This window comes from Rhamphochromis longiceps, linkage group LG1 (assembly GCF_057381845.1).
Source record: "Rhamphochromis longiceps isolate RC_006_pf linkage group LG1, R_longiceps_female_GT1.1, whole genome shotgun sequence".
Classification (NCBI taxonomy): domain Eukaryota; kingdom Metazoa; phylum Chordata; class Actinopteri; order Cichliformes; family Cichlidae; genus Rhamphochromis; species Rhamphochromis longiceps.
Window position 1 is genome coordinate 21793185 of NC_140557.1, and position 66379 is coordinate 21859563.

General features: G+C 40.0%; 1 protein-coding gene across 1 annotated transcript; it reads left to right on the forward strand.

The window, feature by feature from the left end:
* Window positions 1-6904: 6904 nt before the first annotated feature.
* lmo1 (LIM domain only 1) lies at window positions 6905-31234 on the forward strand. The gene is made up of 4 exons (XM_085402453.1): window positions 6905-7733; window positions 21375-21588; window positions 29103-29228; window positions 30716-31234. Exons 1-4 carry the CDS (start codon window positions 7712-7714, stop codon window positions 30819-30821), a joined length of 468 nt encoding a protein of 155 aa, XP_085258579.1. The 5' UTR covers window positions 6905-7711; the 3' UTR covers window positions 30822-31234.
* The last annotated feature ends 35145 nt before the right edge of the window (window positions 31235-66379 follow it).

Consider the following 66379-nt stretch of genomic DNA (forward strand, 5'->3'; position numbering starts at 1 on the left):
CAGACATCTCTCCTGGGAGTCAAAAGTGACTGTATTTGAACAAGGAGGTGAAATGCTAATGCTAGCAAGCTTGGCTAGCATAGCCATCAATAGATTAGATATTTGCTTCATATAGACAGTTAACCTGCTGATTAGTGCGAAGTAACATATAAATGAATATGTGAATTTGACTCACCAAAGAGTTAACTGAATCGATAGCTGCATTAGAAATGTTTTACGAGGCACTATTAGCATGTCGACACCAACCAGTCAATCAAAGTGGCCATACGTCTAATAAAATATTTATAAAACAAAGGTGGGCTATCAAAATAATATCCTGATCAACGATAGATCAAAGGACAAAAGGCTAAAAACATTTTAAATTTAGCTTTAAAATTCAGCCTTTTAAAGTCTTTGGGAACTGACATGTCAGCCTCTAGTGGTCATAATGGGAACTGCAATTTTTGGCATGGCTCTTTTTAGCCCCTCATGTTGCTACTATATGTTATGCAAGTAAATTTAAGATAAAATCTTGGAACTATACACTGATAGATATTCTTCTATGTTCCTTTTATTAATATTTGTCTTTAACCCGCTTACTTGCACGGTTATTTTCTGGGCACTGCCATATAACGGTTTCTGTGCACATATTAAATTCCTGCGCACATACATGCCGGAATATTGCTTTTGCACAAAGACACAAACACCGCTGTAGTCAGTGCAGTTCTAACAATTAAAATCACACCAATGATTTTTGTCAGTGAATTTAGTTTTCCTTAAATGACTCTGTGAATGGACAATAATGGTGGCAGCTAATAACACTGCAGTGCCAACAGCAGTTCCCCGGGATCTGAGCAGCTGTTCTGCAGTCTATATTGGCCTGTTCCTCAAGTGGAGAAAAAAAGAGCAACCTAGATGAGAATTTTGTGCTTCAGTGGCTATTGAAAGATGAGGCAATAAACTGCTAAACTTGAGTAATCACACACTCCCTGAGGAATTTCTCAAATGGGGATGGTCAAAAACCTTGAAATTTGAGCCCCTTGCACACGACCCAAGCTTTAACATTTGATGAGATTCATTATTATAGAGAGCTGAATACAAGTGTCTGCTGATTACAGGCCCCGCCATTAAAAGTTGCTACCAGCATGCATTTCCATAGCAGATCGTCAATGGGATTAAAATCTCAATTCATTGCAGTCAATTCTCCAGTAACAAGATTTCATTAAAAGCAGGCAAGGAGGAAAATGGACTCGAAAGCACTGAAACAGCTGGACTATAAATTATAAAGATGTGCTTTCTGCTAACTGAACACACCTTCAGCTTGCATATGCATTATTATTTAATGTTCAGAGTAGCTGGCTTTATGTAAATTGGAGTCTTCTATTCTCTTCAGTCCCCTTCTCAATGCCAGGTACTTCCAAACCAAGCAAAGGGAGAGATTATGCAAACCAATTAACATATGAAAATAACGTATTAATATACTGTCTCTGAACTGTATCCAATCAGTTCCTTTTCACTGGCGTGTGTACAAAACAATTAAAATTAAATTTATACTGCTCTTCCTTAACATATTCTGCAGAAAATGGAATCAGTGAGCAAATGCTGACAAAAGTTTTACAGGCCTGTGTTCTTCCTTAAAGGCACACTGACTTTAAGAATATTTATAAGAAGCCATGCTAATAAATTCCAGTCTTTGTTTCTCCCTAATGATGTGTGCATCTGAGACAAAGCAGTGAAATCCATAGCGGTAGCCAGGTGCTAATGAATGGCTTACATTATGCTGTCCACTAATTACTACTGCACCATAAATAAAACACAAGACAATCAATTAGTGCTAGACGTGTGTTTGTTAGTCATGGGAAGCAAGTTCCTCCAGGCCAAGGCTCTCCAACAGACCCGCATCTTCATTGTTTAATATTGAAACAGAAAGATGGACGGGTTTAGCTAAATCACCTTTTTTGAATGTTAGCGAATTCACTTTAGGCAAGCTCCTCACAGAGATTACAAACAAATTAAAATCTGCAGTTTCGACTGAGTGGGGAGTAAAATGTTAGAACGCATGTGGAACAGAAAGTCCTTTCCACCGAATGAGACAAAAGAAACCCAAAGGGCAGCTGTCATCTCTCTGCTTTTTTATTGGAGTTCTGCAAAGAAGAGCTCCACTTAATACAAAGACCCTTCCAGTTTCCCAGACACCAACTGGCTGACGTAGGACACTTGATTTGAACCAGAGCAGGGAAATCAGAGTGCATTAACACTGCATGTAGAAGGCACTAACTGAATGATCCCAGCATTATGTGGCCTCTGGTCTGGCCTATCTGCGTAGTTTGATGCATAATTTGAGCATTAATGTAATTTACATTTTCACACAGTCCCAAAAGTAAACCGATTAGTCGATAGTTATCTACTAATGTGCCAAGAGGACCCACGCGTCACTTGCATCCAGACAGGGACAGGATTACACATGACAAGGTTGGCCTTGCAGGAACACAAAGAGACAAAGCCTGCCAGAAGGACAGACAACAGAGAGTGGTACCACACACATACACACACAAAGTCTAGCACAAAATCTCGTGAGGTAAATGGCTGTCGTTCAGGTTTGCCAGTGTAGCATTTCTTAGTAACTGGATCCATCTTTCTTCTTTGTTTTCAAGGACCTTCAAACAGACCACACCAATAAAGAAGGAGAACCAGAAAGATAAATCGAGAGGATAAAGCAAAAAGGTTCACAGTTATGTTAACGCCAACAAATATGGCTATGCAGACGTTCGAAGGAAGCATTAGTCAATCTAAAATTCAAATCGAGAAACTTATTTAAAGTAGTGCCAGGCTGTCAAATGCATATTATCACAGCAGAGTTTCTTCTTTTTCATTGGACAAATTAGTGCCCTCCTAGATGATAGAAGTGCTTTAGAAAAAAGTGCAACAGAGTTGCAGTCCCATGATGCAACGCTCCCAGTGGTTACATCTGCTCCATTCTTTCATCTTTCTCCATTGTTAGGTGGGAGCTGTCACATTAGGAGGAGAATCGTGGCTCCTTCCCACCCCCAAGTATCCCTTTTTTCCCATTCCAGCAGTTGGCAGGGTGGCAGGCCCATACAAAGGAGCATGCACCAGGAGCACAGAGGGGAGCACCGTTAGAGGAAAAACAGTTTGGGAATTAAGGTCATTAATTTTCCACTTTCAAGGGCTGCCACACAGACGGAGATAAAGTCAGCATAAATATTCTGCCGAAGTTTCTCCTGTTTTTCTCCTCTCTCCATTTTCATCGGCAGCCCATTTATCTCCATGCTGTCAATTAGAGGCAAAAGCAAAGAACTAATTAGGAACTGTGCAATTTTAATTAGCTGTTTTGATAATTAAACTAATTGGTTCCCTTGTGTTTCTGCAATGTGTGCTGAGAACTTTTTTGATATCTGGGCAGCAGATTTCCTATCCGCTGGTTAATTAGTCACTTTTGCATTAAAAAGGAGCCTTCCTTAATAGCCTTAATTTGCAGTTGAAAAGAGAATCTACCATCAATAATTTGTGTAATTGGTAACCGTTTGATTGTAATTTAGAGGCACGGCCGGACAGCTCGGCATGTCTAATTCCTAATGACTAGGATTAAAGTTGGATTAACTGTTTGGGAAAGGGATTCACTCTCCCCTCTTCCCTACCCACCAACTGACACCTTGTCTACATGTGATTGGTCATGAAATTCAAATTGACTAGGTGAACAGCAGGGTTTATACTGTTTCTATATGATGAACATGCCAGGTTACATCAAAAAGATTCCAATAATTATTATTTTCCACACGGCATTTGAGTAAAAGAAGAGAAGAAAAAGTGTTAGCAATGTATTACGAGATGTGTTAAAAATCAGCTATCAAAGCCATTTGTGAGCAAGTCTGAGGGGAAACATAGCCGGGATCAGCCACTAGGAGGAGCAGAACCTTAACTCTCAGGGTAACAAAGTAACCAGGCCTCACTCTTGAATGTAACCTTATTTGTGTCGTTTTTACAGATTTTCTCTGACTATAAGCACGGCACATTTACAAAACAAATGCCTACATTTAAGTTACAGACCTAAAAACCTCAAGTCGCGTAGTGACTACACTCTATTTTTATTTTTCCCTTTTGCAATGACCTACCAACCCATTTTTTCCTACAGTACAGAAACAGAAACACGAGGTAAATCACGCAGATGTTTACAGGTGTCACCAGAATGCCAAAATGCATTCAAATATCGGTGGAAGCTGGAAAAGCCTGGACTAAAAGCATATCGTTCAGCATCTTAACTATCAGGCACTATCTCTATACTTTTACAACACAGAGCCCCGTCAGTGGTCTGATTAAAAAGCACCATTCATCCCACTTAGCCAGAATACAATTAAGGGACATGGCTTTAAAAGCCCAGCCCTGAAGCCTCTCCCCATCCCACATAAAAGGAGCACTCTCCACTGAGCCTTGCCTGTAAATATCATGTTTGATATGAGGTTTTAATCTGCTTAGCCATTCTGAACTATAGAATGGGCTCATCCTCTCTCTGAAACCCCTGTCCAATGGCTGTGTGCCTGAGGACGAATAGGAACACAACACTAGTGTGCTATCTGATTAGGTGGGGTTAATTACAGAGCACTGTTTTGTAGTGGTTGCATTTGAAAGCCGCCCATAAATAGATGGGCATGGCTAATGCATGCTCAGAAATGAATTTTAATTAACTGTGTATCAGAGAGGCCCACTCAGGGGCCTGTTTCTAGTATTTACTGACCTAGCTGCTGGATGTGAAGTAGGAAAGGGTCTGCACCCAAGACAGAGGGCTGAGATGATGAGCAATACGCCATGGCCTACCTGGAGCATGTATCACAGGTATTATAATTTATAATTGATCATTTTAGATTTATATTAATGAGAACTACCTTTAGTGAGAACCACTGCTCAACTTGTCTGTGACTTCACATATGTTAAAACAGGACTTTATATATGATCCTGTCAACACCATATAACTCCAAAATCATCACAGACTGATGGTTGGCAAGGAAGCGAAGGCTTTATACTGTAATGCACTGAAAACCCTTTTAGCGTCACTTTTCACTGTGCAGGGTAGTCTGCAAGACAACATGAGCTAAAATGCTCTTCTGGTTGTGCAACCCTGGTATCCAAGGACATGTAGCAGTCACATACATAGTCATAAACATAAAAGATGTCAGAAAACCTCGTTGGAGATGGCATACGTTTGTCTTTTAACATGTGTGAATAAATGTGTGGTAGTGCATCTTTTAATACAAACCATGCCTTTCTCCTCAAACTCTAACAATGTTGTTATGTTACTTAAACATAATGACGTAATTTTATTGTCAAGCCCAAACCAAGCCGCAACAGAAAACTCAAATATGGCAATAACATGGACTCAAAAGGGTCCCGGTGTGTTCAAATACGAAACTAAAATATGATGACCAAGCTGGTGACTTTAAGATACACGGCACCTCTCATCTACAAGATATTTTTCATAGCAAGCAGGCTCTAGTGAAACAACTGTGTCAGATCCACAGAAATCCACATAATGGTGTTCACATTCAAAACTCCACTTCCTGAAGTGGAGCCCTGATGATACTGAACCATTCTTCCCCTTTCCTTCCCAGTTTTCCGTGTGATTGGATTAATTATGTGTCACTCACTTTGCTAGAGGTCAGCAAACATACATTCTCGGTCATAAGTCATCAATCTATGTGACCGTGGAGATGAAAAGTCAAGCGTGTCAGCCAGAACGCTATACAGAGAAGGATCAGCCCATTGATTTGAGGGCCAACCCAATCTCACCACAGCCTGCTGCGCTGAAAACTGAAATTACCCCTACGGGCCATGTACAGTCAGCTTTATACCTTAGATTTGTAGTGCATGATCACATTAGAACGGCCTATAAAATGTTTATTTCAATTGCAGAGCAGGATAATTACGGCATAATAAAACATGCATAGTTCATCCACTGTAAACTAGTGTTAAAACGGAACCTATAATCAACTCAAAACCGGTGCAGTTTAGCTCGCGCTTCGTCATCAAAGTTTTATCTCACAGATAAGCTTTCGCCACGGCAAAGTTACTAAAATGTGCTCCGAAACAGTTCTGAATAGAAATTGCATTATTATCGCTATTGTTTATTACAATAATTTGCTTATATGGGAGCTAATGATGATGTGCCTGGAGGAGGTCTGTAATATGTGTGCAAAATGTAACAGAAGGCAAGGACAGACTGAGCAAGCTCACACCACAGACAGCCTGCTGGCTGCTGACGAACCTACATTATTGTAGCTATACTCCACTCTACTCTCCTAAATGGCTAATCTTTGTTGGATCTCACCCTTAATTGGTTAACAGTCTCCGCAGGGCAAGTGAAAGTGGTGCTATTTAAGGCTCCACCATGAAACAGCAACACTTTCATCTTGGCAATAACAGGCAACAATTATATTACCAGATTCGAAACTGAACCTTCTATCTACCCACTAATCAAAAACGCAGCCCATCTGTTGTGCTGTCTTTTGAAACGACTGTTTATCTGCAGCCTGTATGATAACTGTGTCTGGACACTAATTAACTGCTAAACAGACCACAATTAGATGCTATTTCTATTAAATTCTGCAGAAGAAAAAAAAAGTAGGGAGAAGGGGGAAAAAACAAAAAACAATGAGCGCGTTTTATGTTTACTCAAACTGTACCAGTGAAGCACTATTGCTCTCCTTCAACGTCTCTCTTCCTCTCTCTCATTCTCCCTGAAACATGCACCCGCGTGCGTGCGCACGTGCATCAATACCAACTTAGGTGCATGCGCGCTCTCCTTCTTTCTCCCTCTCGATCGCGCACATTCAGACTGGCAGGCGGACCAGTAACATACACGCACACACACACACATACACACACTTTCCCTTAGCTGTGCTTTTGTGTTTTGTCAGAATTAATGAGAAAAGTTCCCTTGCCCTAGGGGTAATTAGTGTCCTTGGAGTTAAATAAGCTAATACTTAGACACCTCTGGCACAAGCAATTATGTTTGTGTATTGAATAATTGATTCAAAGAGGGGGGAAGGGCTGCTAATCAGATCTGAGCATAATGAATTGATTTAATTAACAGGGGAATCCGAGGGTCTCTGGAAACTGCGCGCATTTATTCAGTAGCAGCAGAGGCGAGCGCGGCACATAAACTGGGAGAGAGGCGGCGCGAGTTTGCTTTTAGCAGTTGTCAGATTTGCAATTGGATTTGTTTGAATATAGTTGCCGTTTCGGAGCAAATGAGAACGGGAAAGAGAGAATATTAAGAAGCGAGGAGAGCTCAGCCGTTCAGTCTGAGCGTCTGATCCGACCGTGTGTGCACAGTTACAGATAGGCGACACTAGATTTGTATCGCTTTTCATTGTTTTTGCCCCCCTCCTCTTTTTTCTTTTTTTATTCTATTCGCATGGAATTTATCAAGAGCAACCGACGCTGTTTGATCGCTATTTGTTTGCGCTGCACTTCAGTCCGGATAGGGGTTTCTCGTCGTGTTTATCGCCGTATTCCGTGTGTGAATTATTATTGATAGGAGGGAGAAAACGCGCAGACGGCAATTCATCTTTCCAGGGTTTCGGTTTATCGAGGCGTAGTCTAGTTAACCGCGCGTTTCAAAGCCATTTCCAGGAGAAGCTGTGAGCACACCGAGCGGTGCAGCCTGCTGGAGCCGAGGACGGATCGCCCGAGGAAGGACTCCTCGTTCCTCAGGACGATGGTGTTGGACAAGGAAGAGGGTGAGTAACGTCTACCACCGTAGGATGCTATAACCTAGGGAGTAACGCGGCAAACTAGTGACATTTTACACACTGAGTGTTTTTTCCCCGGACCCTGTGCACCGGCAGCCTCCGCTTAACGCTGGCTTTCTCAACCCCATTCAGTCACGATGGGGTCCGGGCGATTTTTTCTCTTCCCCTCCCCTCCTTTTTTGTTAACTAACAATATCGTATGTGCTTTCTGTACCACGAAGTTGATGCGCTCTTCCACAAAAAACCCTACAAATGCCAAACTGCAGTTCAGTTAGGGAGAGTTTATTATAAACGGGATTTGTTTGTAGCTTTTTTTTGCCTTTCTTTTTTGTTTTCTTTTTTGTCTTTCTTCGTGTGAGCCACAGTTTGATGATACTCCACACAGACTGCAGTGCATGTGGCTCCTCTTTTCTTTCCTCCTCCTAAGTGCTTTTTGCGTCTGTGAAGTTGGCGAGGCAGCCTTTGACATCACCACGGGATGGGAGATGACAGCAGAGTGCTTTTAACTTGATTGCAAATTATGGATAGCGCCTGTGCAGCGTTCGCTCACTTTCCATCCAAATAGGCCTACTTGCATTACTTATCTATTTCAATGTATTTAGGTTAATGGGCGAGGCAATCTAATTAATTTTAATTTAAATCAAATTCGCCTCTAATGACGTCCCATTTTGGATTAAGCCGATGTTGAGATGTGTGCAGTGCATCCGTCACATTCGGCTCTGTTTAGTGCATATGCTCTGAACACATTTGCACAACCTGATTGAGATGAACTAAAAACCAAGTAGGTGTGTGTTGCATGTCTTTATTCTGTCACTTCTTTAAGAGTATTTTGAGGTCGATTTGCTGACAATACAGACCACCTGCTGGCATGCACGCTGACAGCCACCACGACCATAAAACACTTCTTTTTTTTCCCCGTGTGTGCGTGTGTGTGCATGTTATTTCTCAAAGTACGGGATATTTCTCTTGTACACTCCAGTTTATGCAGGACTCCTCCTCCTCCAAAAGTAATGGATGCATCTGTAACCCATTATTTATGTTTGAAAATGGATCTTTCATTCATCTTAGAGGAGCATCCTTTCACTTACACATCCAAAAACCAATAAAAGGACTGCGGTAGAGACATAAATTGGTCTGTCTGGCTGAATCTATGTTGTGCTGCTAATGTACTCAAATTAACTCAACTGTAAATTGTCTCCTTTGGATGTCTGTCTTGCTAAAAGTTCCCTATATGATTCATGATTCAGATTGCTTTTAACAGTTATTGGCTAAGCAATATGGTAAATGTACAAGGTGATGCAAATGGCATTAGTGGGAAAGGATGCACAGGAGCATGTAATGCAGTCAATACTACATTAACTACTGATGCCCAATTACAGAACCAGGGAGAGAGGCTTTTAGGAGCATTAGGACTTGCAGAAAAGCTGAGATCACCTGCTGCTCATTGCCTAAAAGCTTCACCCTTTATTTGCTGGGTCCAACCAGCAGCTCCAGCATTTTGGCCAGGTTGTCAGCAGAGCGGCTCGGATCTGGTCTCTTTCTCTATGATGCCTCTTAGCGTTTATTGGCTCCAAAGTTATAGGCTTGTCAATTCAACCTTCACGTCTAATGTATCCACTTAGTGCCTGCGCAAACAGATGCACGCGTATGTGGCAGTGGAGGTGTGGGTCTGGGTGGCCACACGTGTGTTTATGTGTGCTTACTCTGCGTTGCTGTTTTTTTTTTTTTTTGTTAGTTTATTTGTTTTTTGTTTCCTTGATTGATGTACTACTATGCCCGTGTGCGAGTCGCCTAAGTGTTCATATTTCAGTCCTTGCGCGGGCTATAAAACAGATCATCAGTGTGTCTGTTCTCGTGTTCAAAGCCAGCGATCCAAGTTGGCAACAAAGTAATGATGCTGCTTGTTTGGCAGACCGTTTTTGAACTCTGACTCCTCTTAGAAAAGTCTGCAACAATTTGTGCTGCAAAAGCAATTACCAGAAACGAGCCTTTGTGACTGATACCAGTTCTCTTCCCACTGCGCAAGTTTGTCTCGAGTCGAAAATGTAAAATAAAAATTTGTGACGCACCCCTGTCAGCTGTCATTGAAATCCTCGTCCTGAATGGTTTCATGTTGGATGCAGATACCTGTGGATACTGTGTGTAAACTTAGCTTCTTACTCTCAGATGATTAGGTCATTATCCTTGTATGTATATTATCTGGCAGAGCCCTGAGTCTGGGAGCACAGAGGACGACTGCAGTAGGAACACAGGCACTGCTCTGTGAAGTGACCTAATATGCAGGTTATAGTGGGCAATGAATAGCAACATGTACCAAAATATTCACTGTCAACATTTTATTTTACTCTGCGATATGAGGTTCCAATTTGCGTATAATTTGAGAGGGGTGGAAAAAGCAACTCAGCCGTTTTCTCTCTTTCTTCGTACACTGCAGGAGAAGAAAGTGGGTCCACGCTGAAGGCATCTTCCTGCTGAACATTACCATAACTACAGTATACTCTTTACAGACCTGAACCAAAGGGCGGGGGGGAGAAAACAGGAGAAAAAAAAAACCTCCAGCTACTTACAAGTTTCCAGTTACCTGTGCTTGTTAATTTAAGATCCTGTTATCAACCTGTCCACTAAAAATGTGTACATTCATAAAGCATGTGATTGAAAAGCAGTGCTCCAGATGAATACAGACTGGCGATCTTTCTGTCAGCTGCTGTAATAAAACTTGGGCTTCGGGCTCCGATTTTTATTTTGAAATAATAAGAATTGCTTCATTCTTTACCAGTGTTACCATGGTAATACTGTCTTGTAGCGATGTTATATTGATTTAGAAAGTGGACAGTAATATTTCTTTTCTGTTATTTGCTTTCTGAGGGTTGATTTCTAATTTCCAGTTGGAGATTACTTTTATATGTTCCTTAAGTCTTTTCACTTTTACAAAGGAATGCAATTTGCTCTCTCGTATTTGCTATTTTCTCAGCTTATTGGTTTGGTCTTACTTCAAAATTAAACTTGCCCATTTCAAATATTGAAATTACATCTGGTTTTGGTGCTCTAGGGCTTGAACAATATTACAAACACATTGCTGCGTTTGATATTTCTTAAGTCAGTACGGTTTTTTTTATTAAGCTTTATTATAGGCACCTGCGTTGCCTGTATTGAACTTTTTCTCCTCTTACACACAGTTTGTCAGGAGGCAGTTGAGTATTTGAAACATTTACAAAGTGTAACCTAGTGCTTTTTTAAATGTATTTTTTTATAAATATGTAACAAAATGGTACCAAAAAAAAATACATGTGCGTAAATAGCACAATATACCCTGCACTGACAAGCAACAGTCTTACACCCTCACTGTTTTGGCTGTCCATGTAAATCATTTCACTTTATTCATTTTAGCTGAGCTCAGAAGAAAAAAAAATGCACACAAAATCGCATTAATACAATTTTCAGCTGCGAGTGTTTAATTCCATCTAATCTGAGCCTGATCTTACAAATGCAGAAGCCTCACAAGAGACAATTTCGTCTGTCACCACTAAAACCTCTAGATCCCTATCAGTCCTGATCGTTTCATATTTTACGAGTGCGGGAGATTTGTATCACTTTCCATGATCTAAGTGGAATTCAAAGAGACTGAACTGAGACTTAAGAGACGCGTGTTAGCGAGCACGCCCACCTGCCTCCGATGTAAATTGCTGCACTCATCAGTGTGGCACACAAACTCAATTATGCACTCTTGAGCTGTAAGAGCATCCCTTTTATTATTGCCAGAGGCCACATGCTAGCTATGTTATCATACAAATTCTCACAACAAGATCTGCTGCCACCACATGCATCACAGAGAACAGACCATCCCTGTTGTGTTGTCCCAAGTCTGACCCCCTTTTTTGTTTTTGGCTTGTTTTTATTCACTTCAAAAACGATGTTTTCAGCATCAGCAGGAATATTGCGAGACTGGTGAGATTCAGCCAGTATAAAATGAGCAGGACCAATGCAGCATTTTCCCAAATCTGCATATATTCTAACAAGCTGAGATGAGTCACAGACACTGGGGGAAACCTTGTGTCTTAGTGCAAGTTCAGAGGCAAATGCAGAAGAATACATCTAAAAATATTAGATGAGCCGCTTTACTGGTGTCAGCACTGATTGAATAACTAACACAATACATGCGTATACACTGTATATACGATACTGCTTCATCTGTTTGAACCTGTTGAAAGCAAGTCTCACTGCTACCTGTCACCGTGAAGCCGACTCCCTCCAGCAGTTATTGACTGCGCTCATGTTTACGTGGCAAGGGGGGGGGGGGGGGGGGGGGGGAGGAGAAAACCGATACACTGATGCCTCTGCAAACATACATGTACACACTTCCTGCAACATCTCATCAGTTATTTTTTTCCTGCTGTTGTTTTGTTTTTTAACATGAAGTTATTTATTCACCTGTTTACCGGTTGCATGCTCACGGCTGCTGCTTGTGTGTCGTTCCGCACTCACTAAAGCTCACTCTTTGCTCGCTGAGAGAAAAAAAATCATTTCTCCTCTATTCTGTCATCATAGGCTTAGAAAAGGAAGACAAGAAACATGGGAGAGACGAATGACATGCAACAAAGTTCTTGAGATGAGCAGATGTCAAAACTACAAAGCCACCAACTATCGTTCTTCAGCAGCTTTGCTACAATGGGGGGGGGGGGGGGGGGGGGGGGGGGTTAAATGACATTTGGAAAGATTTTAAACCTGAAATACCTGAAATATAAATGGATGTTTATGTTTGTTTGATTACGATGGTGCGTCCTGAATCATGTTTGACCCGACTCTCGAATCCTATCAGCCTCTTAACGCCTTCTTGTGTCACAAATCAAACTAACCTACATTTTATTTAAACCCTCCTGATTTAATCCCTTGATGCACATTTTTTAAAAGTATGCATACATGTGTTTTTTTTTAATCGCAAAACCCTATTCGGAGATTTTAAAGAATCTACTGACTATATCAGTATGACATATTGATTACTACTTACTCCTCCTTTTTACTTTCATAGCTATTAATGCTTTGTGCAAAGCTAACAAAGAAATCCTAATTGCGTATATGTTTTTTTTGTTTAAGATAAGATAAGATAAGATAACCTTTATTAGTCCCACACGTGGGAAATTTGTTTTGTCACAGCAGGAAGTGGACAGTGCAAAAGTTATGAGGCAAAAATTAGAATACAATAAGAATAAATACAGTACACAACTGTACAGAATAGAATAAAATAAAATACTATATACAGTAGAATAAAATAAAATAAATATACAATAAGATAAAAATAGAATACAAATACAAATACTATATACAACTGAGTAAAAATACAACGATGACAGAAAGGATTATTGCACTTAGTATTATTGCATATGTATGGATGTGTGTGCTTGATCAGTTAAAGTCTTTATTATGGAGTCTGACAGCAGTGGGGAGGAAAGACCTGCGAAATCTCTCCGTTTGTTTTGATCTTTCAATCCTTCATCGCAGTATCTATGAGCACAAATCCAGTCATACAAATTCAGGAAACCGGATCTCAGATGAGATAAACCTTTGCCACTGCCCTCACTAAAAGTCATCAAAATTGGCCAATAGGTGCTTGGAAATCAACAATGCGTTATTAGCCTATGCTGCCTTTCATCGCATGCGCGCTTCTATAGTTTTTGCCGTTGTCATATTTCCATTTGCAGAAACCCTGATTGTTGTACATTTTCATCTGTCTCTGGCCCTGCCTGTGCGGATTTGTTTCTTAGGGTGTAAGTGTTCACTGGTCAGTGAAAGAGACTTTGTTCCTGTAAGTGTAAGGAGCAGCGCAGCCTCTAGGGGCTGCTAGCGGGGCTTTTAAACTTTCAGACTAACTTCACTCCACTCTCAACTTCTGAAAACAGATTTAAGCAGATTCAATGTTTCTGAAAAATTAGTTTGATTCTTTTAGGGCAACTTAATTTTGTCATAAATTTGCCATAAACCTTTTTGTTCTAATGTTTTACACAGCTTAAAATGACACGTATTGAAATACTTAAACTGATGCTTGCGTTTCTTTTTTATTTATGCCCAAAACATCAAAATTAAAAGCTGATTTATAGCATGAAATAGAGGAATCCAAAAGAAAGGAGGGTGGAGCCGTCACACTTTATTAAGATCTTGCAATTATCTTGTTGGTAAATAGAAGAGCCTGGGTGCCTTCACTTGAATAAGAGCCAACTTGCTGAGAGCTAACCCCTCATTGGTTGACCTTTAGGTAATAAAATCTTAAATAGCTAATTAAAGCCCGTGATTAAGACAGCCTTTTTGTTGCCCCTTAGAGTTAGATTAGGCTTTTGATATTGACTATCTGAGTATTTGCAAATACAGCTTCTGATCAAATAATGCCATTTGTGTGTGTGTGTGTGTGTGTGTGTGTGTGTGTGTGTGTGTGTGTGTGTGTGTGTGTGTGTGTGTGTGTGTGTGTGTGTGTGTGTGTGTGTGTTTTCCCAATGAAGTTAAAGTTAAACCTGTTCCTCAGACACTTTTGGCCCCCATTTCAATCACATTACCTTTCATTTCATTTTATTACATTTCATTTGACCAGCCATTTGATTTTAGCCAGCAACAGGAATTACTCCTAGAGGGAATGGCATAGCTCTTTTATATTACGGGGTAATAAAATAGTATTCAAACGTATTCATTAAGACCATTTTCATAATGAAACATCAAATATCCTCTATGGCGTTTCCCTTTTGAGAGTTTTGGGACAGGCCTGACTTTGCGAGACAGCTTCTTCATGAAGACCTCTTTCTCTAATTGTGCACCCAACCTCCCTCATTATTTACCCCATCAGGTGTGGGAGTAGGTGCTTGAATGACATTAGAGGCCTGTGCTGCCAAATAACTGCCCCCTGTGGGGAATTTGCATTATTCAAGATTAAAGAACCTCACATAGTGCACCACAGTATGGTGTTCCGTCTTCCCTTCCATTTTCAACACACCGAGGACCCTGAATGGCACACCTGTCTCCTGGCATATCCTTTGAAATAATAAGTGTGCAGTAATTGCTGGGGAGTGGGAAGGATTTCGTACATCACTTCCTGACCTCATGAGTGACACAAACTTTAGAGGGCTCCATTTTTCCATCTCCAAATGCATTTTTAATGTGGACTGAAAAGTGTTTGTGCATTCTGTTCCGGATGGCGGAAAGTGGCTGTGACGGGTCTAATGGTTTGATTTCTTTCTTTCTTTTTTTCTTGACAGGAATCAGAAAGTGGCAGATAAGATTGCCTCTTCTATAAAGGTTTAAAAGTATCTAGTTTGACAATATATAGATTTTTTTAAAAAAACTTTATTCAATCTCAAATGGAGACTCTGGGGGAAATGTCAGTTGATCTTGTGCCTACTGTACTCAACTGAGATGAAGATGCATTCACCTTCTCGATTATTGACAGCTTGCACTTAAATGAAAAGCTGCAAAATGGCAGGTTTCAAGAACTAAACACCTTAGACCAACGGCAGACAAAGCTCAATAGTGAGCCCACATGTGATTGGCTGGATGAAATATCAAATGGTCTCCTTGATCTGTCAACACTGACAGTCTTCCTTCTTTAAGACCTCTCTTGGGGTTTATTTGGAGTAAAACTGCACGATCAAACCATGGCTGTTTTTTGCGTCTCTTCTCCTCCTCCTCATTCATCTTAATCCCCCACTCTCATTTTCTTTTTCCTCATTCTTTCCCCCTCACTCTCTTTCTGCTGTTGACAGCTTACCTTGCAGAGCTCTAATCTCAACCTACTACTGAGCAACCAAGTGTTGGAACAAGTCGCCTTCTGTAATAATTTGGAAACTCTGCCAGTTTCATGTCTTGAAAAAAAAAAAAAGCATCAATGAATTTAATTAGAAAGCTGTTGCATATCTCTGTGATACATTTCTTTTAATTAACCCCATGTGAATAAATTAAAAATAATAGGGGGCTGAAAAGTGTGGAAAAAAAGCACCCTAATGAAGTTTTCCGTTAATTGGGATGGAGTGTGCAGCCAAACCACAGTGAGTAGTGAGCACCAGGAGCTAACAATACCTTCTGTAAGCCTTTAGAAAAAGGGCCTAGGGCCTTCGTGCTGACTTCAAGTGTAAGAAATGCACCTCTGACGTGATGGAAATGACCGTAGGCTGGGAGAAAAGGCAGCCCTGTTCCAGGCTGCTCTGCTGAGACTCCCCATGCCGCGCTTGAAGCTGGGCCAGTGTTATTGCAGCCCTAATGTGCCTGACTCATTTGGAGCGGATCAGGAGTAATTATGGTAGGGAAAGTGGCTGCCGACCGTGGGGGTCAGGACACTTGTAACATGTGAAAAGAGCAATTATTCCAGGAGACAAAACCCTCCCTTATCCTGGGCAGTGCCAGGGTCAATGCAAGGGACGGCTGGGCTCCGTTTCAGCGGGGCTTATTAGCCACAGCAAGCTGCAAAGTTTGAGAGAGTGCATCTTGTTAATGAACAGTCCCCTCCTCAACTGCACCAGCCCTGTCTGCTCTCTCCCACTTACTGTGGGTGTTAATTATGTCATAATCATAGCATGCATACAGTCCCAGAAATCACCTCACAGACCCTAGCATTCATACACAACCATCTGGAAAAGTAGCATGCCGCACGGTAACATAGTAGGCTCTTAGAGCAAATTATGAGAGGGGGGAAAAACAAAAAAACACAGCCAGTATGAAATGTAATATTGACTTGGGCCTAATTCGAGAGAGCATATGCACGTGTTCATGCATATCTCTTCTTTTGCTCCTTGCATATGTGCCAGCTAACGATAGGCACATGATTCAGGGTTCTTTATTTTGTTTATCATTCAGAATGCGCTCATCACTCTGCTTTCGACTGACATGTCTATTCCAGCTGATATTATTACCAGATGTCTTGTATTTTGTCTCGGAGATATAAAAACACGTCTACGGACTCAATTACAGCAATGATGGAAGCTGAATGAAAAGGGGCTGATTTATGCGCACAATAGCAAGACATCTGCATGAGATGCCTATTAACCTCAGTGGCAGACACCTTGGCCCAGGGACAAATTTTATTTTCCAATGCCAAGGCCACAACATGGCTGAAGCACAAAACACTTGGATAAAGAACTAGACCAAAATCAGCACAGTAAGTTTGGATTTTTTTCTACTATTCTTCACTTTTTCGAGTTATTTGAGCTCAGCATCGTTTGTAACTTCATGCAGCAGTTTAAAGACTCTGTTAATATCCGGCCCGATGTCTTGTGCAGGAGTGGTTTGAATAAAGGAGAGGGTGGTGGTGGTGGGGATAATGACACATGCGCTTGTTCCAGATAAATGCAATCATTTGCTAATACAGTATCTAATTTCCCCGAGCATCGCGCTCTGTGTATTCACCACGCCGGTGGCTAACGCGTTCTTATTTAGTGCAGCTGGGAGTTGGAATTATAGGGGCCCCCAAGAAGAGGCCCACCCAGGGCCAGCTTCCACTTCCTTGAAAGACCACCTCCCTCCCCATGTGTCAGGAAGGCTGAGCGAGTCTCATCAAGATCCTTTACCTCCCCGTGAACCAGCAAAGTCTGCATCGCACCATGGCGTCAGAGCTTTTAATTGATCAAAAGACATTTAACAAACAGAGAAGCAGATGTAACTGTCCTTTCTGCCATTAAAGGTTGAGTGCCTGTGAGAGCAGCTGTTCCACTGGGAGTGTGTGGGTGTGGGTGTGTGTGCATGTACAGCAGTTGACTAGTGAAGGGGTGAATTTGTGAGTTCGTTTCCCTATCAAATGAGACAACTGGCTAATCAACATTAAAATTATATTGTTTTAAAGCTATTTCTGATATGAAATCAGTTTAGTTCTTTAGTGAATAAACATTTACTGTCAAGTTTTCTTTTTCTTTCATTGTAAATTTAATATAAGAAGAAACAGTGCTGATTTTAGCAGGTGATTATTCAGACTAATATTATCATTCCCACACCTTTACGCCCACAGAAGCTGATACAAGACTAACCAGTCTTCCTTTTAGTCTGCATGAAATGACACAGCAGAGCTGATGGTGGCTCCGGGATTCGTATAAATTAGTGTATGCGGAATACCATTCAAGCACCTGCTCACTTGTTTTAAAATAGCAACCAACACTTTAATGGTAATGATGGGGAGGGGAAAGGGAGTTTGGGGCAAATTGTAGGGTTTTTTTGGGGGTTTTTTTTTTACAGGTTTTCCCATGTCTGTGTGATAATTGTATTTTTCCATTTTCCTCCCCTGTATTTCCTTGAGTGCTCCATCCAGCGTGTTTTCTTTTAAAACCTTAAATATATCAGAAAGGTTAGTGGACTGATGTGATTTTGTTGATAGCTCTACAGATGGAAGTGTAAATGGGGTAACAGAAATCGGATGCTATCTATAATGGGAAATACATGCTTTGACAGACTGCTTGGCTTGAGTAAAACTAACTGTACATATTCCTGAAAGATACAATCTTTAAAGGGGAGGAAAAAGAGGGAGATGACAGGCATTTTCACACAGTGCTAATGGCAAATTAAATTTCTCCTCAGGAAGGATATTTGGCAGGCCAAGTGCTGTCTCTCCACTTTGAGGGGTAAAATGCATCCCTTGTTGGAGAATGAATCGTGATGTGGAGAGGCATGCTTTTGGTAACATCAAATGACACTGGAAGGTCAGTGGCACTTGTATCTGTTAAATGGATTGGATTAAGTGGAGGCTGCCTCCTAGTCTGCTGCTTCCTTTCATAATGCAGCTTTTCTTTCTGGGAGGTGGCAAGCTTTGGAGGGTCTGTTCTACTCCACCGTTTCACAGAGCGCCGGGAGTGGTGACAGGTGCAAGAAAATGTCTCATGGCATTAGGGGAATTGAAAAGACATTTACTTTACACAATCATTTTTTTTTCTGTCACCGCTCTTTGTTTAGTAGGTTTTAGCTACTGCTTGCTACACTACTATTAAAGCAGTTTTCCAGAGGCTGCTTTGGTAGAAGACATCAAACTTGTGTTTTTGGGTTTTTTTTTTTCTTTCCCCCTCCCCAGTGTTGCTGCAAGGAAGAGGCATATTGGTTTCTTGGCAGACATTTGGTGCTCCTCTGCTGAGGTGTCTTTCTTAGTTAGGCCTAAGGACCGGGACATCTGCATAAAGAAACAGAGAAACCTCAGTGACATGAAGAAACAGTCTGTGTTGTCACCTTAATGATGCCGAGAAGCGTTTTATTTAAAAAAAAAAAAAAAAAAAAAGTGTTGAGCAGCACACAGTAACTCCATGATGGGTTAAGCTTTGGCCTTTTCAAATGTGATGTAAAACACACGCGATATGTTTAAGGGAAGTGTTGCGAGTGGTGGTGGTCTCGACCAATTACGAGTAGCCCTCCGGAGGTGGAGGAACGACCTTTTTGTATAATTAGTTCTCTTATTTAAAGCAAAGATTTTGAGTAGAATAACTAATTAGGTGTCATAAAAGGCAAATTAAAGATTTTTGAAATCCCTGAGGGAAATGCAGCAACTTCTATATTTTTCTTTGCACAACCTCTGAAACACACACACACACACAGGCATTTTCTCTCTCCTCATTAAGACTGTTTTTAGTTCTGTAGAAGCCTGTCAGGCGAGCACTGTTGGCATACCTGCAGAGAGCTCCCCTAACAAGCCATGAAATACAGGTAGAAGAGTCCGCCCTTATCCAGTGTGGCTTGAATTTGAAGCTTTTTAGCTTCATTTACACTGAACATTGGTATTTATAGCAGGGTTTGTGATCCTAATGCGGCAGCTTCAAGGGGTCTGTTTTGGGAAGGAGGGAGACGAGGGAGCTGGAGGGCAGGCAGAACACTAATTGATGGCTCACATCACCAGCACTGGACCAATTAGCCTCTCCTTTCTACTTCTGATAAAGAAATAAGACGGCTCAACACCACCACAGCACTTACTGACATATAAACCAAAGTCATAAATTTGACTAACAAGCCCTGCAATTCCCTTCACCTCCTTAAAAAAAAGAAAGGGGGGGGGGGGGGGGTGCTATTTGTATTACAGTCATAGCATTATTGATGTGCGGATGGCCCTTAAAAAATTGCAGCGCAAATCTGGATCCAATGAGGTACTTTGTGGGTCCACTTGCTTGCGTGTGAGAGCATGTGAAAGAAGGAGAAAAAAGGCAGGGAGAATGATAATGATTTTCTGTTCCAAAGAAGTTCTGCTGAAAAGCGGTGTAAGATTTCTGTGAAGGAGAGCGAACTTGACAGATTGAGCTGAGAAAAACAGCGCGGAGCGAAGCAGTCCCTTGTTACCAGCTGAAGTTGTGTGTATCGCTCAGTAAACTGCAGAAGTTAAAACGGATCCAACTACAGGATGACCTTATTCACACGTAACATAACACAACTACACAATATGTCACATGTTTGCATACTTTCATTCCTGAGAAACGCCTGCGTGTGTGTGTGTGTGTGTGTTTGGACCGCATGCACAACTTTAAAGTGCAACAGTGACATTTCATATAAAACTGTATAACCCGTCTTTAAAATGGGGCCCTTTACAGATGCCCACACATACAAAATGTTGGCCTGACCCCCCATGTTGCAGATTGTCCAGTCTTTTTTTTTTTTTTTCGAGAGAGAGAGAGGGAGAGAAATGTGTTTTGAAAGTAGAGTGGCAAGTGGCGTCCACTGTGTGTTCTTTTAGATGGATCAATAGCTCAGTGTGTGAGAGAGTGTCTTAAGAGCTGTTGTCTTGTGCTTTCAGCTGTGGCAGACCTGTTAGTGCTACAGAGGGGAGCTGCACACCCCTGCCTCTGTACCAGCAGTGGCCTGAGGGGGGCTTTTAGTCCAAACACAAATGTCAACCACACATAGACTATTAGTGTTTAGTGCAGTTATTAAATGGACTTTATTTGTCCTTTAGGAGGCTAAAAGGCGCACTTAAAGGGGACCTGCGTGACAGCAGGGCAATTTGCGAGTTTGGTAACTTAGGCTCGCTCATTGCAGACACATGAGTACAGATAAGTGTAAAAGGAGGAAAGGCTGTAATGCTCTGAGCAGGGAGCACTGTGTGTGTTGGCAATTTGTGTGCGCACACACGTGTGTATATGAGTCCGTGTCTGTGTGTGTGTCCCCGCGTGTGCTAAAAGGCACTTAGGCCATAACATATCTCACTGGGGTCTGGTAGCAACGTTTTTGTGGTCAGAGGCTTTTTAAAAGGTTAATGTTAATCTATACCAAACAAAGCCCACAAGGAGCTTTTACAGCTGTGGACAGTTGAGTGAAATGGGCTTTGATGAAATGATAGGTCACTAACATACTACGCAGCTTGTTGTAAATACCTCGGTAAGCAAAATAACTCTGAGAACTACCTGAGACGTGCTCCGTCCTCTGAAGCCTGCTGCCAGTGATCATGTAACTTTTGTATTACAGCATGTTCTTAGTGGAACAAGTAAGTCGAGGCTTTGTTGTCCAATGTGACCTGTGTGCCTATCTACATGGAAGAATGTTTTCTTTAATGCATATGAAGCAGGTAGGCAGTGTGCTGTGGCCGTGTGCGAGGCCAGGCTTAGACGCCTCGAGAAGCAGCCAGCTTATCAAAAAGAGAACATGAAAAGTCACTCGTGTTCCCCGGCCGTAAATCACGCGTGGCTGTTTGTCTCCTTATCACTACAGGTGTGCCGATGCTCTCCGTCCAGCCCAAAGGGAAACAGAAGGGGTGTGCTGGCTGCAATCGCAAGATTAAAGACCGCTACCTGCTCAAGGCCCTGGACAAATACTGGCATGAGGACTGTCTCAAATGTGCCTGCTGCGACTGCCGCCTGGGGGAGGTGGGCTCCACCCTCTATACGAAAGCCAACCTCATCCTCTGTCGCAGGGACTACCTGAGGCAAGAAAGACACACAATCACCTTTCTCCCCTCACAACAAGCACAAAAGCGATGTCGTTCCAAAAATTGTGTTACTTAAAAGGATCGCAGAGTTGTTGTTTTTTTGTTCCCTCCTCTCTTTTCAGTTTCGCATATAACCCTCCCGGTAGGGTTTGTTGTGCTTTGTCAGTATGAGTCGCGAACACTTTTAAAATCAATTTCCATCAGATAAGGTTAACGCCTTATTCTTTTACAGAATGTATATAGGTGAAGGCTAATTTGTTTTGCATAAGGAGAAAAATACGGGCAATTTTTGGAACACCATTTTTCCTTCTTCCTCTTTTTTATTTAAAAAAAATTTGTCCACAAACACAAATCACAGTTCCAACATCTACGATAAACCACGTGGACACACAACCATATATATATTTCTTCTTTACATGAACAATGAACTAGAGTTCTGTCATGACGACATGTTTTTGGTTGTATCAGCACTGTAGGCTGTGAGAAACCTCCAGGCAGGCTTGTTGCTTCACTAGTGCTGCCCCCCCCCACCCCTTCTTTCTGATACCCCTGCCATCTGCTTGTTAAATTAAACATGACCATTTCCTGGGCGTTAGGTCACATTCCCTACCATTTATTTGAGGGGGAATCCCCCTGGGGCCGACTTAAAGATGCCGGTGCCTTAGGCCCCTCCTCCCGAAACACCCTGCCCTGCACCGTCCTCCCCCCTTCCCCTTTCTCCATTTTCCTTCTGCCTCCTTGTCTCACAGCGTGTTCACTTTTATCTCTTACTGCTACCCATTTAAGTTTTGATTAGTTTATTCCAATTTAAGATGGTAAATTAAAAAAGAGCAGCATCACTTAAATAGCCACTAACATTCAGCACAGAGAGCTTTAATCAACCTGGCTTTCCTCTACCTCACTGATGCCTTTTAATGACATTTCACTTTTATTTCAGCTCTTCCTTCGACCTGGAAGAAGCCTACAGCCCACTTGCGAGGTGCTTAGGGATGTTACGTTGAGATAGGCCATTACCATCCATCAGTCCCCACCCACAGTTAATGCTTTTAAGATGCAGTGAGAGGTTGACTAAGACCTGATGTTTCCCCCAAAAGGGGCAGATGGTGCAGATGAGGTAATAATAAATGGGCAAATGACCGAGAGAAGGCAAAAATGATGAAGCTCAGAGTTTCACTTGGTAAAATACATCAGCTGAAAGGACAGCAACCTCAACCCTGAAGCCATAAGTGCCTACTGGCACTGTAAAGGGAGAAGGAAAAGCTTTCTCGCACATTAGGCCACTAAGATGTAGAGTTCACAGAAGGGATGAAATGAAGAGAATGACATATGGAATCAAGAGTTAGGAATACTAAAATAAGAATAAAAAGGACGGAGCTGTAGAGAGCTTCCTGTGCTCCTCTGCTGCCCCAGATTGTCTAATGAAATCCATCCCACTCGCCTGCTCTTCAGCCTGCGACAAATGCAGAACACTTAATGGCTGAGATGCTCGAGATGAATTCTATTATGGAACAAATTAAAACCCTTGCCTTGCGTATATAGGAAAGAGGCAGTTTGAGAGACCAGAGTATTTGAAAGTAGGTGATGCAGTCTCCATGCAGCGCCGGTTTCCTTTTCATTCCTTCTTTTCTCTGTAGTAAGACGAAGGCTCTGCTCACCTGCAGTAATGAAGTTAAATCTGTACACTGAATTAGCCTCCCGCACTTCATTAAATACAAGCAGTGGATCAAACACACTTTGGTTATTTCCCAGGGTTTGGAACCCTGCCATGCTCACATTAATTATTATAGGAGCTCCATCTGTGATTGTCCTTCAGTGGCATTAGCAACTTATTGAATGCACCCACACTTTACTGAATATTACACTCCAGCGCGCGCACACACACACACACAAACACACAAAATGCACACCTCAGCCAGTGTCCTCCCGTGCCCTTCAAAACCATGCACCATCAAAAAGTTTAGTTTTAATCCACCTGATGTCAGTTCCCTGCATCTTTCTTTTTGTAAGCGACTTCCTTGTAAGAATAGCAGCTTTATTAAGCATTTTCTTTATTGTCAGTCTTTTGGTGAAGTCGTAAAACCTTTAACCCCTCGTATATATAGTGATGATACGATCATCAGGACATGAAGCTAGAAATAATTCAATATTCTGTTTCATATATTAGAGTGGACATAATAGTAAGCCACTTATCAAAATGTGGTGTAATTAACTGTAAGAGGAAAACGTTTTCAAGATAATGGACATTATAAGTTATCCTAAAACCAGCTGAATAGCAATGTGATAGAGGATGGCTCCACATGGATGTGACTGTTTTTCAGATCAGTCTTCTTCTTACTCCTTGAGGAAGTGAAACAGTCGCTCTTCTTTTTCAGGCGAGATAGATCTGTACAGAGGTTTACACTTTCAAAAAAGACACAACTGTTGAGGAAGGTCAGAACACGCGACGCATGCATTAACAGTTTTCCCTTTTATGAAATCTGACAAACCCTATGCAGGCAGGGAAGTCTCAAAGAGCTCAGAGAACAGGTAGAAAACTTCAAGAGCCACAGCCCAATCTGAGAGAAGCAATTCAGAGAGGCAGATGATGCACTGTAGGAGCTTTAAGGGTTTGAAGTTAGCAAAGCAGCGAGTTGAAAGAACTAAAGAAGGCCCTCTTTTCTCTAAAGACCCATTGTAATAACTCAATAACAGAGGAAGGAGAGCTCCTTTATGTTCCTGCCGTCCAACTTTGCTCGCAACATCCCACACCAGCACACAAAGTTACATTTTTAGCTACTAAATAGGAGCTCTTTTAAGGAGTCGAGAATAGGCTTCATTCCCCTGCACTGAAGATGGTAGAAAGCAGGGATAAGGCAAGTATACAAATTCTATAAAGTTAAGAACCTAAAATGCAACTAAATTGTTTAAAAACCCAAAGTCAGCATGCATATAATTAGACCTAAGCCATAATAATGACGGCAAGTGATCCAAACAAAGCCTATAATCTTGAGATGGTGAGATAAGAGTAATTTCAGCATTGTTAAGCAGAGACACACATATCTATTCGTCTACAGATGCAATTTAAGGTGTCACTCATCACTGTGTATCTGAAAGGTGTCAATTATGGTCATTAGATGAACCACAAAATTACTTTATTGATAATACAGTTTGCTGCATATTATACTGCAGATATATTAAGGTTTTTTAAGCTGTCTTGATCCTAATACTTACCAAGACTGGTGATCAGTGTCTAAAGTAAAAATGTACGTTTGGCATAGAGAGTCTTTCTTTCATGGCCATTATAGTAACATTCTCACACCCCCGGCATTGCCACCCTTAGATTTAGCAGTCTGAAATATTTAATTATAAAATGTTTAATCTCAGTCTGCAAAAAACACATTAAAAACATCACAGTGTGCGTTGAAGACATGTCGTAGAATATGGAACGACAACAGTGGTACAACAATGTCGTTAACATTTTCTTACCTTGCCACCCCATATTGCAAAACTATGGGGTGGCAAGGCCATTATACGAATTTGCATTGATCACCAACTTCTCCAATGACCTGTGAACTCCAGCTGTGTTAGAGTAGCACACACAAGCCACCACTTGATGCAAGTGTGACAAGCACAACAACAGTCTCCTCAAGGCACTTTTTGTTGTAAGGTAAAGACCCTACAATAATACAAAGAAAACCTCATCAGTCAAACAACCCCCGAAAGTGGAAAGGAAAAGCTCCTTTTTAACAGGAAGAAACGTCCAGCAGAACCAGGCTCAGGGAGGGGCGACCATCTGCTGCGACCGGTTGGGACAAAAGACGGGGCAAAAAACACACTGTGTGTACAAGTGCACAGTGAGTGAAGAAGAAACTCAGTGCATTATGGGAAGCCCATATCAGCCTCGGCCTATTGCAGCATAATTAAGGGAGGATTTAGGGTCACCTGACCCAGACCTAACTGTAAGCTGAAGGCTCTGCCTCCTATTCTACTTAAGAAACAAAAGCAAGCCATCAGTCTGAAAGCAAAGTGCTCTACTTGGTTGATGCGGTACTACGAGGTGGTTACGATAAGATTCGGCCAGTTTATTTAAGAGCTAAGGTTAATGTTCATTGTTGATCTTTTCCACAAAGATTAAGACTTAACAGTAATAACTGCAAAACATCGACAATAGCAAATTTAGCAGGATGCTAGCACATCTTTATCAAAACGTAACTTGTATTTATACCTAAAAGCATTACCACTTCAGTTTGAGTTCTGCCGCTACTGCCAGTAAAAACATTTTTAAGTTTGCAAAAACACAACACTCATCTAATAAGCACATCCAGCTTGCTTTTACTTATACTGCATTATGCCATTTAGAAATCCATATGAGAATGCGTCACAGACTGTGGTGAGCAATCCAAATCAGCACTTCTAACCCTTTAATCCATTTATATGAACCACAGAATTGTTCAATTTTAAAAGAGGGCTTCTTGCTACAAACCCTGCTACAATACCGATGATTGATCAGCAAAGCACACAGGCCTTGGTGCATTACAAGCTGGAGAAATTTGCCAGTCATAAATGCTGAAAAAATGGTGTTGATGTTGATTTTTTTTTTCTTTCTTTCTTTTTTTTTTTTTTTTTACACTTTTCTTCAGAGAATATTGATTTATTTAATCCAAATGGCCAGGGAAATTGAAGTGCATGAGTCACTGCACTCCTACAATACGGGACATGTGTCAGAACAATGCATTCGAATTCCTCCAAAAATAGTCTATTCAAACAAAAAGAAAATCTACTTTAAATGAAATGAATTAATGAACAAAACCCATTTACAGCTTATGTTCGTGGAATGCACTGTTTGGGTGCGGTGAAGCATGTCAAGTTTATAAAAAATGACGGTTAAAATTAATGCAGTTTTATATATGTTGTAGTACACATGTTGTGTATAATTGCAGAGTCCTTGATCACACACAATCTATACTTAAGTACAAGTTAAAGGTGACTCTGAATAGCTTGCGTCTTCATTTTTGTGCTAATATGTTGGGATCTGTTGGCTAACATTGCATTTTAGTATGAAACTCATTACTTAGGATGCTCTGCTACAGTGGTGTTTCTCTCTGACTGCCTTTTAGTTTCATAGGAGCAGGAAGAAAAGAGTATAATGTGTGCTGAACAGTTCACTCAGCCTGTAATCTCCTTTTAGCACAAGGGGCTCAATTAAGCCATATGTTGATGCCACATTATAACCCAGACACGTCAGCTGTTGGCTGAAGAACAGTATGAGTGGGACACAGCGATTACCGAGAGCACTTTTTTGCACTCCAACTTCTCTGTGCCAAATATCTGCCTGCGATTTCAAATCACAAAGCTGATAAGGAAATCAGGTTAGCACGAAAGACTATTAAGACGCTTAAGACAGACCGGTTATGAGAGCCGTTACCGTCCTTCCATACTGAAGGCCTCTAACCCCTTTTTGGTGCCATTAGCAGAATACTTTCTCACTGTGGAGTTTGAAAGACGTGGGTGTTTACCAGGTTCTGCAGGCTTTATGTTGTAAATGTTTCGTATCCAACGACGAGCTCAAATAACCCTCATAATAGAGTGGAAAAGAGGTTATACCCACACTATTTGAATTACTGGTTTGTGGAGAGTATAGATGTAGCCGCAAAGTAAAAAGTAGCCACAGATGTGACACGCTGCTCTGACTGAAGGCGGAACTTGGTGTCAGGAGCAAGCTGGGCTTCCCCACCAGGCGTTTTCACAACCTGTATGTATCAACTGAGCACCATGTCTGCAGCCCAGCAGGGTGTAATGGAGATGGGTTAGAATAATCCTTCTGGCTGCTATAGGTGTGTGCATGTCAATTGCTGTAAATGACCAAGGGTTCTCTAGGCTCTTTTATAGCTTAGGTTCCCTGAGGGAGAGAAAGGACATCACTATGACCTGCTCACTACATGGAAGAGTCTCTGAATGTCATGATGACTCTGGGTGCTCTGGAGTTTTCTCTTTTTTTCCATCCAGGTTAAAAAAAAAAAGAGAGAGAGAAAAGGGGTTCATTTATAAGCTGGAAACTCAACAGTTCACGGTTGCCAATACTTGTGCTTTGTCCACACAAACTCACTCATGTCTTGTAATATGAATGCTGGAATAGTGTGATAACAAGGTCAGGTTCTGTAGCACTGGTATTTGCTCTGTTTTCAGATCAATACTGAATGTGTGAGATTGCAATTTTTTAAAGCTGTTTGGATAAGTCTTTGTGTCTCTCTAAAGAGGGGGGGGGGGAAACATTCTTTGAGTTACAGAGCACCCCGTGGGTGGCAGATGTCTACTGTATGAGAACATTCAGTATTTTTTTTTCCTTTTTGTTACTGAAACAGTAGCCAGTTGTAACAATGTTTCAGTTTAACACCCTGTGAATCCCTCTCATGGAACATAACAACCTTTCTCCCTCTGTTTCTGTCTTTCCTGCTCCTCTGGGGCAGTGGCCCCTAATTAGAAGCAGAGCTGCTGGATAGACATTTTCTTTAACAAGGTGAAAGCAACTGAATGGGACTCGCATAAACGAGGCAGAATATCAACATGGGGACTCCTCTGTCTGAGCTCTACAAGTTTGGGGGGGAAAAGTGTTTAACATACTGTTGGAATGACAATCTGCTGTTGCCTTATCCCCTCTTGCAAAGCTGTGAAGCGGTCCTTTTCCTGCTGCAGAATATATAAATCTATCTGTGCTTCAGAATCTCCAAATTAAACATAGGGGCAGGCGCTTGGAAAATGAAAATGTAAATCTGACTGGGGAAAGCATTTGAGGTTCCTTTTTTTTTTTTTTTTTTGGCTTTGAGGAGATCTACACCAGTGCCTCATTGCTGTGTTTGTGACCTTTATCATTTGGCTCCTATCTAATAAGCCCAAACAAGCCGCAGTGAGGTTTGAGCAGTGAGTCTGTTCACTGTAAAACATTTAGTTAACTCCTCAAGGTTGCATCTACCATCACTGTCTCAGGTTCTTCTCTGAATGAAAGAGGAAGACGGAGAAAAGCGAGAGAGCGAGGGTTTGAGCCTGAATCCTTGTAACAGAAATCTTTTTGAACTTATGACTACATTATAGAGTGTAGCCTCATGTGCAAAAAAAATCCAGCTGGATTTGGTTGAAGACAGACTCATTAGGTAGTTTTGTTTTGAAAGAAGAAAACTTTCAGCAGTTCAAATGGTTTGCCTCAGACCTGTTTTCGTTGCTTTTGCAGTGTGCGAGAGGGAAATTCTTTGAAGAAGGAGATTAAAACCATGTGATCATTATAATTAGATCATTAGCCAAGAATTAAGATCTATGTTTGTAACTCTCATTAACAAATATACCAACTGGATGCCAAGAAAGATTTTTGCCTTCAATTCGATTTTCACTCCCTTTTTCCTGTGAAAGCCCCTGTTTTTATTGAACTTCTTTCTTTTACATTTCTTGCTGTCATTTTGCTACGTGTTTGTTTGCTCTCTTTACTGCATCTAGGTAAAGAGAAGGTGGGTTAATCTCTGTCTGTGCGCTCTGTCTTTCAGGCTCTTTGGTACAACGGGGAACTGTGCAGCCTGCAGTAAACTGATCCCAGCCTTTGAAATGGTGATGAGAGCCAGAGATAATGTTTACCATTTGGACTGTTTTGCCTGTCAGCTTTGTAACCAGAGGTAAGAATGGGGGTCATAACTGCACAACAACATTGCATATTTAAGAAAAACACACACACACACACAAAAATAGGGCGTTAAAATGGCCAGTGGCTTAAATATTCGAGGCTCTTAAAAAATAATCTCAGGTGGAAAAGAAATTTTATATTTCATTCCATTATTGCAGACCACAGTTTATAATTGGTGGTGGGGGGAGTAAATTGTGGTTGGCTTGTGTTGCAAGAATCAAGGTTGCATTGCATTTGTAATGCCCTGCTAATTATTTTCTATTATGTCACGCTGCCAGCACTTTGTCCTTGTTTGTGGCTAGATCTGTAAATCTTTTAAGCCAATGGGATGTAAAATTAGCTTTTGTTCTCATTTGTCCGAGGAGGCAAAGGAGCCACAAAAAAAAAAAAAAAAAGACGTCCTCCAGATTTGTGCTGTTGCACAAAAGAGAATAGACACAGGTGTGAAATGGCGTTTTCCTAAGGGATAGGAACTATTATAGAATTGGAGCAAGCACAAAGCTTACTGTATGGTATGATGTACACAGAATATGACATAGCCAAATATTGCTTTTTCCCATTAATATACTGTCAGTAATGGCACCTCTCTGAAAGCAGAACGTCCTTTGCATGCTTGTCAGGGGTGCTGTGACCCTGTTCCTCCACACAGCACAAGCCCATTAACCTTCTGCAGACCAGATTCAGTTACCATAGTGAACACCTGCTGTAAGGGAATTATGACTGCAGTCTCTTTTCTCAGCTGGCAGACACAAAGCCAGGTCTCATCTGGCACAGTATTGCCACGGCTGTGACCGTTACCAGCTTTATTTACTGTGTTACCAGCCTGGCACATTACTAAAGCCAAGCCATTTTCAGCTGTATTCTTATCTTCACTCCCCTTCAGTCACATTATGGAGCTGTGTCCACTGTGTCACACAAACAAACAGCAGCACACAGAAGAACATCAGTGGGGCAGGCTGCTATGAGTTATTTTTCCCTCTCCAACTGACTGTGAGACTTTGGAGGAAAAATGTTTTCGAGCACCGGAACTAAACTGGTGTGTGAAAAGCTAACCCCGTGGCAGAGTTTCCTTGGAAACTCTTGCGGCGCCACCGCCGCTTTTGCCAGGCCAAGGAGAGCTGACCTGCTTTTCATTGGGTGCCAGCGCCTGTGTCTGTTTGATTCGAAACTGTTTAGGGTTTTAATCTACTTTTATTTGAAACCACACATTTTACGATGGCCATCAAAACAGACTCTGAATCTGGCGAGCCGCGGTCTCGGCGCATGAGGTAAAATGTCTCGAGCCAAATGGGTGCGATCAAACAGAATCATCAGTACCTGCTGATCCTAAACGCAGCGTTTTCACTGCCAGAGCAGAGTCAACCAGTCAACAAACACACACCACTTTGTCGTGATGCCAGCATTAATCATCTTTTTGTTTTCGTTTTGTTTTTGACAATGTTTTTTTTTTTTTCGCCTTTTGTTTTTGTGTGCCAACAGGTTTTGCGTCGGGGACAAGTTTTTCCTAAAAAACAACATGATTTTGTGTCAAATGGACTATGAGGAAGGTCAGCTGAATGGGAGCTTTGAGACACAGGTCCAATAGTTGGACCCCGACGGCAGCAACAGCCGGCTCCACACGTTACACACGAGATGGATGTTCCGCTGCACTTGGAAAAAAGACAAGCGTCTGTCTGCTTGCCTGCAATACTTTTTAAGACCCCTTTATCAGTCCCTAAGGACTCTATTGTAAATGTTAAACTTTTTGCCCCTCCCACATCCCCCCCTCAACACTGAGCAGTTACAAATTTTGATGTACAGTTGTGCCTGCTTAGCTGAGCACTGTATTGCTTGTATGTTTTGTGAAATTTGTTTCAGGTTTGTTTTCTTTTTCTTTAAGAAATGGTTCACTAGAGGGTATGTACAGTCTGTTTTCTCTGTATATATAAACTGGAACATTTATTTTATGAAATGTAATGCAATTTTATTACTAGTGTGAATTAAAGATTCTTAAATGTTCATAGTGAGATTTTTTTTTTCTCTTACCAAAAACCAAAGTTGTTGTTGGAAGGAGTTGGCCCACGTGTTGATATGTAATCATGTATCAGAAAACTGCAATGCTGTAAAGAGCCCTGCAGGCGAGAAAAAAAAAATATTTGAAGTCCTCTTTAAAACATGATGCAACGAAACAAGTTTTATTACATTTTGCAGAGTTCTGATGGAATTAGAAATGCTGTTTAAAATGAACTAAATAAGATTTTATTTGGAATAAAAGAATGCTTCTCCAAAAGCGTGTTGTTGTGAGCGTGCAGGTGTCATGAAAGGGGGCTGAGATAAGCTGAGCTGCTCTGTGTGATTCATGCTTCACTAATTGCCATCTGATTATGAGGGTGAATTGGCCTGGAAATGAAATGCAACAGCAAAGAAATTAGAGAGAAAATAAATGCTCATTGAGTTTGAGCTCATTCAAACTCATCAGCTACACAAGTGCAGAGCTGTATTAAAGGGTACTTTCCCCAGAAGACTGTTAATGGAGATGTGTGACACTGTCTGTTTATCTGATGAGGTTATATCAGATATACCAACTCTGGTCGAGCTGTCAAGATTTGCAGCCACTCCATCAAGTGATAATCCACTTCAGTGGCTTTGCTTATTACATGTATTTGTACACATTAATCTTTAAATTAAAGGAGGGGGAAAGGCGTTAAGCATATATTAACTGCAGTGTTCCTGCACACAGCAAAAGACTATGTGCAGGAACACTGATTACCATGGATTTGTTTTTAATACATTAAGGCTGAAAGTTAAATAGTAATCACAGTTTCTTGTTGTTACTACACAGTTACTAGCAGTAACAAGCTATAATTACAAAATAAATCTCAACATTTATGTGATGTTACACCCAGCGAAACTGAAACAGCCACATTTTTACACACTGCAAAGCAGTTTTTAAAAATTCATGGCTCATCATCCATTTCATTTCCATCCAAGGTCAGTAAGAAGTATTGTTGCACATCGGTTTGGACGGGCCTCATTGGCCTTAATTTCACTCACATTACCAGACTTCACGTGTGTCGTGGAAGACCCTGAGAATTAAAACCACCTAATGCTGCCTTCGATTTAGTGGGAGAGTTTCTGTCACCAGTTTATCTCTGTGTGAGAGAAACATAAATAGCTGCATTTACGTTCATGTATGTTTGGCCTTTTGAGAACCGCGCAATTCCAAAGAAACAGGCCACGACGTATATATGTCGCTAAATGTGTCTCAGATGACGAATACATGAATGCTCTTGGGGTTAATACGACTAATCTCCATGTGTGTATTAACTCTTATTCATTCAACAGTGTGTCCAACAAACTTCAGATTTCCACCGAGGCTCGCCAATCTGCGAAGAACTCTCCTACCAGCAGGACACAGAACATCATTATAATTTGCTAACACATAAATCAAGTGTGCAAAGAGCATTAATTAGAAATTCATTAAAAATTTAGACTCACCGGCAGGTGTGCAAATAAAGGATTAGGTAGGCATCAATTATACCACATAAGAGAACATTTTAATTGCAATTCTTGGATTGATTTACAGGGGGAAACAATCAGGCTCTTTGCAATGTGGCTGATTGCTCATTTTACTGAAAAATAATGAGGAAAAAAAAAACCTCACCAAGTAACACTGTCCCCGACTGAAAGGTAATAGGAACGTGCCGATTCAGCTATGTGTGCACTGGCATGCATGCACGTACACAGTCTATCTATCTATGTAATAAAAACACATGCACACAGATATTATTACGAAACATACACATCGATAATTGCAAAACACGGTGCACAAACAGGCATAGTCACACACATAAATACACACGCACTGCAGCTTGGCATTCCCATCTGCTTGTGTTGGTGGAGAAGTTCTTAAGCACCAAATGTTGCTCTGTTATGACTCAACTTTGTGAATTCTCAAACCTCCTCTGTGTTCCTGATTACTGCATTATGGCATCTGCTTAATTAGCTTGGCTGGTGTCATATGTTGCACACGAGGGGGTGTTAAAAAGTGCCCTTCCCTCTTGCTCATTATCTGCCTCGACTCATGTGATGTATAATCTCTCTTGACAGGCATTCATATTGACATAGGGACAGCTGTCAGCAGAGCGTGGTCATAAAGGGTGCACGTAGAATAGAAAAACCACACGGAGAGCAGATAAGTGGAAAGGCTGCCAAAAAAATCTAAGTGAAACTAGTAACTCTGTGTTTATTTTGGATCCATCAGCAACAATTCTAATTACACTGAATTTAATTTTATGGTTGAGAGTTTTCTTGAAGGAAGTGATAATAAGCTATGCATTTTGATTATTTCAGGTATATTAAAAGTAACCTCTTGCCAGTGTATTATATAAATTAGTGTGTTGCCCAACTCTTGGCGAGGAATCAACCTCATTACGGCCATATGGGGAATTATAATCATTATCTGAACAGTTCTGTTCATTTCCATCTAACAAAATACTCCTTTCTCAGTGGAAGACCAAGTTTGTGGATCTTACATGGGGCTTCTTCACAGATCAAGGGAACATGCTCATAACACAAAAGGCATTGTATGTAGTGACCCCAACAGGACAGCTAATTAGAGGAGGGTTTTTTTTTATTGTTATGACTCAACTATACAGCTATACAATGTTACAAGTTTTGTAACATCCAGGACCAAACCTTTTCATCTTAGCACAGTGTTCAGGCTTAGAGAAAGATCGGTGTTATAAAGCAGTGAAATTACAGGATGCACTGGACATGAATCACAACCTTAGCATCTATGCACTAACAGACCTTGTTCCTTTCTTTCTTTTTCATTCTTTCTTTTACCAAAATGTTCACATTTATCTCCCAAAATATTTAATAAACATGCACGACAATGCCATCATTTTTAATTATTCTGGACCACGTGGGGGCAGGTCGGACTTATTTCAATAAGTTGCAGATCTTTTTAAATCCCCTGCCAGATTTGTGGGCATCCACAGCCTTTTTTATTCTGAAGGCCTCAAAGACCGGCTTGGCTTGATGACACTGCATACTTCAATATTACAGAGAACACAATATCTCAGATATGAGAATTTTCAAATGATATGGGTTACACCTGTCACTTATTTAGACCTCAGTTGCACAGGCCTTGAGACTGTTCAGCCACTCCCTGGCATCCTCCAGCCACTGGGAGAAAAAGGTAGATTTCCCAACTGGTTAGAAAGTGGAGATTGAGTTTGCTGGAGGTTGGCGGTGCTGCAGTAAAAACCTTAAAGTGTTATTGCTTTGGTGACAGTGGATGCCTTTAATTTCAAAAGGTGCAGCATTTCCATTTTGCATTGCACTTTTTACAGATTCACCACCGCGAGGTGAGAAGCTGCAGGTGTCTGCAGAGAAGTCAACGTCTTTCATGCAAACTATGAGGGACTGCAGTGAATCTGACACAGGCAGGTTTTTGAAACCCATTGTACCTAGCAACCGACTGTAGTCGATAGCCAACCGGTTAAAAGAAGAATCCACATTTTTCTATGGTGGTTGTCTTGTGCGGCTTGTGTGACTGGGGCATGTTGTAGTTATCAGCATCTCATTTGGAGCCCCGTGATCTAATCGTATTGATGTGAAGATGTGATAAATGTAGAGGTGTACATAGTTTTCCCTGTGACTGATGTCTTTTATTAACTCGAATTATGGAGATGACAGAAAAATGTAAATTGTTATGTTTCTGAAGCTCACCTTTATGTGCATGCACTTTTAAATGGATTAAATCTGTCCTTGTCCAAATTTATAGGTCTGTGTGTGTATTTGTGTATAATTTCTACGGGGTACACTTAATCTTTTACATGAAAGGATATGTACAGAGAAGCTAATTGTGGTCAAGTGACTGTTATTCCCCTTGCAAATAAACAGATTTTCAAAGCTACTCTAAAATTTCAGCATATGTTCCATTGCTGCCTAATAGGCCTGCTTTTTGCTATATGCAAGAGACTGAAGAGGGCAATTAGTTACAAGTGGCTTTGATTAGCACTGATTCCACAGCAGTGCTGGAAGGAATATAGAAAACAAAATGCTAAATTACTGCTGAAGCTCTTTGTGACAGAATGCAATAAAAATGGAAGAAACTATTTAAATTCATGGTAATAACAGGTAAATGTGCACATGTTAACTATAGCATGGTGCCCATGGCTAAGATTATGCATATTCTACCTACAAACAGCCTGTGCCAAGCAATGCATATAAAACTGAAATAAATGGCTATAGATGCATGAACTTGCCCTGAAAGAGGTTTGCTTACTCTGATCTCATTCTTAAATGAAACCAATTTGCCTAGAAATTGGTTCTAAGGCCTAATGTTGAACTCTGCACATCAGCTCTGCCACACACACACACACACACTCAAACGCACACACACTGAGTTAGCTTTTTACAAACACACTTTCACAGTCACACTGCTTCCACCCCTTCCCTCGCTGCAAATCATGTTTGACTTTGAAGTGCTAATTTTGGAAGTTTAGCCAATTTTTATTTGCTGCTTTGAAATGTATCCCCTAAGCTGCTGCACCAGCAATGAAATATACAGACCTTTACAATGAGGGATAAGTGACCAAAATGAGAAGCGCCTGGTTTTCTTCCTAACATTATATAACTGTGAATAATCCCCACATAGCATTTTCTCCTGCCATCACAGCCTCAATTTATATTCAAAAATATTATGCAGACTTTTTACTTTTTGCTCATTCCTCAATCATCCCCACCTAAAGTTAGAGCTAATTTCAGATATCTGCAATACAATACAGCCGACAAAATCCCTGAAGCATTTTTCACATTAACACTATGTTTTATCAGTGACTCAGAACAAAAAGTGTAACTAACATGGGAAGGGTAAAATGGTCATTTGAGTCGACAGTTTCATAACATGCCTGACATGACACCTTATATTGTACACTGTAGTAAAATCTATTTCGTGACAAAAAAACCAAAATTCAGCTCGAGAACATGCGGTCCACGAATAAACACTTTATAGATTGATCTGCTCTTCGAAAACATAAAAATGTTGTTACACTTCTTGCCACTAAGCTCCGTCTCTTTGTTGCAGAAAAGCTAACTCTTAGACTGGAAATGTCCTCAGTCAAAGACATAGTGTTTACCACTGTAATGGATGCAAAGATGACCTCAATCACAAGCAATTTTTAACTGCTTTCAGCGGGAGCTGGGACATTGTATAGTAAAATAAGTTGATCAGATTGGCTCCTCAGCAAGCAGCCCAGCTAATAACGTGGCAAGCAAAGAGCTTGAGGGAGAGAAGATTTGGAATGTGGGTCCCTCCACTTTCCAGTGCTGCTTTGCTTTAACACAGTCCTGGACTTGGCAATAAATTGCTTTGGTAATCAGCTTTTTGAAAAGCTTATTTACTGCTTGTTTTGTGTTTATTGTAGTTCTCAGAATAAAATATAAAATTGGATTTTATTACATGTGCAATTTTCTTCTCTCATAAAGAATAGCGAGCGTGCGCATCACCTTGTTGAGTATGGATGATCCAGAGAAGACATATACAGTATATTATTTTTATTATCTCTGATGTGATGCTGTCTCTTTACACCCCCAAGGATAGTGCACTTGGGATTGGATGGAAACACTTCATGTATAAAACGTCCAAAAAAAAAAGCTGAGAGATCACTGCATTGCTATGTGTATTTACATAGTGAGTGAGCAAATAAAATCACGGGGAGTAGTTTGTACTGTGTTTAAGCTCCGAATGCATCAGTTCGATGGTGTAACGCTACTTCACAAATGCACAAACCATATGCTCGGTGGTCCTTTTCATGGTTTCATTATTATGTACAATGCAGTTCAATACTGACACATCCAGAGTTAACTTAATACTAGCACAGGCTCGTATAAGGCTGCCTTCACCCCAGTGGTTTTTTCAATCTTTGCTGTCAGCCCTCAGAGTCCTTTCAGTTTTCACTTCATCATATTTGGCTTTTTGAATTTATATAACTCCATGCTACGACAGAAAACACTCCAAAATTCAACCAAGTCCTAACACAGATCTTTAATACTTCCAATATTTTTCAGTCCTCACTGTAATGTTACAAAATAATGTTCAATTTTGTTGGATTACTGCACGTTTCCCCAACAGCACATTTTAATCATAAAATGCTAAATCAGAACAAGTGCAACAAAGTGACTTCTTACCAGCTCTTTCAGAATCTCTAACAGTGTCTTTAAGCAGAAAGCATTTCAGAAGCATTTTTCAGTCATCTGCTTTCCTCTATTTTCTCCTGTTTTAAACACAACATGCCTCCTGGACATCCAAAATGTGGGCAATCCTACAATGACGGGTTAAAGTGAGCCTGAGTGATCCAGAACAGCATTCCAGCACCTTCAGGTGATGAGTAATTAAATCTGATAGGCAGGTTACTATTAAATGAGCTAATTTTTCGGGTGCTGCAGCCTGGCGCTACATCCAGTGACAGCGTGGAGATACTTGCTCAGTAATAAGAAAATAATGACATCCCAAGGCCCGCTTACACCCTCAATACATCTTTTTTCTTCTCATCCCTGCGATGCGTTCATGGTGCAGACGTAGTTGCAGTATTTTACATGTAGCTAGCTGTGGAGTGAGCATAACATCAGTAACATTAAGTATCAGGTGGTTTCAAGTGCAAAATCCTGAACTGTTTCTTCACATTTTTTCACAAAATGTGTCTCTTGGCGAAAGGTACGTCTGCTGTATTTCTCAGGATGACAAAAAACATTTATGTGACACTGATAGATGTAACAAAGGAGGAAAGTTACATTTTATATATTGCACATTTTAATCATACATGTAAGTAGGGACTGATGGGAATTTAGCGATTCCTATTCCGTCATCGATTGCACTTATTGCTTTGACCCCTTATTGATTTGAGTTTTCACTGGCTCTGCTTTAAGAGTCACCACCATCTCTAAGCATGTTTGTCAAAGAAATTACATTCATGCAAATGAACTGCATGCTGTGTGGTCAAATGTCTGTGCATATATTTTGATCAGTGGTCATTACTCGAAAAAAGCCACTTGTATTACGCATATATTACACAGAATACTTAAAGGTACTGCAGTACATTACTTAATTACTCTCAGGAGGAAGTAATTTGTTACACTACCTGTTATATTACTTTTGCCTTTCTCTGTAAAATGACCTTACCCATATGGAAAATATATATATAAATCGTATAAAGTTTGTATCTGTCTTGTGTGAAACTTGTATGAAAAGCATACAAGAGTAAAAACAGATATAAGACCCCTTGAAAAATTATATAATGAAACTTGTATGTTTTGGATACTTACTAAAACAATATATGAAAGTAATGTGAAAGTGGCCACTTTCATGAGTAAATCATGTAAGCCTTATATGATTTACTCATGAAAGTGGCCACTTTCATGAGTTAAGTCATATAAGTTTTTACTATTTCTTTTCCATATGGGTATTGTCTCATAATTACCATTTATCTGTATAGACAGACACACACACCAACACAATCCCTGTCCTAATGAGAACACGCATATGATCTTTCTTAGTACTTAGCTATGAACACAAAGCCGACAGGAAAAAAGCAACAATGAAAACCAGCACAAAGAGATTTTAAAGCGATCGCCACGGTGATTTTACTTTAGAACATGAACAGGAAGAAACAGAGGCTGCAGCCTGACTGCTCATCACTGCTTTTGTTACCTGTGAAAGTTGAAGTTCAGGTCATAATTGACTAAACTTTTAAATAGCTCTGGGCTCTTTGTTAGCTTAGCGTTAGCATGCTGTTTGTGCAAATGCTTGCAAAGAGCTGAAGTTCTGTTAGCAGCATAACATAGATGTTTCTGTCTTGAGTTTCCACCTTAACATCGCACTCTTGTCCTTTAGTGCAATAAAAATAAAAGTAATACCCATATCCACACTCTAGACTAAGGCAGTGTTTTCCTCGAGGCACACAGCCAAACTGTGGGAGCCAAATTTCTGGCTAGGTTGTAGGGGATCACATACTTCTTTCACTCAGTGACATGCAAATCCAGTTTATTACTTTTATGCAAAGTGTTTGTTCTGGATTGGGTAATATTCTGTCTCTCTGAATTAAAATGAAACTATCATAAAAATCTGAGCATGCTCATTTCTTTGTAAGTGAGCAAACATACAAATTTAGCAGGGGATCAAATAATTATTTCCTCCTCTGTACCTGATGTTTTGATTTATTATGTTTTTGTGAGATATCTTGCAAAACAAATTGAAGTATACTAATTCGGTGTTATTCAAATGTTGCATGGAAATACCAGTTTAGTGCAGACTACACTGGTTAGTATGCAGTGTTGTGATGAAGTTTACAGTTTTTCACTATGTTGGACTATTTGCATTTGGGTTACCGTTACTGGGCTACAATTTATATTTCAATTCATATTTTGGGTTATTAGATTGATTGCTTGATTCATTGCTGATTATATTTACTAATATTCAATTAATTCTACCTTTTATGCTAGCTATATAGTGTTTACAGTTTGGAAATTGACCATATAATAATAATAATAATAATAATAATGGATACTTTATTGATCCCCATGGGGAAATTACTTGTTTTTCTCTGCATTTGACCCATTCACTCAGTGAAGCAGTGGGCAGCCCACTAAGCAGGCGCCCGGGGAGCAGTGTGTAGGGACGGTACCTTGCTCAGGGGTACCTCAGGGTAGCCGTTAAGTGGATTCGAACCGCCGACCTTCCGATCATGGGGCGACCACTTTACCTACTGAGCTATCCCTGCCCCATATAGTTCACTGCTTTTATCTTCTTGAATTTGGTTGGCTACATCCACAAAGAGCAGTAGATATCAGAGTAGCAGTGCCACAGATCAGTTGATCCCAGTCTGTACACAAAGAAAAATCTACTGGAGCTAACAAAACAAATTATTATGTCACTCCTTTCTAAGTAATTCTTTCCCCCAAAGTGCAATAGTGCATCTGATCTCCAGGTTCCCCCACCCACCAAATCCCAATTTAACCCCTTCTTGCAATCAATACTGTGCCCCAGATCCTATGCAGACATGTAGATAGATCCTATGTAGACATAGATGACGAGGTCCTGTGTGTCACACTCTGAACTTGCTATTTTAATCCTACAAATCAGTCCACAGTATCAAGTTATGTATGATATCCTCTATAACATACCAGGCAGCTAAACCGTGACCTTGTAGCATTAAATGTATTTCTCTTTCCAAGTTTTTGCATATTAAACAAATGTTGAATTCAATGAATAGTGACATTATGTAACTTTACAATTGAATAGATTGCATTATAATCAAAAACTTTATAGGGATACATACCAGGCCTTGAACTTTTCAGTCAAATTAAGGCTTTTATTGGAGAGATTTTATTGGTTTGGATCTTATATTTAGCACAACTAAGTATAATATCCTGCTCTACAGGCTGTCTGCCTCAATGCTACATTTTAGTCCATCGTACATGGTTGTTTTAATAACTATTATCTGTTGTAGTTCTGTTACTGTTTAATCCATCAGCAAACACAGATTTGTAGTTGTTAATGAAACTCTGGACAGGCTACAAGATAAATGAGTGATAGCAAAGTAGATTTCCCAGTCGTCTGAGATATACAGTATATTGCCTCAAAGTAAATACATCAGGATATATCTGCTTGTTAAGCAGCTAAACCCGGTGATCTTCACAGGAGGTTGAGACTGTTCTTTTTTGTTATTGAGGTCAATTTGCTGAGACATTCTTTAGAAGTATGATCATTTATTAATGTTGTTGGTTACAGTGCTTACAACGTTTATTAGACCACCTGTCATACACACACACACATTTTAGAAATCTGTCAAACATTTTTAAGCGGGCACACTGGACTTCTCTGAGAAGTCAGAAAATTAATAAAGCATAACATTCTACTAATAAAGCAAACGAATGCAAGTAAATAACTGTAATTTGGCACATTAATCAAAAAACAAGAATGTACTATTTTTCCTGCTTTCTTGTAGATCAGTAAAATTGAAAACTCATAATAAAGATATCGTTATCTATATCTTAACATTAAAAATATCTGTTTGATTAAAGAGCTTGTGCATACTGCTGGGTTTACAGAAACATAATGATGAAAATTATTTTGGTAATTACCAATACTGTTGATTTAGGGCAGCTCTGGCATTGTTACCCTCTGTACATGGTGCAGTTAAAATATACAGCACACTGAAGAAGTATAATAAACTTTAAGGGTTTTCTAACCCTACAGACATACACATCTCTTGCATCTCCGTATGTGACCTAGCACCTGTGTGTGTGTGTGTGTGTGTGTGTGTGTGTGTGTGTGTGTGTGTGTGTGTGTGTGTGTGTGTGTGTGTGTGTAGGTTTCTATCCCTTCTTGCTTTTTTCCCCAGTTTTTTGGGAAAGTGAGAGAAACAAGAAAGATCAAGTTCACACCTGCAGCAAATTTGCATCAGTCTCACCCACGCTTGTTGCCATTTTCATAAATTTAGCCAGAATAAATAGCTATTTACCCTTTTATGTTTCTTTCTGAAACATAAAAGAGGCTTCACAAGCAAAGACTTGGCTTCCTAAGAATTCTGTCAGTAATAACAGCGGCCCTTTACTCTGCCTCAGTGACAGTAGCGAAAGTTCACATTTTTTTACATTATATCCAGAACAAATTCCAAAGCTAGCCCTGCTCATAAAGAGCAATTATTCTGGTGGCACATAGTTACAATGAAATCCAAATGAGATCTCTGTAGCACTGACATACTTTCTGCTAGCAGGTACAGGATGCCTCATATATGATTAATTAATTGCGGCAGCCTGCCATCTGTGTTTTAACTGATTAAATAGCTCACAAAGTGGGATGCACCTTTTGATGTGAACCTTTGGGGAACTGGCTCTGTCTTTGTATTTCTACCTTGATTAAGCACAATACTCCAGCACTTCCTCCAGCCCCCTATTTCAAAGTCTCTTTAATTTGGGAGGAAAGGACACACGAGCATTTGGGATGCTTTAAAATGTTGCCCATTTCCAGCAGTCGAGCGGCCGTCTCTCCCTTTGCCGCTTTTTGTTTTTTTATAAAGTGAATGTTTCACACAGGGCAGGGCTGGTGAGCAAGCATCGAGCTTTCAGATAAAAATTGATTCCAGTAAATTCTCACCTGAGATCCATCATGGTGAAAGGCTTTAAAAGGTCACACATGTAATAAGTTCCTATGGTCTCAGTACCTCCAATAATAGGCCTTTAGTCTGCCATGGAAGGCTGGTATATAGAAATAATTGAGTAATCTGTGGACCATTCAATTCAATCGTAGGACTCAGTGACAGTGCAAGGCCTGCTGGTCTGTGAAGAGGTTGTTCTGGAGAGTCTTTCGGCTGGCAGGGAAATGGTTTGTCCCCTCAAGCCATGCACCTCCATCTTTGCAACAGAACAGGGGATCACTAACATTTTAGAGGCTCTTCCAGGCCCAGATTCATGTCAGCATTTCAAAGGGAAAGAGGGAAGAATGTGACATGGCAGATAATGCCTGAGAGCAATAATTAAATTAAAACAGATCTCTAAGTGTTAATCTAAATTAACATGCACCCCCTGCATACAGTAGTAGCAAAGTGCATATAGGAGAGTGGAAATTTCTCTTGTGCAGCAGTACATACATCCTGAGTGCTAGCTAATGCAGTCTCGCTTGCACGCTATACATAAGTAAAAAGAGAACACCTACCACCAGTTTGAAGCATCAGTTTCAGCATTATTGCCATTGCTACCTTGCTTTTGGAGCCAGAAGTAACCCTATTTGAACAAGAGGGTATGAAAATCTACTAACGCTAGGAAGCTTAGTCAGAACGGTATATGCTTACACTGTATGGGTGCGTAGCACAGACACAGATTCCTCCAAGTCACTGTCTCTCTGTCTAACTGACCACACTGCAAATCAGATTATTTGTAAGATAACTGCATTATAAACATTTACATAAACACCACACAAAGGTCCAGTTCAGTGACTTCACTTTGCTGATCCAACCAACAGCTAGCAACCTAGTTAGCACCCACTTGTCACTAAAGCGTGCCTCTTATGACGCAGTTAGCTACAGCAACCAGACACTTTATTGGACCGCGCTGTAAACATATTTATTTTTGCTGCACTGTGCGGATTTACTAACTTTCGTGGCCTTTCGACATGATGCAGTTGTAAGTGCTTAATGCTGACTTTATTTTTCAGTAAAAAGTAAATACATTTTACAAAGTGAAGCACAAACTCCAACATCTGAACATGTTTGTCTCTCCAAGAATTCAAGGTAACAATATAAAAATGATTTCAACCGTGCTGATGGCATAAGCCTTCATGATAAACCGTTTCTATTGATCAAACTTTTAACTCCTATAAAGTACGAAGGCATACAGTAGTAATGATTTATCACAGCAAATTCTTAATGATTGTTGTGAAACAAAATCTATCAGCAAAGCTCAACTACCCAGGTGTCCGCTTCCTTGTCAGTCAACTCTTTAAGAAGCAGCCAGTTAGATCCACAATATGTGGATATGGTCTGCTAATTTATCTACAGTCTAGAATCTACAACAGACACTGAGAGTTTTGGATACTGGTTTAGGTTTATGGTTATGGATTGTCAACAAAGGAGAAGGGCACAAAACATCATACTCAAACCTGCCAGCGAGAATGAGATAGAAGATGATGCTGATTTGTACACAGGAGTGCACATGCACATGTACAACATCTGTTATCATGCAGATAACAGATGTTGTACAACAGGCAAAGCTGGTGTGAAAAACATATACATTAATTTTGATCAATTTGTTCAATAATGTATTACAAAATCCATTGTAAAATATTGAAATTCAATATAAATGCATGACAACAGCATTATGTTAAGGCTTCAGTTAATGGCATTCATTTGTTTTGTTTATTTATTTACTGTCACTTGAGTTCATGCAGGGAGAGGGGGCATTTAGGATTTATTCTGAGTAAATTAAATCTTTATATACTGATGATGCCGCACACTTCAGCAACAAAGAGAAGACAAATCTCTAGTCCACACTTTCAAATATAGTTCAGTCTTTAAGGCTGTCTTTGACACTTCATTCAGAACCCCCGATTCCAATGTTTAACTTTCTCTGTGTTTCTATTTATTTAAATTGTGAAACTGACTACAAAATGTCACGTTAGTAATCACTTTTATGTGTAATTTGTTTGAGGATGTCATCTTAAATCTTAATCATAACTCCACAGTTTTCCCTTCTCCTCAGGTTAAGAGCCTTGGTGTCATCCTAGACAGTTCACTTTCCTATAAATCTCACATCAATAATCTCACCCGTTCTGCCTACTTCCATCTACGTAACATTAACAGATTGCTTCTTTCTCTTTCCACCCAGTCTACGTCCATTCTTGTACATAGTCTTGTTACATAGTCTCCCCCAAAAATCCCTCCATAAGCTTCAACTGGTTCAGAACTCTGCTGCTCGCATTATCACCAGAACCCCCTCCTACCAGCACATCACCCCTGTTCTTCAGGAACTTCACTGGCTCCCTGTGAAATTCCGGATAATTTTCAAACTTCTTCTGCTCACCTTCAAGGCCATTCATAACCTCGCTCCTCCTTACCTTTCTGACCTGTTAACCACCACTTGTTCTGCCCGTTCACTTCGTTCTTCTTCTTCTATCCAGCTTACTGTACCTTCCTTCCGCCTCACCACCATGGGAAGCAGAGCTTTCAGCTGCTCTGCTCCCAGGCTGTGGAACTCTCTGCCCCCTGAAATAAGAAATATTGGTTCTCTCCCCCAGTTTAAATCCCAACTCAAAACTCATCTGTTCAAATCTGCATATTCACTGTGAATCCACTGTTTGTTCATTTTATCTTGTGCTTGTATTTTATTGTTCTTATTCTGCCATTGTTTTACTAAGTGTTTTATCCTATTGTAAAGTGTCCTTGGGTGACTTGAAAGGCGCTCATAAATAAAATTTATTATTATTATTATTATTATCTTTTTTTCTTAACTCATGGCTTCAAAGATTGAAAAAGGCCATTTTCATGCAATTTACTGGGGGTTTTTTTTAGTGCAACTGTAAGTATTTTAGTATAGTAATAAATCAGGAGGTTTGGAGTAAAAGCTCCTGAAAAAGTCAGAATAAAGGGTTGTAAGCAATTGAATATACAGCAACATCACATCCATCTATCTTTGAGTATCTATGTAGCTCTGCATCCTTTTGGTATCTGAGAGAAAAATGGGACAAATCTTCCCGTGCACTGTGCTGAATTGCAAATGTGATGGCTGTCTTTTAATTAACATCTTTTAGAAGGGTAATTTGTTGACTACAGATATTGTAGTTTTCAATGCAGCCATATTACCATGCAGCAGCTTATGGCAAAGACTGTCCAATAAAGCTGCCTTGAGAAGCTTGCAAACTGCAACATTTCCACAATAGTCTTAAGACCTCATTTTATTTTCAGCAAAAAATTGGTTACCACCCATCTCTCTCTCTCTGTCACACACACACACACACACACACACACACACACACACACACACACACACACACACGACAGATTTAGAAATATGAATTAAACCAGAACAGATGGCCCTTAAAAGTAAAACACAGTAATTCAATCTGGCTAATGGGAGGAAAGCCACAAACTGCTCCATTCTCATTTCTTAGACTGAGAAACTCAGCTGAATTGCTTCTACAGCTTTAATGCTCAATCCCTCTGTCATAGTGTGTTTCTGTGTTCCCCATGCATATTATAAGACATTTAAAAGGAAAACAGTGTATATTTACTAGACATGCCTCACCATGTGCTCAGACAGGAGCTATTAGTGCCTAGACAAAGGGGGAAATGTATCGTAATTGATTGTTACAAAAGATTACCCTCTTCAAGAAAAACATCGAGCTTTTCAGAACTGCATTTGATGCCTCAAAGTGCTGTGCAAACAAGGCTCTTTCAGCGCAACACATTCATGCTGACATGCAGTTTGCAAAACAATTACCATGCGCTGTTGTTTGATCTTTGTCCCCACTTTGGTTCTTTATAAGTGTGACTACAACTCACTTGCCAACCATGCGGGCAATCACGACTTCCATCAAGCGATGTCAGTTATAGGAAAATGGAATGCATATTTCCTACACAACTTCGAAATATGCAATAAGGAGTTGCTTTCACCGCTGAAATGATGTAGTTAAAATGATAATGAATTGCTGTTTGAAAGTTCTGGATGCATGTGTTTCCGTAGTAATTTAAACCTCACAATGTGTCTCCGCCACTAGGAGCATTAAATATTAAATCTTAAATATTTTAAGTGTTCCAAAACATACATTAGGTTTGATGCAGAAAAGCTTTCACAAAAACAAACAACTGCTTAATCATCAGTATAGCATCCAGATGCAGGATCAAGGCTTTTTTAGGGACTCTTAGAGGATGAACGAACCAAACATTGCTTAAGATGGACCATGATTTAATTTCACTCTTTTTTTAAATAAAAAAAATCTTCACTTATTCTCTAGTAACCAAATATATTTCCCCTAATCTTTAAAAAATATATATCAAATCTTCATTATAGGAATTACAACAGTCTGAGTAGCTGATCTGATGGGAAACGATGAAGGGTAAGTACTGAGTGAAAAAGCGGTGATGGGTCATGAATCTGGAGTAAAGTGGCAATAGATTGGACACTTCTAGTCAGTCTTTGGAGGAAATATATTAACCTGCTGGGCTGCATGCAAACTTTCCAACCTCATTGTTGACAGGTTTTATGAGCCTAATGCACTTTGTGATGTATAGCATAATAACCCAGTCTATGACTGTAGGGCCTTACTCTTAATATCGGCCGCCGAGTGGATCAGGCAAAATTATTGTAATGAGACAAAATTTCCATACAACAGCAAAATGAGTTCATTACTCTAAGTTATATTGGTGAAGTAACCAAAAGAAATTGATGGTTTTATTAAGCTAGAATTGAGTTTAAGCCATAAACAGAATTAGGCAAACATGCACACTGCAAAATATAATAATAATTATATTCCTCTTATCCAAAAAGGTTATCAGAATGGCCCCGGCTGTTCCTTATTCACGGCTTTCAAACTGAGGTGCTGTTTTTAAGTGCGGGACAGCGCTAATTTCTTCTCCCCGCAGCTTCCCAGCGCTTCATCAGGACCTATGGAACATGCATTTGCATGCACGTGACACGTGATAACAGGCAAAGCAATTTAACTAAACTGCCGTGTTATTCGTATGCTACTTCATGACATCAGGCTGCCTGCGCCCCCAGGCAGTTCCAGAAGAACTCAAAGATGTAATCCCTGTGGTACATCACGGGTCTGTCTCCAAAGGGAGATCCTATAGGCATTCATCATCCTCAAGATTTATTTTTAATTCAAAACAGTTTGGGGTGAATTTGTGTGGAAATGGTTGAGCTTCAGAAAATAAAATCAAAACAAGCTGGCTTGATACAATGCAATAAATAATGCAGCGCGGGTATACAAATGTAATAACAATCACATAATTAAGATAACAATTTACTTTTGCAGTCCATGTATCTATTAAATAAATTATAAGCACTCATTCCTCCCATTTCTCTCAGTAGCCGGCTATAGTCTCTCGCTGTCCACAGAGGACTGCTTCAGTGCATCCTCTACATCAGCTGATTATGCTATCTATCAAGCACAGCTGTCACTGCCCCATTTAAACCTTTGTCAAGTGCATGCATGCAGTGCAGCCTGCACCAAACCAAGTAATTGCACTTTTGTAATCCAACACCTGAACATCTCTTACGCTGCGCATTTCTAAAAAACAGAAGCAAAGCCGCTCTTACAGACCAACATTTTGGGAACTGCGTTGCATTAACGAAAGCTCAGGGAGTAGCCGTGATGACTAACGCACGCTTGTATCAAAACATTCGGACATTGTTTTGTTTTTGTCGCGGTTACAGCGAGCTTAAAGAAGGAAAAACAGATGCCAGCTGCTTTTTTTTTTCTTGTTGCCAAGGCACAAACAGGATGCTGGCAGCTACAAAGATTCAATTATAAAAAGTACAGAAAATAATTAGAAAAAATAATAGCACTTGAAAAAAATCGCCCCTCCAGAAATTGCGCATAACAATAAATCCGTTAATTAGCTCATTAATATTCAATTGGGGTCAGTGGACTTAATGGAACCTTTTTCATGGGCCAAGGAAATGTTTAACACTCAGTTTTTCCTCTGCCTGCTCTCATTATCAACTATGCACAGGCAGGCCTTATCAGTCCCCCAGATGGCGAGGAACAATGCAACACCATTATCGTCTTACAGCAGCGTGTGTGCCTTGTAACCGGTGTGTGCCTGGGACAGTGAAGTATAGATACTGAGGCATTTAGTGTAATTGATATGTGGTATATATCGTATTGTTTAGGCCTGTTTGTTTGCTCTGCTGGTATTCAAGGCGAGAGAAGAGGCGAAGATTGATTTTCACCGCAGCCACTCCCGCTCTCACCACAGGTCACAGATAACTTGTCAACGCAGGTTTTTAGGCTGGTGTAAAATGCATCAAGGCTAAACTCTCGTGGGCATAGAGGAGGATGGGGAGTTTCATCTCTGCAAACACAAGCCCTCTCACTGTCGTTACCTTGTGCATGAGACAGATGTTTTATTCAACAAGTACATGGAATCGAGAGATGTCCGAGTAAGCCTTTTTGTACATCTGCTCTGTGAGGCTCCCGGTCCAAATGCTTTTCTGTTTAGCACACATTAAGAAATGTAATTCACAGCACTGCTAAATATGCTTCGTCTTACAATTGGAAAATGCCGGCTCATTATTTTGGTTCCAGTTTCAATAACCATCTCAAGGAATTTTGCCACATCTAAATCTACAAAGAGTTAAGTGTCAGCTTATATATTTTTTTGCTGTCAACAACAACAATCGCTGATTTAGTGACAATTACACTTTTAAATTCTAAATACTTACTATCAGATTAAATATACAGGTGTGAATCCCACTAATTTATACTGTTTGTTACCATATACTGCGCCGATATTAGCTATTTGCTGAGATATCGGTTTTGGCATTTATAACTGATGATAAATCAAAATTTAAAAAGTAAAAAAAGATGTGGGAGAAACACCCTTTGACCATGTTATGAGTATTCATTGCATAGTTTGTCCACTAGAGGGCAACATCTCTGTGTATTTGTTTGGAACGCTACTAACAACTAGCTGGGCCTTGTACCACAAAGCAAGTTCAACATATCCAGGATATCCCTCTATTATCTGGATTCACTTCACAGGAAGTCGTCAAACGAAGCTGGTTATTAACTCAATACCTAGCTTGGGTGTGCTGCTTTCCAAAGTAACCTGTTACTAAAATCACATTACATTGTTCAGTAACACATATTTTTATTGCACAAAAGGACAAGAGTGCGATGGCAATGTGCAAACTGCCTCCAGGATAGAAACAACTGAATTATAGAAAACAAAGCATGCTAACACAAAGCTAGCCAAGAACCACGAGTAATGTTAAAACTGCCATGCCCAGCCGAGCAGCCACAGCCTGATCTTCAAAAGGTAACAAAGGCAGTCATAAACAGAATTGTTGCAGATGTTTCACTGGCTCTTAGTATTTCAACTCTGTTTTGTTTTCACAACTAAACACTAAAAGAAAGAGTGCGCGTGTTCTCATTAAGACAGTTATTTGTGTTAGTCTAGTCTGAGGTTTATATTGTTAACTGGTAATTATGGATCATTTATGGAATAATGTGAAAATAATGTAAGAGCAGTGTAACAAATTATTTTTTCCAGTGAGCAAAAAGTAACGTAAGAAAATTAACAAGTAACATGTAATGTATTACTTTTTTAGAGTACCTAAGTAAAAAAATCTTGGTCAATATATTGGATATTTAAATACCCAAATATCTGCATAAATCTTAAAATCCTATCAGCTGGGTTTTAATTTAAACACATAAAAGCATTTCATCCTTTCTAAAAGCCTCTATGATTGATTTTATCAAGCCAGTCAATCTAATACTGCTCATCAAAAAACTCGCCATGTCCCTTGCTCTGCTCTCTTTCTCTCTCTCCATGCATTATATATATATATATATATATATAAGTTTCTCAAACATTCAGATTACTTCAAGCTATTTTCACCAACATACTGCATCAACCTATCATCAAAAAGCAGGCGAAGATAGAACCACTCATGCATACACAAATGACTGTGTCAAAGTCTTTGCTAAAGCCAAGTTTAATTAACGTAGGTATGATGAAAGCGAAGTTGTCACTATAGGGCATTTCAGCCCAATGACATTTAAAATGCCTTTGTTGGGATCTCTTCCAGAAATCAAGAAATATGCTAGCAAGGATTTTACAGCTCTGTGATTTTCTGAGCAAAGTAAATAATGCAATCTGTTAAGAAATCTTCATTCACTGACAGTCAAAAGGGAAATTGATGCAACTTGTTACAAAGATTCAGTGCATTTATTTTTTTTATCAGCGTTTTCCATAACACTGGTGGATTAATGTGCCTGAATTCGGAAGATGAACCGTGACATCGTCATTTTCCATTAACGTGCTCCATCTCATGTATCCATCATAATATCTACAGTAGTTGAATGTCAACCTTTTGAAAGCCAACATTTTCAGTCTCAGCCAAGGTTGTCCCCTTTTAAAAAATAAGGCAAAACATGAAAGCTGAGTGTTTGTTTTTGTCTCTGTTTGAAGCAAAGGTTGTAAAATTTCACAGAGATAAAGGCTATTGCATTTGTTTTTAACATGTCAGTTTATTGACACCTTTTTCACAGTGAATGGAGGTTATTAGAAAGGATATATATTGCTTGAACAACTTCAGTTCAGTGGTGCTGAAAAGTGAGGCTGGGATGGACTGGTATGGCTTAAAAGAGATTTTCCACATCTTTTTGACAACTAAGTGAAACCAAAGAAGGCAGCAATAATATTAAATTTCCCTGACAAAAACAATGGAGGTAGCAGGGTTTCACAGTAAAAGCATTTCTAAACAAATAACTGACAATGGCTTTCAGCTGTGAGAGCTAACAGAGCACAATGGCTCGGACTGAATGTGCTGAGTGTGCGAGGGCTATCCCACAAATGGAGGTGATCCTAAATCATGTGCTTAAAGGTTGCAGCTTGAGAGCCAAGGTGTCATGGATAATTCCCACTCAGATATCTATAGCCTTCACTATCTCACCCCCACTCCCTCTCTTCTAGCTTTACTTTACTTCTGTTAAACAGACAAGCTGCCATGCTATTGATCCCCAGCCTCCAAATGCCCACCCCCTCCTACTCAGGCCCATACATGAGGGCAGTCACTAAACCTGTGGGCAAAGGGAAAGAGAACACTCCCCACTGAGTGCAATTGGGATTTGAGAAAGTTAAACACTTCTCAAGCACAAAATTCCAGCCTGGGCAGCAGAGAGGGGATTCTGTCCGCAGGCCTCCTCACACTTACCTGATCAGAAGGTCAGCCCCATCATCATCGTTCTTCTTGCCCATCTTGCACTCTCGTCGCCTTTCAGTAACTCTTGAAGGGCTCAGCTTTCTCATTTACTTCAAACACTGCTGTCAACAGTTTTTGCTGCTGTCCTTGGCTCTAAAACCACACAGGGTTCAAATTTTGAGAATGACACACTTCGGGAGCAAAAGGGGGGATAAAGAGGGACAGCAGATGAGGTCTGACAGTTAAATATTGAATATAGTTTGACAGACAACACTAAACCATAAATAAAGCTTACAATAATTTACAAGAGTTATTACAAAGGGTAAAATTATTCACAAAGATCTAAAAAACAACCTAAATTGAATATTTCAAGAAACCTGGCACTGAGTTAAATATCTACTCAGCCAATCACCTGGTAGCAGCTCAGTGCATTTAGGCATGTAGAGAAACCTTGTTGATGGAGAATGGCCACACTGCCTTAAGCAGACAAGAAGACAGCAGTGATTCAAATAAGCCACTCTTTACAACCATGCTATGCAGAGGAGCATCTCTGAATGCACAACATATCGATCAGATTAGCTAAGGCAGCAGAAGACCACTCCTGTTTGCTAAGAACAGGAAACTGGGGCTTCAATTTGCATGGACCCACAAATATTGGACAACAGAAGGTTGGCAAAATACTGGCTGATCTGATTTCTGCTGCAACATTTGGATGGTAGGGTCAGAAGCACGGAAGCATGGATCTAACCTGTCTTGTATCAATGATTCAGGCTGCTGGTGGTGTAATGGTGTGGGGGATATGTTTTGGTACATTTTGGCCTCCTTACTACCAACTGAGTATTGTTTAAACTCCACAGTACCGTATTGTTGCTGACCATGTCATCCCTTTATAACCACAGTATACCTATCTTCCGATGGCTGCTTCCAGCTCAACTCAGATGACCTCCACAGTCACCAGGTCTTAATCCACAACATGTTCTCATCCCAACGCATAACATACCGACGAAAGACAGGGTTAAGATTAGGGTTAGGGCTGGCATGGACGGCTGGTGCCTGTGCTTGAAGCGTGTCTTACCGCCACAAGCAGCATTCTATTGGATTCAATTGAGAATCCATGAGGAAGGGTACCTGTCGCATTGCTATGAGATGCCTAGCGGCGTGACAAATCGTTGGTATGTTATGCGATGGGAATGATAATGCTCTGTAATCCAATAGATTGAGCATAAACTTTGGGATGTAGTGGAATAGGATATTAATATAATGGATGTGCAGCTAACAAATCTGAAGCGACTGTGTGATACTATCATCATATATGGACCAAAATCTCTGAAGAATGCTTGTTAAATGTTCAAATCATGCTAATGCTAACTACATAGGCTTGCTAACACATAGTTACCATTCATTTTCTGACAGCGCTAACAAAGGGTGCTTAAATGATTCTCTGACTTTGTGAAATCTAATAGTTTAAGTCAGCTAAAGGTAATCAGCTGCAAAATGTGGGACTGCTATTCCTTCCAGTGGGCGCTGTTTTCCAGAGTTTAACATGTGGCACTCAGTCTCTAGGTAAAATTACTTCTATAGATGAACCGAAACCACCAAAAACACAAAAGATCCCTAGTTAGAGACCATATGGAGAAGGCAAACAGTGTAAAAATCTGCCTTATCAAATATGTAGATCAGTCTGCTGTGGCGACCACTTGAGAAAAGGGGAGCAGTTGGAATATTTTGGCAATTTTGGACTCTGGCTTACAAGTTAAACAACATTGACACAACCAGGACACAACACAAAGGCTAGAACCAGGAGGAGCCAAAATATTTTCCATAATAAATGATACAGGAATAACGGACACTTGAATATGAAGACTGTAAGGGCCAAGGATCAAACCCCCAACCTTCCGAATGGTGGTCTACCTTCTGTCCGTGTAGCACCCTTTATCTATGTAGACCTGTAGGTCTCAATGTGACACAACCTGCAATAGTGAAAGGAGAAGCATTTAAAGCTCTATCACCACTACAAAAACAGCCTCATGTTTACAAGAACAAGACAAGCACATTACATTCAAACAATGCAGCACTGCCTCCAATCCTGTGCTCTCTTTCACTCACTACATCTCACCCCCTCGGGGTTAGCAGACCTTCCTTCATGTTCAAAGATTATCTGTTAATCCAAAATGTGCAGGAGCATGAGACGACAGGAAAGGGACCAGTACTCTGGGGGGGTGAGGGAGGGATGCATGGCTTTATTTGTTTGTTGGCTTTCATATTAATCCATTGGAACACAGCGCAGTTTCCCCTCTTTTCTGGGCATGTGTAAATGTTTTAGAGCCATTAAATGGAAGATGAAATTTTCAATGGATAGCATGTAAAAGTATTAATTGTAAAGACCATTATTTGGTGTCCATGAGGCTGAATCAGCTTAGCCACTCCATTCCCCCATTTGCATACAAAATGCTTTATTTTGGCAATCAATGAAAGTGCTCCACTGTATGTGTGGCTTATCACATGCTTGCAGGAAATGGATTCCTTAGCCATCTCGTTAAATTCTGTTGATGCAGAACAATTTGAAACATGGCACAGGCAGCAATGACATTTAAAGATGCCTCGGCTTAATTATATTTTGCAAACATTTGGGCTGTTTGTCCTCAGGGATAAAGCGCCTCCACTACAAAGTTAACTTGTTAATAATTCAAAATGAATCTCTCTTTTTGTTGAGCACCAATCATTATCTCCTATTAGTGCTGGTTAAGGGCATTCAAGGTGCCTAAAACACACAGGGGAGGCATGCTGCTATTTAATACTTAAAATGAAGTGCATATATGCGACACAATGAACTTTGTAAATTTCAGCAGTAAAAATCAAACCACCTGAGTAACTTGAAATTTTTAACCTCTGGCAGCATGTTGAAACTTGTCTGCTGTTTTTTAGTTGTGATACTTCTCTATGCACACTAAGCAAAGAGGAGTAAACGTGAAGTCACAAAGCACTAATTGTAATCTTCATCACTGCACTAGTCTGCAGATCAACTCCATGTTATGAAACAACTGAAAATTGTGTGTTCTGCAGAGAAATATACAGAAAAAGGGTCACATATGAGAGTAAAGTCATTGCATTCAAGTGCAACATGAGTCCACATGCAGATGAATGACAAATTAAATTAAAAAAAAACAATGTCTTAGTGAAACACCACACTACATTAAGATATTCAGACATGCAGAGTCCCGTCTAACACAAAGGTTTAAAGTCTCTCTAGACTTTGGACCTTTGTGTTCAGCTGGGTTGAGATGTTGTAACCGTGAAGGCCACAACATATAATTCTTGTAATTTTTAATTCTCAGAAAAACAGTCAGTTACCCCGCGTGCCATCTGGATGTGGATGCTGTCATCGTGGAAATAAAGAGACACTTCATCACCAGATAAAGGTGATAAACTTTGTACTCATGTGTGGCGACCCTTTCCTCTGAAAGGGACAAATGAACTGAAACTGTGCCAGGAAAATGGCACAGCTGTAGGATGCCTTCACCATTGGGGTCAAGGAAACTGCTTTTTTTTTTCTCCTTTCTTTCATCCCAGAAGAGTTTACAAAGAATTTATTCACATTTAATTAGTAGTTTAGTTATTATCATGCTTAAATCGTCTGCATGCTTTCTGACCACAAACAAAGAAAAAGTCCCTTTGGAAGAAGAAACCTGGTCTTGCTCCATTTCTTTGATCCACACCAGGTTTTGATCAACAACTTTCTCAAAAACACAAGCTGTTTCGTCCAATCACAAATTTTAACTGCATAAAATCACCAGTTAATTTACACCACAAAACAGCCAAAGAGAGAGAAATAATTTGTCACCCAAATGCAGAAAGACAACCCTTATGAACAAGAGAAAGGGATGTTAGCTAAACTTAGCAGCTTTAAAAATGCTACTTTGTACAGTGTGCTCTGTAGGCAAAAGTGCTCGAAGCCTCTTCACTATCTCCTTCATCCTGCCATCTAAGAGAAGGTTGACACACAATATATAACATACAGCAATAACAAGACCATTTTAAACATGTTGCAAAATGAACAATTGCCAAAAGAAATTTAACAGGCACATATTTTGAAAGCTGGTTAATTTACTTTACCAAAATGTTATTACAATGTTGTGCTTTTACTTTGATAAAACAAGACATCTAATGATAGGGCTTTAAGAATTTTTGACGATCATCATTTTTCACACCAGACATTTTGGCTTGTCATAGCAGGCAAAGCAGAGGTCTAACATTAAAACCAACCTGAGTTGGTTCCAGAGTCCTGGTATGTGCAGTCTGGCTTACTGGCATGGCTTACCCAGACAGGAACTAAACCATGCTAATGAAATGCATTTCACTTGTGCCTTTCCCATTATAATAAATAAAACTCTCTGCCCTGTTAAAAGTCTATTCACTCATATACATTTTTACATTATATATAAATGGCATACCATGATATCATTGCTATAACATTGCACCTTTGGATTCTGTAGTGCATTGCCCTTTAACCCGCTCTCAGACAAGCCCGGGCTTGTCTGAGAGCGAGAGCTACATGTTATCAAAAAAAAAATCTAGTATCTAAAAAAGGAGCTACTTCAACACCCTCCAACAAAGCACAGTGCTGAGTAGTACACAGTAGTGCAAGAAAAGTGTTCCAACTAAAGGTGTAAGGCCAGGATATAGCAGGACATATTAGCAGCTGGTGATGTGTGACCCAGATGTAAACAAATGAATCGACTGAGTGTCGCTGGCTGCACTCATATGACAGAGCAAACAAGAAGACAAGAAAGGTAGAAATATTTTCTCAGGTTTGTTGTGTGACAATATTATGCAGTTCCTGAAGAGTTACAAGACTAAGGTACTTCAGTTAGTACAAAGCTAAAGTGTTAAGCAATCGTGTTATACTTTTAATTACAATTTCCAGGAAAAACACTGCCTAGACTACTTTTGTGCTCACATTTGACTTATACCATGTCACTGTTATTGCTCTACTGCTAATTAGAAAAGGATGGAAAATGCCCTTAATTTACTTACAAGCTGGTGCCTGCATGCAAATGGAAAACATCAATAAAACATTGTTCAGTATTTGTTTTTCTTGCTTCATCAGGAATATAGTTATTGCAATTTTCCTGAAATATCATGATACAATTTTAGGTTATATTCAGGTTGCATTGCATGTATGACTCTCAATAACCATGAGAGCCATACATGCAGATACTATTGTTAAAATGTTCTCATGCATGTTAGTAGGTTTAAAAAAAAATAAGAGTACAAAACAGCTGTGAATTTGGGCAAAAAAAATAATTTGTAGGAAATTATTACTATTTATTCATTATTAATTATTTAGGAAAAAATAGGGATAAAATAGGGAAAATAAAACTGCAGCTCAGCCCACAGTGTAATTTAACTAAGATCAAAAATAACAGAGAATACCTTCGTGTTTGTTGAGCAGCAATTAGGCATGGCCCAATCCAGCATTTTCCAGTTCCAATCTGATATCTATACCAATACACTGTGTGTATGTGTGTGTGTCTGCAGTTATCAAGTACCCACGCAGTTTTAAACAAATAATCTGTATCTCACTGTGAGAAGAGACTGATATCTATTCTTTTATGTGCAAGGAAAAATCAAGCTTAACTTAAGCAGTTTTACTAACTTATGAAAAAGAAATGTATATAGTCAAATTATAAACATTTACTGAGTTTTGACATTGATTAGTGAACTGGCAAGTGAAAGCAGGCCCACTATAAATATAGTGATATAATAAATAATGCACTGGTGTTATTCGTCTAAGTTATTTACACTCGTCTTGCTCTGGATCAAAATGAGGATCATTGGAGATAGGGCTGCCACGATTTGTCGACTAGTCACGATTACGTCGACTATCAAAATCGTCGACGACTGATTTAATAGTCGACGTGTCGTTTGAAGCTTTGTAAGATCGCAAAAGACGCAGGAATAATAGCAGGATTTAAGAGTGTAATAACGGACTGAAACAGAAGATGGCAGCACTGCATGTACAAGGATTCCAGCTGCCGTTAAACCCCGAAGAAGAAGAAGTAGCTGTGTCCCAGAATTCATAGCGCGGCCCAGCTTAGTTTCCAACAATGGCGGTAGCTAGTTAGTTTTAATATTACTCTTATTATTCTTTCTGGGTCACAAAATAAACATTTAACATATTTTCAGGCGAGAATGTAGCTGTGTAAACCTCAAATATCGGCTCAGTTTATCAGGACACCACCACATATTTTCAAAAGCGCTCCGACGTTTTCGGAGACGTCTGTTACCCACTAGCTCGATAGCTAGCCGGGGGCTAGGTCACTAGCGCCGTGAGAACACCGGACTCCCGGCAAATTGTTTTCAAACCCACCGCCGTCTTTCGCGACTCAGGTTAAATATATATGAGTCACTTAGATAAATTAAAAATGTTGTTGTTTGGCTTTTTTTTTTTTTTTTTTTTGTATTTTATTTGTTCCTGAGTAAATCGGTTTGGCTGAGATTAAAGTTATAGTTTTTACACAGCTGAATAAACGTCAAGCAGACAGCTGATTATCAGAAGTGTGAGATGCTGGAGAATATACCCCGGTGTCCTGTTATATTTTAGATAGCAAGGAGTTTATTAAACTTTACCGAAACAATCTGCAAATTTCATTAAAATTGAATAAACTATCATCTTGTCTTTATTTTTAGTTAGCACCTTAAAAGCTTAAAGCTGTAAGCTAATGATAGTTATATAAGCTGTAGTTTTATGTCCAGTGGATGATGATCTGATTAGTCGACTAATCGCAAAAATAATCGGTGACTAGTCGACTATCAAAATAATCGTTTGTGGCAGCCCTAATTGGAGAGCAACGTGTTGTTACTAAAAATCACAGTAGTTTTTTTTCTTCCTCCTCACCATAAAATTACACTAAACCAGCATCTTTCTAGCTTAACACCTTATCAATGGATACGGTCCCTGACCAAACATGAAAAGAAATAAGCTAAACGAGCCACGGAGTGAGAGAGAAAGTCTCATTAACATTGGATCTTTTCAGTTTAGACAATTTTATTTATATAGGTGCTTCACACTGTAAGGTAAAAGCCCCACAATAATACAGAGAATACCCCAATAATCAGAGAACCCTCTATGAGCAGGCTCTTGGTGACAGTGAGAAGGAAAAACTCCCTTTTAACAGGAAGAAAGCTCCAGCAGAACCCGGCTCAGGGAGAGGAAGTCTGGAGTTGATGGGAGGAAGACAGGACAAGAGGCACACTGTGGAAGAGAGCCAGAGAGCAATAATAACTGATGATTAAATGCAAAGTGGTGTATGAACAGACAGAGTGAAAAGGGTGAATGAACTCCCCAAAGGCAAGACTTATTGCACCATAACTGAGGGAGGGTAGAGGGTCGTCTTATTCAGCCCTAACTAGAGGCTTTATCAAAAAAAATAAAGTTTTAAGTTAATCTTAAAAGTAGAACGGAAGAGGGACCTGAAAGCCTCAGATCCACTTTATTTTCTACTCTAACCCTAGGGACCACAAATAAGTCAGCAGCCTCAGAGCGATGTGCTCTTTTCAGTTACAACAGCTCACTTTTCAGGGTGCAGCAACCAAAAAATAAAAATGTCAAATTGGTGTAACACCATAAAATTTTTCTGAATTGCTGTCCCTCTATTGTTAGCTTCTTTAAGTTATGTTACGTATGTTAGCTTTGCTAACGTTTGCTTTGCTAGCTGCTCCAGTGAGGAAGGACAACATAGAACTGAACGGAATGGATAAGATCCATCACTAATATATAATCCATCTTTCTAGGCCTGTGTTCAGCCAGTATCTGATCCAAATATCAGCTTGGTACATCCCTGATATGTAGTTGACAAAACAGAGCATTTTTGACATGAATACCATATGTTAATGTTATATTTAAGATAAAAAAAAAACCCAACAAACTCATTATTTTCTAACTAGTAAACAGCTTAACCTGAAGACACTGCTTAATTCTGCTCAGCAGCTTTGCTACTCTGCTACATGTGCTGCAGAAAGTGATGAATGTATTGCAAACAATGGATTCAGAGCTCCTTCACTGAACAAGTAAATGCTCAGTAAACGACCTCCAAGGGTCTTCTTCTGCAATATTATACTATTATCCATAGAATAAATCCGTATTAAATGACACAACATACTCTATATGCCGAAATCATTATATCTGAAAAAAAATTAGGCAGTGCTATTTCCTCAAAAACCAAATGATGTAGATATAACTGTACCGACACCGAAAAAAATTAATTACTGCAAACTTAAGTGCATTCATCTGGCGTGCATTCATTAGGAAGGACTAACATTCAAATCTCCCAGAGAAAGAAGTTTTCTTCATGCCAGTCCATAAAAGCAACACAAATTTAAATTGCATCCCTTAGTGATATTGTCTGTCCTTCTCATACTAATAAATTAAGGTGTGCAGACTGGCAACCATACAACTAAAAGACAGTCAAGGTCTGGCCCGTATTGTAAAACATGTTTCGACTCCATTAATTCACTTCATTCACTTTTCACAACTGTCTTTGCTCTATGAATATACCGGATTCAAATTTGTAACACTGTGTCCTTCATGACACTCAAAGCCAGGTGCTTCCCCATCAATATCAGAAAAAAGAGGAAAAAATTAAACCTTCTCAAAATATATACTGTAGGAGTGCTGTGATTTAATATACTGCCATAAGCCCTTGCTCCTACACTCGACATGCAATTTGGAAATAAATTGACTGATTTAGATAGAGGCCCAGGGAGGAGTGAAAAAAACTGATGTAAACCTGGCTCGCTACTATTGAGTGAGGTGACATTGCGCAACAAATCACTTGCATGAATAGAGAAAGAAAACGATTTCTATTTCTAAAAAGTAATTTTGTTTGGGAAAGGTGTGTTGATTGCCATGTATGTGAATCTATTCCTCACTCGACTCGAGGAGCCTGAACATTTTATAAAAGTCAATGTTATATTTGCTGTTAGCATAATAATCAGAAAGGCCAGACTTTCATCCAAAGAATAACAGAATCTCATTTATTCCAAGTGCATAATAGAAGGCCAACTGCAACAGCCTATCTCCCATTCTTTGTATATCTTGCCGTGCAAGAGCAGAAGTAGTTGACTTTTATAGCAGCAGAGTCCATTGTGTTTTAATTGAACCCAATGAAGAATAATTAAGTAATTAAAGGTTTGATAAGAGAGTGGCACAGTAAACAGATAAAAGACCAATGCTGGTATTAACAGTGCTGTCAAACTGGGAAGTGAATTGGACATACCTCCAGTATAGCTTCACCAAAAGAAGACAAAGCATCAAAGACACCACCCAAAATAGGCCAACAGGCTGTATGTCATTTCTTTAAAGAGCTTGTGGCTGTGAATATGCACATGGTCAAAGTTAAAATTTAATACTTCCCAGCTGGATTTTGGGAATGGGAGTGCACTCTGATATTTTCACCACTCTGACATTAGCGGGTTTTATTTTTTGAGTAATTGCACAGCTTGATGTGTACTCAGGGGTTTCCATGAGAACGATGAAAGTCTTATTTCAACAATGCTGCAATTATGGGGAAATATGGAAATACATTTTGAGTCAGTTCACAGCTGAGTTGCCTGGAATAATAGGAATAGAAAACAGAAACAGGGAACAAGGGTGAAAATGGCAAATCGAAACTCAACTGTCTTTAAAATACCAGCCGGTTTATGAGAAAGAATCCTTACAGCTAAAATCCCTAATACCCTCAATGTGTCAAATGCTGAAGCATGGCCACATTACCTTGAAGTAGTTTATGGTGCCACAATTTCCCAAACAGTGGTATCTGCTTTATTCTACATACAGCAGCCATAATCTCTGTTGGCATCATATGCTGGTTGGCAGTGATAATCTATAATCCATTCATCCAGAGAGGGTACACAAATGCATATTTGTTTCCTAGGATTAAAAGCTTATGGAGGGTGTATGGCATGGCCAATAATGTTCATCCATGCCAGCTATGTCAGAATTTTTAGCTTTACTGTTGATGCAGGATTCTTTTTTAAGTCACAAGTAGTATCTGAAGTATATGGACACAGAACAGGGACCAAACGGATGCAATACTTCAAATCAAAAGAAAACATTTTGTCAGGAAAATATTGCTTTTGGTGACAAATCTATGGGGATCTGCATAAGTGTTAAGGAAATAATCACTGCTAACTTGAGCTGCAGTTTGAAGGTCACCAGGACTTAGTACAAGATAGAAAAGATCTATGACCCTTCTTTGACTGAAATGAAGCCACACTACACTGCTGAACAAATACGATAGTGAGAACAAAGAAGACAACTGCAAACACCAACTATGGTTTCAACACTGACATTGCAGTAAAGTCAATCCATGTGATGCACTACAGGCTACTACTTGGGCCTTAATGGTCTGCTCTTGAGTGGTAGTAAAAGTACCTTTTCCTGGTGGCTTTTATTAGGAATTTCATTTCAAATATTTTCCTGCTGTGTTAAATAGTTTATATTTCCATGTCTGATGCTAGTCATTAATCTAATCAGGGCTCTAGAGTGCGACCAATTTGGTCGCAAATGCGACCAAATTTTTCAGTGGTGCGACTAAAAATAAATATTTGGTCGCACAGGTGCGACCAACTGTTCCGGTAACAAAAAAAAAATCTCTGTAACTCTCCGTGTGGTCAACAACAGACACACATTATGCCCCTGTCGTGGACTAAACCAATCAGAGATAGTCAGGGGCGGGACCTCTCTGATTGGCCGTGGTCCAGTTGAAAGTGCAGGTGGAAGAGAGAGGTGAGTAGCTTGAATAAAGCGATATCAATTCATTAACGGATTCCACACAAAGACCTAAACACGGAGCGGACCCAACACATCAGAATCAGCTTCGTCTTTCTCGGCTTTCTCACCCGACGGCCTGAACACGGACACGCTGTCGGAGCTTAGCGATTCTTCGGGTCCGCGCTGTGTTTACGTCTTTTTGCGCTGATTCTGAGCTGCAGGTTTTGCCTCTCTCCAACCAAAATTCACCGAGCCTGCAGCAAAAGAAGCAGCAAACTGCGCTTCACATTTGATCAATGTCGTCATGAATTCCCTCTGACTTTTGCTGTTTTGCTTCCACCACGATAAAAATCACACTTCCTGCACAGCTCTCTCTCTCTCTGTACTTCAGGAACAGTTTCCCGTCTCAAATCTGTTTTCTGCATTATTCATTCGCTTATTACCCACCAGTCTAGCGTTGTTTACAGCGCTTTTTCTTTTTTCACTTAAATGACCTCGGACAAGAAAGCCTAATTTCTGCTGTTCAATACTGAAGAAATTTAAATTTCTTAAAATTATGCAAAATTGCAGAATATTTTTAAGGTTATCTGCTATAAAAAGCCAGACCAGGAAAATCTCCTTCATGTTTTCCTGTGTTTTATTCTCAGTTACTTTCACACAAAGGCATCTGCTGTGATTTTCACAATTCTGATGAAGTCTCATGTGTATCAGTACTGATAAATGATCAGAATTATAATATTTCTGACTGTCTGAGGCTAAATTGAATCAAATCAGGACTTTGAGAACCGGAATTGAATGGATTATAGAAATCAGTGATGATACTCAGCCCTAGTGAGCAGCCTAGGCCTGAGAGAAGTGGATGTAGCTGTGGGTAATAAGAAAAGATGAAAAGAACTATTGATAACTTTTTTGTTAAGTTAAGGCCTGATCTCTCTGAAATTCATAGCCAGTGCTCTGACACGGTGCCATCAATATTTGAATGCTGAAAAAGCACAGTGTATCCAGAAAACACATTATATGCTGCAGTAAATGCACTGCCCAAGTGTCCCCTCTCCCCACGGCCTTTCAGCAGCAGACAGCAGCAAACAGGTCGTCAGAGGAGGCCAAGATGATGATTAAGTTTTTAACATTTTCTACAATATTGACAAAGCACTTTAAGCACAAGTTTGTTAGTTAATAATTTAGAAATTAATATTGTCTGTATGGACTTCCCCCCCCCCCAAAGAAAGTGCACATGTAAAACTGCGGTGTTAAGCGATGCGGTTGAAAAATTTGAGTGCGCCTAACTTTTGTGCCGGTACACCTAAATTTTTAAAGTTAGGCGTACCGGTGCGCCCATGTCAAAAAGTTAGTCTAGAGCCCTGCTAATATATAGGTCAGGATATCTCTACCAATGGCGACTGAATAACATAGATTGATAGATACACAGTAGATTCTTACTGCCTTTCTTATCAGTGAGACAGGCCTACTGCAGTAGCTGCAGTTGTTGTCATCATTGGCAGTATAAAAGATGGCTACCATAGCTACCATGACATCACCCTTTGGTTTCTGAAATGCTGTTTTTCAAGCCCCAAGTTGAGCATTTCCAACTGGTAGGAAAAAGAAAGACGCAACAAGAAAAGGGCAGATCTGACTGTGGCTAGTCTTTGGCTAATGGCTAGCCAGTGAATGTGCAGTTTCACATCACAGACAAACCTCCATGAGTCCATAAACTCAGCAGGAATGTATGTACAGAAGTCATGAAGTCATTTATCTTTTGACCTTAGTCTTTTTGCAACCAGAGCTAGAGCCATCTGATGGCCTTCAGACAGAATGCAGCTTTTTAGGCACTTCCAAAATGGCTTAATTTTTCCGACCTGGAAGCTACGTCCACGTTTGATGTTGTCTTTGATTGTCATCATCCATTGTTTTCCTGTGTTGTAGGTATCCTTCTTGTTGGAAAAGCAAAAACACTTATTGTTGCTGTAGCCATTTTTGTAGCTGCTAATTAAATGGCCTGTATTTGTATAGTGCTTAGTCCATAAGGACCCCAGAGCGCTTTACACTACATTCAGTCATCCATCCATTCACACACTGGTGATGGCAAACTACATTGTAGCCACAGCTGCCCAGTAGGCAACAGGTGAAGTGTCTTGCCCATGGACACAACAACTGAGACTGACCAAGCCGGGGCTCGAACCGGCAACCTTCCGATTACAAGACGAACTGCCAACTCTTGAGCCACGATCGCTCAAGTACCAAGTACCATCACATTCTCAGGATTGTAGTGCTGTTCACATTCCTAATAATATATCACTAACAGCTAGGTCAACCTAACTTAGATTTGGTCAAAAGCTTTCACCAGAATCATCATTGGCAATCTTGATTAAAAATTTCTGGTAAACAAAACATTCATGACTAAAATGTTTTCACAAGTCCTCAAGTTGCTTCAGTCTATCATTTTAAAAGGAAAAAACGTGAAATGTTTACCAAGAGGCATCCAGGCAGAAGCAAAGAATGAGTGCATCACTGAAACTATTGCAAAGCATTTTTACACAGCTATAAGTAAGAGCCGGTGGACTATTTTATTATCATACTCATGTCAATCTCGTCTTGCACAGTCTGAAAGAAATGTTGTATTCTGAGGTTATTTGGTAGACAACTGGTATTTTTTCTTTGAACACCAGTGGACAAGAAACCCATATTGAAATAACTTGCTTTCTTTACCTAATCAGACGATGGCTTGTTACATATATATATGTATATAAATATATAAAAGCTGTATTAAACTTGTTGAATGTGAAGAGCATCATCTCAAAGATAAAACGGATAACCTTGCATCGCAAACAAGATGTAGGCCAAACTAGGGCTGCCACGATTATTCGACTATTCACGATTATGTCAACTATCAAAATCTGACTGATTTAATAGTCGACGCATCTAAGATCACTCTGCTTTGTAAGATCACAAAAGACGCAGGAATAAGTAGTAGAATTTTAGAGTGTGATAACGGGCTGAAACAGAAGATAGCAGCACTGCATGTACAAGGTTACCAGCTGCCGTTAAACCCCGAAGAAGAAGAAGTAGCTCTGTCCCAGAATTCATAGCGCAGCCCAGTTTCCAACAATGGCGGCAGCTAGTTAGTTTTAATATTACTCTTATTATTCCTTCTGGGTCACAAAATAAACATTTAACATGTGTTCAGGCGAGAATGTAGCTGTGTAAACCTCAAATATCTGCTCAGTTTATCAAGACACCACATATTTTTAAAAGCACTCCGACGTTTTCGGAGACGTCTGTTACCCACTAGCTCGATAGCTAGCCGGGGGCAAAGCTCACTAGAGCCCGTGAGAACACCGGACTCCCGGCAAATCGTTTTCAAACCCACCGCCGTCTTTCGCTACTCAGGTTAAACATATATAAGTCACTTAGATAATTTAAAAATGTTATTGTTTGGCTTTTTTTAGTATTTTATTTGTTCCTGAGTAAATCGGTTTGGCTGAGATTAAAGTTATAGTTTTTACACAGCTGAATAAACATCAAGCAGACAACTAATTATCAGAAGTGTGAGATGCTCGAGAATATACTCCGGTGTCCCGTTATATTTTAGATAGCAAGGAGTTTATAAAACTTCACCGAAACAATCTGTAAATTTCATTAAAATTTAATAAACTATCATCTTGTCTTTATTTTTAGTTAGCACAGACCTTAAACACTTAAAGCTGTAAGCCAATGATCGTTATATAAGAGCAGATGCATGCTGGTGCAATAAGCTGTACGTTTTACGTCCAATGGATGATGATCTGATTAGTCGACTAATCGCAAAATTAATCGGTGACTAGTCGACTATCAAAATAATCGTTTGTGGCAGCCCTAGGCCAAACAATGCTTCAATCTGTACCGCACTTACAGCTAGAAAATAAATAAATAAATGAATATAGTGTAGCTAAAGGTTCACAGGCACAGATTCCTCTGGG

Coding starts and splice junctions, on each gene's coding strand:
- lmo1 (XM_085402453.1), top strand. CDS start 7,712: ATGGTGTTGGACAAGGAAGAGG. Junction 21,589..29,102: donor TGTCGCAGGGACTACCTGAG/GCAAGAAAGACA, acceptor TCTGTCTTTCAG/GCTCTTTGGTACAACGGGGA. Junction 29,229..30,715: donor TGTCAGCTTTGTAACCAGAG/GTAAGAATGGGG, acceptor GTGTGCCAACAG/GTTTTGCGTCGGGGACAAGT.